A 72,089-nucleotide genomic window follows, 5' to 3' on the forward strand; every position below is an offset into this window, starting at 1 on the left:
TCGACATACTAACTTTTAATCTACTTGTGTCATTCATTGTTTTCTTATGAGTTTCATTCATATTTTACTATGTTTTTAATTTAAATCAGCTTAATTTTCTCGCATTTGACCAGACCATGTGATTTTTGCATGTCGACTTTTTCCACATCGATGTTGTCCAGCGCCCAAGTTATGCCATGGGTTGTTGTCTTGCCAACGCCCATGTCATGTATTGACAATGTCCTGCCAACATAATTTGAAGCCATTTGACCATGCCAGCACTCTTCTCACACAATGCATGACTGATTCCACCTACATTTTATCCTTCGACAAAGTCATTCATGCAAAACCTTTTCCATGCCCATCCTATATCGAGTTACTTCGTCAATACTCTTACAAACTTCCTCCACCTAATGAAACTTGACGTCCTCATCGTGGAAATATTTTATCTGATCCTATTTGTATTTCGGACAAGAATCATGTTCTTCCCATCATCTTCATCTTTAACCAACCCAAAGAGTTTACATTTGACGTTCCTGCCTCATTGTTTTTTTTCCTTTCCAATTTAGCATCAAGTAAGGAATTCACTTTCACTTGAAATGTACATTTACTTTTAAGATGTGGACCACCACAAGTAAAGCATTCTCCAAACATTCCCTTCTATTTTTGAAAAGAAGACTCCCTTGTCTAGTTTCCCCTATTGTTCTTCCTTTTCAATAGCTTGGACCTTCCCATATTTCTTCAACTCCTTCCCATTTTCAATCTGTTTGAAGTGTGACAAATCCCTTGGGTCGTCACGGTAACACCCTAAAACGAACTAAGGATAACTAGAGCTTCATGATTATTTCTCGAATAATTTTGTTTTAAATTGAGTTACATTTATGTCCTTAGTCAGTGTGTGAAGTTTGATTAAGTTTGTAGGTCAAACGTCCAAGAACGACCATGACGTTTGAAAGATATGCCTTTGAAAGTGCTTGTGTGTTCTCATGTGTTTGAGTAAGTATTACGTGTTCGTTATGTTTAAAATTGGTATGGGATGTTTCTATAACCTAGACAATTATATTTAGGGGTTTAACGTCCTAGCACAACCTCACCTAGGACCCATGAGTGTCCCTAGAAGAGGACCCCATCACTTGGCAATACGTTGCCAAAGCAGTGGCCAAACGATGACCCAAGGGACGGTCCGTTTGTCAACAAACAGTCCGTCAACCATGGGCATCAACTGGAACTGCAAGGCAGGCTAGCCTTCTGTTGAATGAGGCTAAGTCCTATCAAACGACTCCCCCACCAACGGGTCGTTGATGGAAAAATGGTCCGTTGGTTTGTGCCGTCTGTGAAGACTGCCAAAAGTTGTCACTTTCCTTATAATGACTAGGGTGTTTGGTAAATTCACCCCAAGTTTTTTATGAACCTAGGATGATAGTTTTAGGGTCTTTTAGGTATATTAGGATGATATTTTTAGGGTCTTTTAGGTATATTAAGATGTTTTAAACCCTAAAACCTAATTTTAGACTTCATTTCCTAGAACCCAAAACCCCTCTCGCTTAAACTCTCTCTCAAACTCCATAGAATCTAGAATTCAAGAAGGAGCTAGGAGGGTTGTTGGTGGTCGACTTCATCAAAATTAGTGGGGTTTCTTCTATCTGAGGTATGGTAGTCATCCTTGAACTCTCTTCCATTGAAGGAGTCCTTTCAATTATATTTTTGAAATGGGTTTTTAAACCTAACTTCTTCTATCTTTAACTCTAAACATGGGTCTTGTATGAAAACGTTTTTAATAATTCAAATATGATGTTTCTAAGTATTATTGGTAATTTTAATGCTAAAACATCAATAAAAACATGTTAAATCTTTTATTAAATTCTGGCTAAAGGAATGGGTTAAGTGAGCATAGTTGGGTAATCTTTGAGCTTTGGTTTCCTTGTGTTGATATTGTAGTTTACCTACTGCCCTAAGGGCTGTTTTATGATGAATTTTCGATTAAATTTAAAATAGGTGTGAAGGGTTTGGAAGAATGGTAAGTTGGTCTCATTATTAACTCTCATTAAGAATTTCTCTTGAGTGGTGTGGTCCACCTTCTTGGTGGCGGTGTTTACCTGAATTGGATGAATGTGAAATTACTTGTGTATTGTATAAGAGTCCATAAAGATATATTATGTGAATTAAGATGATTATGATGTTATTCTTGTTAATGTGACTTGTGAAGCTTACTATAAGATGTATGCTAGAGACTATGGCTCAATGAATTATACGACTAAGTGAAGCATGTTAAAGTGTGTAATGTGATGAATGAAGGTCTAAGCATGTACAAAATTGAATTTAAATGAGATGATTTTTATGTGCAAGGTGTATTCACATGTACACATATATACACACTTTTAATGAATGAATGAATGATATAAAGAATTTGAATGAAAAGGGGATCTTTGGGGTGAACACTCTTCGTGAGTTGAGATGAATTGCTTAGTTGCAACCTTATTATTTTCAAAGAACTTTCAAACATAGGTAAGATGATGGATACCCTTTGTGAGTAGAGATGTGATGTCCACTAGTTATCCTTAACCTATAGTTTATAATGTTGAGAATTCATAGGGAGTTATACCTAGCACCGAGAGGATATGATCAAGAGGTGGTTACACTTCAGGAGTTGATATGTTGTATTCCAATGTACCTCTTGAGATGGGTACTCCTCATTATTAGAAAATGAGTTAGTTATTAGCAATCTTATTATTCCTTAACTATGTGCCCGCATAGGTGTAGCTATTGGGAAAGCCATGTAAAATCTAAGAGAATGGCCCTACACTATGAAAGTGGGGATCCATCATCCGATAAGGATAGTATCAGGATTCCATGTCTATCTCTCCTGGTCTATGTCGATTAAGATAACCCCCAAAAAAGAATGAATGAACTAAGTATTCTAAAAGAACGTACTTCTTAGGGTATGTGGTGGAATGAGATGACATCTACTTATTGCACCAAGTACACCTTCCAAAAGGGAGTCTTGGTGTTTTATATGAAGTGTATGATATAAGTCTTCTAAAAGAACGTATTACTTAGGGTAGGTGGTTGTATGGGACTTTATCTATCCATTTCACTATGTAGACCTTCTGAAAGAGGATTCTTTGTGTGTCTTATATGAATTCAATGAGCTAAGTCTTCTAAAAGAATGTACTACTTAGGGTAGGTTGTGGAATGGGACGCCATCTACTCATTGCACTATGTAGGAACTCCGAAAGGAAAGTCTTAGTGTGTTGTTTGGGTGTTCTTCTAATATCGTGCCATTCAGTGGGGACTTGTTCTCCCGAGGCGAGTAAGCCCAGACGGGGTATTCTTGGGAATCACCTAGGTGTGTATTTAATGAGGTGTATGGGTGTTTTCCTTTTTGTCTTACCTTTGTGAGTCTTAGGATAACCTTAGCTAGGGAAACTACTACGGAAATGAGTTTACTTCCTCTTGGCTTGACTTTGGGATTTCACTGTTTTGGGATAAGTTGAATTCACTTTGAGTTGAAATGATTTACAGTAACATTTTGTAGTTTAATGTAAAGTGACCCTTTTGTGAAAAATTATGGAAATCCTTCTCTAAGTGTTAAATGATTATTTTTATGATGTTTTACTTCTATATTCATAAATGTTTTACTTAATTGGCATGAAAATATTTTTATACTAAAATTTCCCTTTTTGCATGTTTTTGCATATGCCATACTTAGTACATTATTTATTTTAACCCCATACTTTTCTACACTCTATAAATATATGTTTGGAAGCAAGGTTGAAGTTTAGAAGGCAAAGTTTGTGAAAGATTCTCTCAAAGACAAAGTATGTCCTCATACTTAGTACATTATTTATTATAACCCCATACTTTTCTACACTCTATAAATATATGTTTGGAAGCAAGGTTGAAGTTTAGAAGGCAAAGTTTGTGAAAGATTCTCTCAAAGACAAAGTATGTCCTCATATATTCCAGGGAATAATTATTAATTCTTTTAGTTTTGTACAAGTTCTTATTATGTATCTTTTTCAAATGTAAAGGACCATATCCCTATGATTTTTATGTCGTGTCTTTAATATGTCTTGTGACAAGGAGACTTTTTTAGTATTTATAAAATATTCCCTTTCATTTTAAATATCATGAAAAGTTTTAATTCCTCACTACTTTTAAATTATTATTTAATGAACGATAGTTAAAAGGCTTGTATGAGACCCCAAAGGGTCAATTACGCCTTGTGACGATCCATTGGTTCTCCCTAACTTCTAAAGGGTACTTGCGGGTCGTGACAAACTTTGTATCAGAGAATAAGTTTATGGAAAATAGTTTATGATCTATAATTTTAAGAAGCCACGTCTAATTAAGTCTTGGTCATTGGTGTGAGTCGCGACACATCCATGGGCAAGAGTCTATAGGACGATAGAGTTTCACTTTCTTCATTACTCTTGTATCATTCCATAGGAATTAAATCCATAAGATTTCTCTCTTCTTCTCAATTTTCTGGTGGTTTTCTAGGTGTGATTTCTTGGAAAGGGAGATGTTTCTAGGTTGAGGGAGAGAAAGGTGAGTTGTGATGCTTATGATTGTTTTGTGGCTAGAATAAAAAATGTGACGGTTAATTTGAGAATTCTGATACGAAGTCATTTATGGCTATGTGTGACTTATGAGGTTGGAAGAATAGTGATGTGAAATTGTATGGTGATGTAGTTCTAGGCATGGTAAGAGTTGAAATGGTTGAATGGAGTCCCTTTTGTGGAAAATGAGTTATCTTATGATTGTGCACAATGATAGTAGAAGAACTAAGGTGTAAAGTTGGAGAGTGTTGAAAGAATGTGGTAATATTGTGAGTAAGAAGGGATTATATTTCACGAGTTAAGATATGTGATGTTTAAGAGTTGAATGATTGATCCTTAAGGGTGTTTTTCTAGATTGAATGCTAAGAGGAAAGTGTGATACTTGAATTGTAAGGTTGATGTTTCGTCTTGAATATTATGTGTTAAGAGTAGTATGAGTTTATATATTGTCAAAAGCATAGTGTGACTTTTAAGTATGAGGCCTTGAAGATGGATTTAACCTAAGTGGGGGAGAATGAGTGAGTTGAAAGGTAGTTGATATCCTCAACTTTCCTTTTTGTTCTTAATCATGCTTTAGACCAAACCCTTAGTAGCTTTGTAATGATTAAGAGTATTGCATATTATAATGAGTTGCATTGATATTTATGTCATGAGTGTCTTGATGGCAAAATGTTTGGGAGGCTATTGAAGTTATCATGATGGCGTGGGAAAAATTGGTAGTCAACCTATGGTCTCTTGTTAAGGTGTAGCTACTGATAGTGCTTAAATGCTTCAAGGTTGTTTTGAATATGACGTGTATGAATGAGTTAATGTGTGTTTTATATAAAGTTAGATGACTTAGGATCAAATGTTAAATAAGCAAGTTACAGCTAAGTTTTGCATAATGAATGTTAAGTAGAATTGCATGTAGTGTACTTAGTCCAAGAGAATCCTTAAGGTCATTAAGTAGGAGGGGTAGTATCGGATGTACTCTCATATTGAACTTATTGTAACTTACCAAGTCTCTTTGGAGTGAGTTAGTATGACCTTATCTCTCATACTATCATGCCTTCCTATTAAAGTTGCTTGAAAGGTGCATTATTGAAATTTTAAGCATGTGACACTGAATTTTTGAGTTCACTATAAAGAAGTTCAAATTTTGACAAAATTACATTTTTCATGGATGAAGCTTTCAATCAGTATGAAATTGATGTGTATAAGCATTTTTAATGTTGGAGAAGTAAGTTCCTCCATAAGTGACTAAATGAAATTGAGTTTTGAATTTGTGAAGTTTTGTGAAGTTGCCTGTGTTCTGATGATGCTCATTCTAAAAATCTTCATTTTGAAAGAAACCGCTTTGTCATGAATTATGGCTTCAATGGGTGTAAAAGTGTCGTATATGAGCATGCTTAATGTTGCAGAAGGTAGTTCCTCCATAAGTGAAGAATAAGAGTGGATATTGAAATATTAATGTTGTTACAAATTGCTTGTATTGCAAAGTGTAAAGTTGTCTTCCTTGTTAGTTGGTGCCCTGAATATGATGTTTTGATCATGATTGCAATGTGTTATGTGTTGCTAAGTGTAACACTTCGAAAATCCAAGACGTTTTCTACAGCCTTACATTAGTGTCCTAAAGTTAAGATACTGTTTTAAGGTCCATGTTATTGAATATAAGTCATTTAGAAAGTCTAGAAATCAAATCTTCCAAGAACATCCATGACATTCGGAAAGTAGTTCAAGGAGGTACTAGTATAATTTAGCCTATTTGACTAGCTTTTAGGATTCAGAAATTCATGAAAATTGGTCGAAGAGTTTCTAACATGTGTTTATGTTGATTCATGGTTGAAACGTCTGGGTACGACTCCCCAAGGACAGACCAAGGGCCCTTCAAGAGGACCCTTGCACCTTGGAGTCAAACACTGTGTGGGCAGTGTGCATCCTCGAAAGGCCATTGATGGAATGTGTGTGGATCGACGGGGCGTCGATTCCATCAATTAACCAACACTTAAAAAAATCATTAGAGGGCCTCATTTTCATAGTCTCTGAACTCATCCACGAAGTGCAACATGGAAGGGAACAAAAGTCGTCGATTGACCCACGATCCATCGATCGTGGTGTCATTTGTGGTCACTGTAATTTTCTGCACATTTTTAATCAGTCCCAACTAATTAATTAATATATTAGGTATTTAGTTAGGGTATTATAAAATCCTAATTAAGTGAATTACCCCCCCCCCCCATGTAAAGACCCCAACCCCATTAGACTAATCACAACTCACGGAACAAAACTCCCTTCCTTCTATCGTCTTTCTCTCTCTATTGGAAGACACCATTGAAGACTAATCTAGGGAGGGTTTAAGGGATTAAAGGGATCAATTTGTTCCATCAATATTCATAAATTAACAAGGTATGGGATCTAATTCACCTTTGAGACTTCTTTTCTCAAAGGGTTCCATCAAATTGAGTTTTCAAGTGGGTTTTCATCCAATACAAAATTTATGCTATGAACTTATATTTTTATGATTTCTTTTGGATATTATGAATATATTTACATTTATTCTAACATAATTATGATATATCTTGATGGTTTTTTCTAGTTTGTAGAAGATAACTCTTAACCCTTAACCCTAGGTTTTGATCTTGATACAAATTAGATTGTATTTGTTCAATTCACTTAGTTATTGGTTGAATTACTAATATATCATGTTGTTACACTAATAATGAATGAATTAGGGTGAATTTTAGTCTTTCATGCTAGTTCTTGAGAAGATGATCTAGGTTATGTAGTTTGTTGTGAATTGACCTAAGTATATTGCCTTAATCTTTGATCTAGTATTAGATCTAGTGGTTCTTCTAGTCGTGTTATCATGTTGGTTATTGACTTATGATTATGTATATACAAATTGGTTTGAACTGAGTGTTGATGGTAAGACCCTGATGGTGGATTGTAAAGGAGACTTGGAAAGTCTTGTAACCCCTATCTTATACTTCAAATCATGGTTAATTGTTGTTAAGTCATGATGTTGTATTGGAGTATGTCTTGTATTAGGATTGATAGGATGGTATGATATTGAATTGAAATGTCTTGACTATTGTTAGGTGATATCTTAAGATGTAAATGTTATAAGGATTGTGAATGATTTACCAATGTGCTTTATCATGATATGATAATTATAATGTGTTAATCTCATATATATGAATTGTAATGAAAGGATTATACTCATGCAATTATTATTGAGCTATGAAGATGATGACGATGTTTATACAGTGTTAGACCCTATGACCTACAATAAGCTATGATAATTAACAAAGACATTTAAAAAATGGACTTAACTTAGCGCCAAGTGAACTTGAAATTGGGAGGTATTGACTTCCCATAGAGGGAGATTCACCCTATAGTTCCACATATGGTGGTGAATCCCCTATGAGAGATACTCATCAATTGGATTCCCATGAGAGGAGGCCCTAATTTCCAAATGGCATGTAGAGGGATTATACATATCTTTTAGTTCTTGAACTATGTTTCCCCCATAAGAAGACTAGGTAGTGGATATACCTAGAAAGCTACATTTATGTTTGATTTTACTTTGGACGGTAAACAACCTTCCTTTATTGTAAGATTTTACAACGCCGGATTCCACACTTCGCTTTTGTGGTCAATATCAGTTAAGGCAAGTGTTCCTTAAAATAAAATGAAGTAATAAAGTATAAACTAACTAAGGTGACCTGATAGGTTGACTTTGCCTAGGTAGGAGTATTGGACTCTACCTATACCTTTCACTAGTTTGACTTGAAGGAAACTTTAGGAGGTTTTTACTATGTGTGAATACTATATGTGGATGGTGTCACTTATGAATATGTGTCGGTATTGTTAAAGTATGATGGTATCTACTTCTAAATAATATGCTATGTGAAGTACGAAGTTAGTCATGACTCTTGTTGGGTTTCTTCTTTGAGTAAGTTTATGGGGCTTTGCTTGATCATTGCACTTGTTAAGAGGTTATGGGTAATTGTCTTGCTTTGGTTATGTTATAATGAACTCTTATTCATGCTAGTTGTAGTTATGACTTGATGGTAGGGTTACTTTGACTATATGTCTAATTATATGATATGTATGTTGACTTGACTACTTTTGATGTTGTGGGTCTTGTGATGTACATGCCTATGACTTCACGAATATGCCTTATTAAATTGGTATGGTCTTTCTTATTATATATAAGTGTTTTCAAAGTAAATTGCATACCTTAAATGAAATGTCCCTTCTTCTTAGCATGGTTTCAAAGTATGTGTGCATATGGTCTCATACTTAGTATAAGTGGTATACTAACCCCATTTATTCCTTTTTCCCAACATTTTAGGTTTTGGTCATTTAAGTGCTTTGAAGATGACTTGAATAAGGCTTGGATCTCTTATTCATCCAAGTATGGTAGGTCCTCACTTTCCGAGGGTGACACCACTACCTAGCTAATGAAGTTGTTTTAGTTTAAGACTATTATGTTCTCCCTTTTCATTTAGTATGAAACATTGTATAGCCTATGTGAGTCATTCTTTCTTGATGTATGCGTTATGCCCAAGTTCTTACACTCTTATTAGATGTTTAAGAGATGAGACAACTATTATGACTATTTTATCTTTTATATATCCATGTGCAATAAAACTAGAAGACTAAGTAATCTTCATATACGAAGGGACTATGTATACTTGATATATATATACTATGTGTATGTAGAGGTCTATGTAAATTTGAGTAGACATAATGAAAAAGTTTTAAATTTCTTCTAAATTTGACCTATGAAAACAATGATATAAGATAAGAGGCTAATCTTAGTCCTCAATGTGGACGACGACATTGGTTACGTGTAGGGGCTACTCTCGGATGTGACAAACTAGGTATCAGAGCTTGAGGTTGAATTATCTTTGAGTCTATATATCTCTCAACCATGTCTATGTAAATTCGTATTCATAATTATGAACTGCGCCACAGTTATTGATAGGAACCTACATAATGGTTAGGAAACTCTCACTTTCTTGGAAGTCCAATATCGTGCCTTTGGAGTGTTAACTCTATGTGCTTTTGCATCTTATCCTCTTGTTTTCATTATGGGCAATTAATACTTGAAGGAATGTGACACGAATACTTTAAGATGAGATTGCTAATGCGGGAGTTCATCCTTGTGGTGATCAAGTTCATCCTCTTTAGGAAGGTGTGAATGATGACCAAGCTCCGGCGAATCCTCCTCCTTTGACGAATGAGAACATAAGGGTCTTTCTTATCAAAATGTTCCAATCAATCACTACCCAAGCACAAGCCTCCACTACTCAATCTGAAGCCATGACAACCCAAGATAATCGGTAGGTTGTACCAAGGGCAAATCAACAAGTTTCTACTATGGCCTATCATCTGAGGGACTTCACTAGGATGAATCCTCCTACTTTCTATGGGTCCAAATTATAAGAAGAGACCTAAGATTTATTGATGAGACCTACAAGATTCTTTATGCTATGTCGTTGTTTACTAGTGAGAAGGCTAAGTTAGACACTTACCAACTCAAGGATGTGGCCCAAACTTGGTATGTCCAATGGAGGGACAATAGGCCGTTAAGGGGTGGGTCGGTGACTTGGGATGTCTTCAAGAAGGCATTTATTGATAGGTTCTTTCCTAGGTAAAAGAGGGAAGACAAGGTGGTGGTTTTCATCAACATTCACCAAGGAGGTAAGAGTGTTCTTGAATACTCTTTAAAATTCATTAAATTGTCCAAATATGCTCCCTCTTTGGTTTTCAACCCTAGAAAAGAAATGAACTGCTTTGTGATGAGAGTATCGGACGACTTGCAAGAAGAGTGTCATTTGGCTATACTAAATGAAAAAATTACCATTGCTCATCTCATGGTTCATGCTCAACAAGTGGAAGAGGCAACATCTAAAAGGATGAATAGAGACTCCAAGAGGGCAAGATATTTTGATGGTGGTTCTTCAAAGGGAAGACTGCAGATTCAAGACAATCCTACATTCAACTAGAGGGTATCTAACAAAGTTCCTTTAAAGTTTTTTAAAGCTCGTGATGATAGGTTGTCTAACCCTAAACCTAAAAAGGGAAAGGGTACTAGTTCGCCAACCAAGAAGCCTATTTGTGCCAACTGTGGAAAGGGTCATCTTGGTGAATTTCTAGTTGAAACAGGAATTTTCTTTGGTTGTGGAAAGAGTGTATACAAGGATAGAAATTGCCCTAACGTGAAGGTTCAAGACAAGGATAGTGTTCAATCTCAAGCTAATGGTTCTAATGAGGCTCCAAAAATGAATCTCTTCTATGCTCTCCGCTCTAGGGGTGAGACAGAGACATCTCCTGATGTGGTGACCGGTATGTTGAACATCTTTTCTATTGATGTATATGCCTTACTTGATACCGGTGCTACCTTATCATTTGTTACCCCTCTAGTAGCTAAATAGTTTGACATTTTTCATGAACCTTTTATAGTGTCTAACCCGGTGGGTGAGTCAATTGTTGCAAAAAGAGTATATAGGAAGTTTCATATAATGTTGCCCAATATTGTTACTTATGTTGAACTAGTAGAACTTGATATGTTTTAATTTGAGTCATATTGGGTATGGACTGGTTGCATGCTTGTTTTTCCCATATAGATTGTAGAACAAGGGTAGTTAAAATTATGTTTCCAAATGATCCCGTCTTCAAGTGAAAGGGGGGAAATTCTATTCCTAGAGGTCGTATAATCTCTTGTTTGGAATCTTGTAAATTGATCTCTAAAGGGTATTGATATCATATAGTAAGAGTCCAAGATTTAGACTCTGAAATTACTCCCATTGAGTTGGTCCACGTAGTGAGGTAGTTTCCGGAGGTCTCTCCTAATGATCTTCACGATATTCCTACAGAGCGGGAATTTGATTTTGGTATCAACTTGTTACCGGATACGAATCGCATTTCAATTCCTCCTTATTGGATGGCTCCGAACGAATTGAAAGAGTTGAAGGCTCAACTCAAGGATTTACTAGACAACGGTTTCATCTGACCTAGTATTTCTCCATGGGGTGCTCCGTTTTCATTTGTGAATAAGAAGGATGGGTCCTTGGAATGTGTATTGATTACCGCCAACTCAATAAAGTCACTACTACGAACAAGTATCCTCTCTCTCAGATTGACGATTTGTTTGATCAACTCCAAGGGGTAGGCTACTTTACTAAGATTGACTTGAGATTGGGGTATCACCAACTTAGGGTGAGATGTGAGGATATACAAAGATGACATTTTGGACTAGATATGTTCACTATGAGTTCTTAGTAATGTCCTTTGGTCTGACGAATGCTCAGGCAGTGTTTATGGATCTCATGAATAGGGTGTTTCAAACTTACCTATATTCATTTGTCATTGTCTTCATTTATCAATCTTGGTATATTCGAAAAATTATGGTGATTACATGAACTATATAAGGGTGGTGTTGAAATTCCTTAAGGAGAATCAATTATTTGCTAAATATAGTAAAAGTGAGTTTTGGCTGAGGTCAATGGGATTTCTTGGTCAAATTATCTCTAGTGAGGGAGTTGAGGTTGATCCAAGGAAAATCGGAGCGGTCAAGAATTTGCCTAGACCATTGACACCAACCGACATTAGGAGTTTCTTGGTTCTAGCGGGTTATTATCGGAGGTTTGTGGATGGTTTTGCGTACATTGCATCTCCTTTGACTAACTTGACCCAAAAGAGTAAGAAATTTGAGTGGTCGGAGGCATATGAGAGAAGCTTCCAAATTTTGAATGATAGGCTTACTTCTGCTCTGGTGTTGACCTTATCGGAAGGTACAAAGGGTTTCATTTGCATTGTGATGCATCCTGAGTTGGTTTAGGGTGTGTGCTTATGCAACAGTGGAAGGTAATAGTCTATGCTTCTAGGAAACTTAAGGTACATGAGAGAAAATATCCAACTCATGATCTTGAATTAGCGGCTTGGTATTTGTCTTGAAAATGTGGAGGCATTACTTGTATGGTGTCCATATTGATGTGTATACTAAACATAAAAGTCTTCAATAAGTATCCACACAAAAAGAGATAAATCTACGACAAAAGAAATGGATAGAGTTGTTGAAATACTATGACATGAGTGTCCTCTATCATCTCGTTAAGTCCAATGTAGCAGAGGATCCTTTAGTCGTTTGTCTATAGGAAGTGTGTCCCATGTTTTGGAATCCAAGAGAAACCTAGTAAAGAATGTTCATACATTCGCTCGTTTAGGGGTTCAGATTGAAGATTCTCACATAGTTGGTGTGGTGGTAGGTCATAACTCCGACTCATCTTTGTTGGTTGAGGTGAAGTCTAAACAACACCTTAATCAAGCATTGATGGAGTTAAAGGAATCAGTTCTTGGTGAACTCAATGAGTCGATTTCCTTAGAGGGATGGTGTCTTGAGATACCAAGGGAGGTTATGTGTTCCCAATGTAGATGGGTTAAGGAATCAGATCCTTGAGGAAGCCAATGGGTCCCGTTATTCCATTCATCCGGGTTCGACAAAAATGTACCATGACATTAGGGAAGTATTTTGGTGGGAAGTTTTGAAAAAGGACATAGCGGAGTGGGTTGATAAGCTTCCAAATCGCCAACAAGTGAAAGCATAGTATCAAAATCCAGGTGGATTGCTATAGTAAATGAAAGTTTCTAATTGGAAGTGGGAAGACATCAATATGGATTTTATAGTGCATTTACGTCGGACTCAAAGGCAATACGACTCTATATGGTGGTTTCTGGATAGGTTGACCAAGTCCGGTCATTTTATTCCAGTCAAGTATATTTATTCGGCGGAAGATTATGCTATGATCTTCATATATAAGATTTTTTGTTGCCATGCTAAGCACCGCTTTTCATTCCCAAATGGATGGTCAAGTGGAGTGTACTATTTAAACCCTTGAAGATATGCTCAGGACTTGTATTATTTATTTCAAGGGAAAATGGTGTAATCATTTGCCTTTGGTGGAGTTTGCTTACAATAATAGTTTTCATCCATCCATATACATGGCTCCCTATGAAGCCCTGTATGGTAGGAGGTGTAGTTATCCTATTAGTTTTTTGAAGTGGGTAAGACATCGCTTCTTGGTCCCTATTTGATTTATAAGACTTTCAAGAAAGTTCATTTGATAAGGATTCTCTTGAAAATGGCCTATAGTTGGAAAAAGTCTTATGTCGATCATAGAAGAAGAAAATTGGAATTTAAAGAAAGTGATAAGGTGTGTCTGAAAATTTGCCTATGAAAGGGTGGTTAGATTTGTCAAGAAAGGGAAGTTGAGTGCTCGTCCCTATGAAATCTTGCAAAGAGTTGGTAAAGTTGCCTATGAATTGAAACTTCCTAGTGAATTGGCTTCGGTTAATATGGTTTTCCATGTTTCCATGCTTAAGAAGTGTATCAGTGATCTCGAGTTTGTTCTTCCTATTGAGGGTCTTGGTGTGAAAGATAAACTCTCCTATGAGGTTGTTCCGATTCAAATCCTCGAATAATAAGTAAAGACATTGAGGAATAAAGAGGTGGCTTCCATAAGGATTTTATGGAAGAATCATCTAGTTGAGGGTGCAACATGGGAGGCCGAGGCCAACATGAAGTCCCATTACCCTCATCGATTTGATAACTAAGGTTAGTAGTTCTTACTAATAATTAAAATAATGACTACAATTGAAGTTGTTTTGATTTTTTTAAGGTTTTGAAAAAGGTCAATTCTTATGTTGTTACAATGAATGTTACATTAAAACATGCCTAATTAACTTAAAAATTGTCAATTTTGCGCTTTGGATTGTTTTGAGTTACGTTATGCATTTTGAGATGGGAGTCTTTATGAAATAATATGTATCATGTTGATGAGTTAATATACGGTATAATTGACTCAGAAATGATATGTTGAGCTCATGAAGTTGTTGTGACAAGGAAAGTTCCTCATAATATGATTTTGAGCTTTATGTGTGGTAATTGAAGTTTTGAATTGCATTGTGTAATTAATATAGTTTATGTTGTTATGTAATATTGATTGGTTGGGCTGCTAGTATTGAGAATATTCCTTCCTTCAAAAGATTATAGTGTCATTCGAAGACGAATATTCCTAGGGGGGATAATGCAACACTTCAAAAATCCAAGACGTGTTCTAGAGAGTAACATAAGTATCCTAATGTTTAGACACTGTTATAAGGTCCATTTTAATAAATATAATTTATTTAGAAAGTCTATAAATCAAAATATACATGACGTCCGTAAAGTAATTCAAGGAGGTACTAGCATGTCTTAGCCAATTTAACTAGCTTTTAGGAGTCGCAAATTCATGAAAATTGGTGGAAGGGTGTCTAACATGTGTTTACGTTGATTCATGGTTGAAACGTCCGGATACGACTCCCCAAGGTCTGACCAAGGGTCCTTGAGGATGACCCTTGCATGTTTGAGTCAAACACTGGCTAGGCAGTATGTACCCACAAAAGGCCATCGACGGAACGTGTGTGGATCAATGGGGCATCGATGTCATCCGTCGACCAACACGTAGCCAAATCATTTAAGGTCCTCATTTTCAAAATCTCTGAGCTTATCGACGTAGTGCAGCACGGAAGGGGACAGTGGTCGTCGATTGACCCATGATCCGTCGATCATGGTGTCGTCTGTGGTCATTGTAATATTTTGCACATTTATAATTAGTTCCAGTTAATTAATTAAGGAGTTTGGTAGTTATTTAGAGATTAGGAAATCCTAATAAAGTTAATTATTGCCCAAATAATGATCCCAACCCCATTAGACTAATCATAACTCACAAAACAAAACTCTCTTCCTTTTCACTTTCTCTCTCTCTCTCTCTCTCTCTCTCTTTCTCTCTCTATTGGAAAACACCATTGAAGACTAAGCTAGTTGAGGGTTTTACCGCTGCCAGTGATAAATTTCTTCTATCAATCTTCATCAATTAACAAGGTATGGGATCTAATTCACCTTTGAGACCTCTTTTCTCAAAGGGTTCCATCAAATTGAGTTTTCAATTCGGTTTTCATCTAATACGAAATTGAAATTATGAACTGATTTTTTTATGATTTCTTTTGGAAAATATAAATATATTTACGTGTATTCTAACCTAATTATAATATATCTTTATGTTTTGGTCTAGTTAGTAGAAGATGACCCTTAACCCTTAACCGTTGACTCTAGGTTTTGATCTTGATATGAAGTAGATTGTATTGGTTCAATTTCACTTGGATATTAGTTTAATTACTATTAGATGATGTTTTTACACTAAACATGAATGAATTAGGGTGAATTGTAGTTTTTCATGCGTGTTCTTGAGAAGTTGATCTAGGTTATAAAGTATGTTGTGAATTGATTGAAGTATCTTTCCTTAAGCTTTGATCTAGCATGAATTGTGATGTATTAGTTCTTCTAGTCATGTTATCTTGTTGTTTATTGACTTATGATGATGTATATCCAAATTAGTTGAATCGAGGGTTGATGATAAGACCTCGATGATGGATTATGAAGGAGACTTGGTAAGTCTTGTAACCCCTATCCTTTACTTCAAATTATGGTTAATTGTGGTTCAGTCATGATGATGTATTAGAGTATATCTTGTATTAAGGTTTATAGGATGGTATCATGTAGAATTTAAATGTCTTGACTATGATTTGTGAGGTGTTAGCTTAATATGTAAATGTTATGAGGATGGTAAATGATTTACCAATGTGCCTTATGATTATATGAGAATGTTAATGTGCTAAACTCACCTATATGAATTGCAATGAAATACTCATGCAATTCTTATTGATCAATGATGATGATAATGTTTATACAAGGATTAGGCCCTATGACCTACAATAAGCCATGATGATTAATAAAGACATTAAAGATATTTCAAAAAGGGACTTATCTTAGAACCGAGTGAACTTGACATTGGGAGGTGTTGACTTCCCATAGAGGGAGATTCACCCTATAGTTCCAGATACGGTGTTGACTCCTGTACGATGGATGCTCATCCATTGGATTCCCATGATAGGAGGCCCTAATTGCCAAATGGCATGTAGAGGTAATATACCTTTCTCATAGTTCTTGAACTAAATTGGCCCAATAGAAAGACTAGCTAGTGGATCCACCTAGAAAGCTAAGTTTATGTTTGGTTTTACTTTTGTTGATAAATAACCTTCCTTCGCTGTAAGGTTTTACAACACCAGATTCCACACTTGTCTCTTGTGGTCTATGTAAGTTAAGGCAAGTGTTCCCTAAAATAAATGTTGTAATGAAGTGTAAAGTAACTAAGGTTACTTGATAGGTTGACTTAGCCTAGGTAGGGGTATGGGGCTCTACCTACGCCTTGCACTAATTTTCCTTGAAGGGTACTTTAGGAGGTTGTTAATATGTATGAATATGCTAATAAAAAGATACATAATATATATATATATATATATATATATATGATTAACTTGCACATTGTTGATACTATATGTTGATTGATGTAATTTATGATGTGTTGTTCAACATTGTTAAAGTATGATGGTATGTACTCCTAAATGCTATGCTATGTGAAGTAGAAAGTTATTCATGATTCTTCTTAGGTTACTTAATTGAGTAAGGTTATGGGATTTTGCTTGGTCATTGCACTTGTTGACTTGATAGGGGTTATTTGCAATTATCTTACATATGTTATGTTATAGTGAACTCTTATTCATTCTATTTACGGTTATGACTTCATCGTAGATTTAATTTGACTATACGTCTAATTACATGATATGTATGTTGACTTACTACTTTCAATGTTGTGGGTCTTCTGAAGTACATGCATATGACTTTATGATTATGTATCATTTATTTGGTATGGTCTTGTTGATTATGCATAAGTATTTTCAAAGTAAATTGCATGCCCTAAATAAAATGTCTCTTCTTCTTATCATATTTTAAAAATATGTGTGTCTATGGTCTCATACTTAGTACAAGTGATGTACTAACCCCATTTCTTCCTTTTTCCCAATATTTTATGATCCGGTCGTTGAAGTTCCTTGAAGATGACTTGAAAAAGGATTAGATCTCTTATTCATCGAAGTAGGGTAGGTTTTCACTTTCTGAGGGCGATGCCACTATCTAGATAATGGAGTTTTTTTTATTTAAGACTATTATGTTCTCCCTTTTCATTTTGTATGAAACATTGTATATCCCATGTAAGCCATTCTTACTTGATGTATGGGTTATGCTCAAGTTCTTACACTCTTATTAGATGGTTATGTTATGAGATGACTAGTATGACTATGTTATATTTTATATATCCATGTGAAATAAAAGTAGAATACTAAGTAATCTTCCTATCCGAAAGGTCTATGTATACTCGATATATATATATATATGTAAACCTCCGAGTAGATATAAGGAAAAAGTTCTAAATTTCCACTAAATTTGACCTGTGAATGTACTAATGTAAGCTAAGAGGCTAGTCTTAGTCCTCAAACAGGACGATGATGCTGGTTACATCTAGGGGATATTCTCAAATATGACAAACTTGGTATCAAAGCATGAAGTTAAATTATGTTTGAGTCAATGTCTCTCTCAACCACATCTATGTAAGTTCGTATTCATATTTGGGAAGCGCGCCACCCTTAAGGATAGGAACCTACATGATGCTTGGGAAACTCTAACTTTCTTAGAAGTCCAATATCGTGCCTTTGGAGTGATAACTCTATGTGCTTTTGCATATAATCCTCTTTTTATGATAATAGACTATTGATACTAGAAGGAATGCGGCACGAAGTCTTTAATAAGATATTTCCAATGCGAGAGTTCCTCCCCGTGGTTATCAAGGTCATCCTCTTTAGAAAAGTTTGAATGATGACCTAACTCCGGCGAATTCTCCTCCTTTGACGGATGAGAACATAAGGGTCGCTCTTCTCCAAATGTCCCAAGCCATCACTACCAAAGCACAAGCCTCACTACTCAAGCTCAATACATGATGTCCCAAGCTAATCTCGAGGTTGTACGAAGGGAAAATAAACAATTTTGTACTATGGCCTCTCGTCTAAGGGACTACACTTACAAACAATCCTCCTACTTTCTACGGGACAAAGTTGAATAAGACCCCTATGATTTTATTAATGATATCTAAAAGATTCTCGATGCTATGGGGTTGTCTACTAGTGACTTACAAACTCAAGGATGTGGCCCAAACTTGGTATGTCCAATGGAGGGACAATAAGTCGTTAAGGGGTGGACCAATGACTTGGGAAGTATTCAAGAACGCATTTCTTGATAATTTGTTTCCTAGGGAAAAGAGGGAAAACAAGGTGGTGGAGATCATCAACCTTTACCAAGGAGGTATGAGTGTTCTTCAATACTCTTTGAATTTCATTAAATTGTCAAAATATACTCCCTCTTTGGTTTCCGACCAAAGAGATGAAATGAATCACTTTGTGACGGGAGTATCGGATAACTTGCAAGAAGAGTGCCAATCCGCTATGCTTCATGACAATATGACCTTTGCTCGTCTCATGGTTCATTCTAAACAAGTGGAAGAGGCAAGATCTAAAAGGAAGAATAGAGACGCCAAGAGAGCAAGATTTTTTTATGGTGGTTCTTCAATGGGAAGGCTTGAGATTCAAGACAAGCCTAGATTCAAAGAGAGTGCGTCTAATCATGTTCCTTCAAAGTTTTCTAAAACTCGTGATGATAGGGTGTCTAACCTTAAGCTTAAAACGAAAATGGTACTAGTTCGCCAACGAAGAAGCCTACTTGTGCCAAGTGTGGAAAGGGTCATCTTGGTGAGTCTCTAGTTGGAACGGGAATTCGCTTTGGTTGTGGCAAGTGTAGCCACTAGGTTAGTATTGCCCTAATGTGAAGGGTCAAGACAAGGGTATTTGTCAAGCTCAAGCTAGTGGTTCTTATGAGGCTCCAAAGAAGAATTGCTTCTATTCTCTCCGTTGTAGGGGTAAGCAAAAGACTTCTTCCTGACGTGGTGACCAATATGTTAAAGTCCTTTCTCTTGACGTATATGCCTTACTTGATTTCGATGCTACTGTATCATTTGTTACCCCTCTAGTAGCTAAAAAGTTTGACATTTTGCCTGATATTTTGCATGAGCCTTTTATAGTGTGAACCCCGGTGGGTGAGTCAGTTGTTGCAAAAAGAGTATATAGGAATTTTCCTATAATGTTGCCCAATATATAGTCACTTATGTTCAACTAGTAGAATTTAATATGTTTGATTTTGATGTCATATTGGGTATGGATTGGTTGCATGCTTATTTTTCCTCTATAAATTGTAGAACAAGGGTGATTAAGTTTAACTTTCCAAATGAGCCCGTTTTGGAGTGGAAGGGGGGAAATACTATTCCTAAAGGTCGTCTCATCTCTTGTTTGAAAGCTTGTACATTGATCTCTAAAGGCTGTTTATATCATATAGTAAGAGTCCAATATTTAGACTCCAAAATTCCTGCCATTGAGTCGGTCCCCGTAGTGAGGGAGTTTCCGAAGGCCTTTCCTAATGATCTTCCTAGTATTCACCCCGAGCGGGAAATCGATTTTGTTATCGACTTGTTACCGGATAAGAAAACCATTTTAACTCCTCCTTATCGGATGTGTGCGGCTGAAGTTAAAGAGTTGAAGGCTCAAGTCAAGGATTTACTAGACAACGGTTTCATCCGTCCTATTATTTCTCCTTGGGGTGCTCCAGTTTTATTTGTAAAGAAGAAGGATGGGTCCCTTATAATGTGCATTGATTACCTCTACTCAATAAAGTCACTATTAAGAACAAGTATCCTCTCCCTTCGATTGATGATATATTTGATAAACTCCAAGGGGCAAGATACTTTTCTAAGATTGACTTGACATCGGGGTATTAGCAACTTAGGGTGAGAGGTGAGGATATACCAAAGACGGCATCTTGGACAAGATATGATCACTATGAGTTCTTAATAATGTTCTTTAGTCTCACAAATTCCCCGACGGTGTTTATGAATCTCTTGAATAGGGTATTTTGAAGTTACCTAGATACATTTGTCATTGTCTTCATTGACGACATCTTGGTATACTCGAAAAAATGCGGGTCATCACATGAACCATTTAAGGGTGGTGTTGCAAGTGGTTAAGGTGAATCGATTATTTTCCAAGTATAGTAAATGTGACTTTTGGATTAGATCGGTGGCTTTTCTTTGTCATATCATCTCTAGTCAGGGAGTTGAGGTTAATTCAAGGAAAACCGAGGTGGTCATGAATTGACCTAGTATATTGACTCCAACCGACATTAGGAGTTTGTTGGGTCTAGCAGGTTATCATCGGAGGTTTGTGGATGGTTTTGCATCCATTACATCTCCCTTGACTACTTTGACCCAAAAGAGTAGGAAATTTGAGTAATCAGAGGCATGTGAGAGAACATTCAAAATTTTGAAAGATAGAATTTCTTCCACTCCGGTGTTGACCTTATCGGAGGGTACAAAGGGTTTCGTTGTATTGTGATATATCCCAAGTTTTTTAGGGTTTGTGCTTATGCAGCAGAGGATGGTAATAGCCTAAGATTCTAGGAAACTTAAGGTACATGAGAGAAACTGTCTAACTCATGATCATGAATTAGTGGCTGTTGTATTTGCCTTGAAAATATGGAGGAATTACTTGTATGGTGTCCATATTGATGTGTCTACAGACCATAAAAGTCTTAAATACGTATTAACATAAAAAAAATTGAATTTCCGACAAAAGAGATGGTTTGAGTTGTTGAAAGACTATGACATGAGTGTCATCTATCATCCCGGTAAGGCTAATGTAGTAGCGGTGAGTCATTTATTTATGTCAAGTGTGTCCCATGTTGAGGAAGACAAGACAATCCTAGTAAAGGATGTTCATAGGTTGGCTTGTTTAGGGGTTTGGATTGAAGATTTTCCCATAGGTGGTGTGGTGGTATGTCATAACCGAGTCATCTTTGATGGTTTAGGTGAAGTCCAAACAACACCTTGATCAAGCATTGATGGAGTTAAAGGAATCGGTTCTTGGTAAACTCAATGAGTCATTTTCCTTGGGGGGGGGGGGGTATTGAGATACCAAGGGATGTTACATGTTCCCAATATAGATAGGTTGAGGAATCAGATTCTTGAGAAAACCCATGGGTCCTGTTACTCCATTCATCCGGGTTCGACAAAAATATACCATGACCTTAGGAAGTATTTTGGTGGGAAGATTTGAAATAGAACATTGCGGAGTTTTTATTAAGTGTCCAAATTGCCAACAAGTGAAAACCGAGTATCTAAACTTAAGTGGCTTGATACAGTAAATCATAGTTTCTAATTGGAAGTGGGAAGACATAAATATGGATTTTATAGTGCATTTACGTCGGACTCAAAGGCAATACGACTCTATATGGGTGATTCAGGATAGGTTGACCAAGTTCGCTCATTTTATTCCCATCAAGTTTACTTATTCGGCGGAAGATTATTCTAGGATATTCATAGATGATATTGTGTGTCACCATGGTATTCCATTATCCATCATAACGGATCGCGGTGCACAATTCACATCTATGTTTTTGAGGTCATTCCAAAAAGGGTTGGGTACCAAGGTGAAGCTAAGTATTTCTTTTCATGCCCAAACGGATGGTCAAGCAGAGAGTATTATTCAAACCCCTGAAGATATTCTTAGGTATTTTATTATTGATTTTAAGGGAAATTGGGATAAGCATTTTTCTTGGGTGGAGTTTTCATACAATATTTGTTTTTATTCATCCATATTCATGGATCCCTATGAAGCCTTGTATGGTAGGAGGTGTAGGTCTCCTATTGGATGGTTTGAAGTGGGTGAGACTTCGCTTCTTGGTCCAAATTTGATTTATAAGACTTTGGAGAAAGTTAATATGATAAAGAATCGCTTACAAATGTCCTATTGTTGGTAGAAGTCTAATACCGGTTATAGGAGAAGTGATTTAGAGTTTGAAGAAGGTGATAAGGTGTATCTTAAAATTTTACCTATGAAAGGGGTAGTTAGATTTTGAAAGAAATGAATTTGAGTCCTCGTTATGTGGGTCCTTACGTAATATTGCAAAGAGTTGGTAATGTTGCTAATGAATTAAAACTTCCTAGTGAATTGACTTTGGTTCATCCGGATTTCCATATTTCCAGAGTCTATTCTTCCTATTGAGGGTCTTGGTATGAAATATAACCTCTCATATGAGAAGGTTCCGGTTCAAATCATGATAGACAAGTAAAGAAATTGAGGAATAAAGAGGTGGCTTCCGTAAAGGTTTTATTGAAGAATCACCTAGTTGAGGGTGCAACATGGGAGGCTGAGGCCGACATGAAGTCCCGTTACCCTCATCTATTTGATAACTAAGATTAGTAGTTCTTACTAATAATGAAAATAATGACTAAAATTGAAGTTGTTTTGATTTTTAGTGGGTTTTTGAAAATGGTAAATTCTTAAGTGGTTACAATAAATGTTATATTGAAACATGCCTAATTTACTTAAAAATTGTCAATTTTGCTCTTTGGCTTTTTTTGAGTTATGTTATGCATTTAGATATGGGATTCTAGATGACATAATATGTAGAATGTTGATAAGTTAAGATATGTTATAATTGACTCACAAATGATATGTTGATCTCATGAAGTTTTTGTAAGAAGGAAAATTCATCATAATGTGGTTTTGAGTCTTATGTGTGGTAATTAAAGTTTTGAGTTGCCTTGTGTAATTAATATAGTATATGTTTTTATGCATTGTTGATTGGTTGGGCTGCTAGTCTTGAGTCTATTCCTTCTTTCAAATGATTTTAGTTTCATTTGGGGGAAAATGTTCCTAAGAGGGGGTTAATGTAACACTTTGAAAATCCAAGACTTTTTGTAAAGCCTAACATAAATATGCTAATGTTTAGACATTGTTTAATGGAAATCAACAGAACGTGTGTGGATTGATGGGGCATCGATGCAATCCATCGGCCAGCAGATAGACAAATAATTGTAGGGCGTCATTTTCACATTCTTTGAACTCGTCGACGAAGTGCATTACGGAAGGGAAAAGTGGTTGTTGATTGACCCACAATCCATCGATCCTGATGTCATCTGTGGTCATTGTAATTTTCTGCACATTTTTAATTAGTTCCAACTAATTATTTAAGGATTAGGTCGTTAGTTAGGGGATTAGGGAAGACTAATTGAGTGAATTCACCCCCCATATAAATACCCCAACCCCATTAGACTTATCACAACTCACAAAATAAATATGTGTTCATTCTCTCTTATTTCTCTCTCTCTCACTCTCTCTCTCACTCTCTCTCTCTCTCTCTCTCTCTCTCTCTCTCTCTCTATTGGAAGACACCATTGAAGACTAAGATAGGGAAGTGTTTAAGGGCTTCAAGGGATTAATTTATTCCATCAAATTTCATCAATTAACAAGGTATAGGATCTAATTCACCTTCGAAACCTCTTTTCTTAAAGGGTTCCATCAAATTGATTTCAAAAATTGAGTATTCAAGTGGGTTTTCAAACAATACAAAATTGATGTTATGAACTGAGTGATTTTTTTTATTTCTTTGGATATAATGAATATATTTACATGTATTCTAAGCTAATCGTAATATATCTTGATGTTTTTTTTTAGGTTGTAGAAGATGACCCATAACCTTAACCCTTACTTGACCCTAGGTTTTGTTCTTGATATGAATTAGATTGTATTCGTTCAATTAACTTGGTTATTGATTGAATTACTACTAGATGATGTTCTTACACTAATTATGAATGAATTATGGTGAATTGTAGACTTTCATGCTAGTTCTTGAGAAGATGATCTAGGTTATGAAGTATGTTGTGAATTGACCTAAGTATCTTTCCTTAAGATTTTATATAGTATTGAATTGTGATATATTGGTTCTTCTAGCTGTGTTAGCATGTTTCGTATTTGAATTATGATGATGTATACCCAACTTGGGTTTAATTAAGGGTTGATAGCAAAACCTTGATGATGGATTATGAAAGAGACTTTGTAGGTCTTGTAACCCCTATCCGTTACTTCAAATTACAGTTAATTGTGGTTAAGTCATGATATTGTATGAGAGTATATCTTGTATTAATATTTATAGGATGGTATCATGTTCAATTGACATGTCTTGACTATGATTTGTGAGGTTTTAGCTTAAGATGTAACTGTTATAAGGATAGTGAATGATTTACCAATGTGCCTTATAATGATATGAGAATGTTAATGTGCTAACTTCACCTGTATGAATTGTAATGAAAGGATTATACTCATGCAATTCTGATTGAGCTATGATGATGATGATGATGATTATACAAGGTTTAGACCCTATGACCTACAATAAGCCATGATGATTAATAAAGACATTAAAGATATTTCAAAAAGGGACTTAGCTTAGCACCAAGTGAACTTGACATTGGGAGGTGTTGACTGCCCATAGAGGGAGATTCACCCTATAGTTCCACATATGGTGCTGACTCCCCTATGAGGGATGCTCATCCATTGGATTCCTGTTAGAGGAGGCCCCAATTGCCAAATGGCATGTAGAGGGATTATACATATCTCTTATTTCTTGAACTATGTTTCCCCCATAGGAAGACTAGATAGTGCATCCACCTAGAAATCTACGTTTGTGTTTGGTTTTACTTTGGCCTGTCGACCACCTTCCTTTGGTGTAAGGTCTTACAACACAGGATTCCACACTTAACTCTTGTGGTCAATGTCGGTTAAGTCAAGTGTTCCCTAAAATAAAATGAGGTAATGAAGTATAAACTAACTCAGGTGACTTGATAGGTTAACTTAGCCCTAGGTAGGGCTATGGGACTCTACCTATGCCTTGCACTAGTTTTCCTTCAAGGGAACTTTAGGAGGTTATTACTATGTATGAATATGTTTATCATTGTTAGATCCCGAATACTACTTAGGTAAATCTAGCGCCTAACATACTTTTAATGATATAATAAGGTCCTAAAATTGTTTATAATGTGGTATTGAGGCAGTGTCTAGAGTTTTAGGTCAATTGGAAGTGAAACGTCGAGCGACGATTAAGGCGTTTGATGACAAAGTCACCTATGTTCCTCATATGTGTTTTTATGTGTTTATGTGTGATTAATTATTTTCTAAGATCATTAAATGAGTTATTATGGTTTATATAGGCAGTGTGTGAAGTTTCGTGATGTTTGGAGGTCAAACGTCCAAGAACGTCCATGACATTAAAAAGGTTTGCCTTGAAATGACCTTCTGTGTCTACACTAGTTTCATTAATTTTTACGTGTTCATTTTGATTGAAAATCATGTGAGATGTCCTAAACTCATATACGAGAATGTTTGGGCTGTAAAAGTCCGGGAAAACATCCCCAAGGACCATTCAAGGGTCCTTGCGTAAGGATCATTTTCATTGAGCCAAGACTGCCTAGACAGCACCAAATGACTGAGGCAATCGATGACTCGTTGCACAATCGATGACTTGGAAGATTTCATTCTTCAAAATCAAAACCCAAAATCCCTTCAAAATTCTCTAGAACTCCATTGGAGCCAAAACTGAAGGAAGGGCTTGGATTGGAGAATCGAGTGGAGATTGTTCATCAAATTGAAGAATTACCTTCATTGAGGTATGGTTTTTGATCCTTGTAATTCTAGTCATCTAGGAGCCCAACTTTTCAAAGATGTTTTCTACTGTTTTCAAGGATAAATTATCCAATTTCATGATCTATCCACGATTCTTTCATTAAAGGTTTTTATGTATTTAATATTGAAAGAATTGTTATTAATTAAATGATTTTAACTAAATTAACCTATGAACCATTGCAATTGATAAACCCTAGTTTTTGGCTACTTTATGGGTTAAGTAATATTGATATAATGCTTATGAATTCTAGTGTAATTTTCTATGGTCTATTGATTGATGTAAAAATTGTACTAAATTGATATATAGGTCGTATTATATTAATTAATCTATACTGAATTTAAATATTTTAAATGAGTATCATAGTTTTATATTCAATTAATGTTCATGGCCATGAGTAAGGGTCTTGTGGTATTGAATTGGATGGTTTTGCATTGGATTGAAGCGTTGAGGATGGAGTGGTGGTACTCTGCCTTTTTTCCCTTTATTTTTTGTTACTTAGACTTCAATTATGTAGTGATTATTATAGTACACTTATGATGGCGGTATTATCTGCTTTACTTGCAATTGATGTGGCCTTGTCGGCATTATTTTAAGTAATATGATGATCATGGCTTTGTCGGCAACTACTTGAAGTATTTTGATGATTTTTTTAGTTTATTATATGAAGTTGGATAGTGTTTATCGACATGATATGCAATGTGAAAGAATATTTTTTCTTCTATTGATTCTCTTTAGGTGATCATGTTAGATTATGACTATGTTTTTATATGTTTAGTCTTAGGATGCTACAGCCTCTTAGTCTTGTATATATGAAAGACATGAGACCTTAAATGATGTTAAGAGAGTCCTTTACGTGGAACCTTAAACCTAGTGGTAAGGTTATGAATGTTGAAATCGAAAGTCGTAATGGTATCCTTAAAGTAAAGAAATAATAGACTTAAGGTTGGTTGGCTGGAACGGCATCATATCAATCTTTAGGAGAGTCATTATGAGATTCTTGTTGCCATTGTAAGGTATACCTAGTGGACCTCTTTGGTAGGATAAATGTGATTGGGTTATGAACTAGATATGGAACCCCATTTTATATGAACCTTGAATGTAAACTACTCTATGAGAAACAAGCTAGCACCAAGTGAGTATGGTAAGGGAAGTAATTCTAGTTAAAGAATAAGACTAGAGTACAAAGCATGTCCATATTCCTTAACTAAGTGCCTACATGGATGTGTCCAAGTTCTACCATTTGCAAGTAGAACACCTTCATCTGAGTAGGATAGAACTCCAGATTCCATGTCTTGGAATCATGGTCTATGTTGATTAGTACAAGTCTTTGTACTAATTCCATATATTTTTTTATCTCTAACAGTGTAGGTCAAAGTTTAGAATGATCGTGAAGCAGAGATTATATTCTAGAGTTGTCCAAGCAAAGTGAAGTATGCCCTTAATTGACTCGAGGGAATACATATATGTCTTTTATTTCGAAGTATTATTATAGACTAAGTATTTCAATATGATGAAGTATGGGTCATATCCCAAAGTATTCTCGTGTCTTAAGTTTGATGAGATTGAGATTAGTATTTCCTATGATTTCTAATGAAAGATTTTATTAAAAATATTTCTAGTGTTTTGTGAAAAGATTAAATTTCACACTACTTTTCATAATGTATATGCGATGAATGATATGAAAGGATTTGTATAAGACCTCCGAGAGGTTAAGTACTCCTGTTACAATCGGAGATTGTCCTTGAGTTCTATGGAGTGTTTTCGGAATGTGAAAAGCTTGATATCAGAGCATAAGTTATGAAAGTAGTCTTAGTAATAAAAGAGTCTCATAAAGTCACGTCTAATAGATTCTTGACCATCGGTGTGAGTCGCGACACATATATGGGCGAGAGGCAATAGAATGATAATGTTTCCCTTTTTTTCTACTCCTATGTCTCCTCGAAGAGTAAAAGATATCATTACTCTTTTCTTATGGTTATCCATGTATTTCTAGGAATATAAATACATGGAGGACACTGGCTAGGAGAGTTGAGGAGAATGATGTGCATGAGAAGATTACTTAATTGAGTAAGGTTATGCGGTTTTCTTGGTCATTGCTCTTGTTGACATGATAGGGGTTAAGGTAATTGTCTAGCTTTGGTTATGTTATAATGAACTCTTATTCATGCTAGTTGTGGTTTTGACTTGATTGTATTGTTACTTTTACTATACGTCTAATTACATTATATGCATGTTGACTTGACTACTCTTGATGTTCTGGGTCTTGTGATGTACATGCCTAAAACTTCATGAATTTGTCTTAATCATTTTGTATGGTGTTGTTGATTATGCACAAGTGTTTTTAAAGTAAATTGCGTACCTTAAATGAAATGTCCCTTCTTCTTAGCATGTTTTCAAAGTATGTGCGCATATGGTCTTATACTTAGTAAGAGTGGTGTTCAAACCCTATTTCATCCTTTTTCCCAACATTTTACGTTTCAGTCATTGAATTGAGTTGAAGACAACTTGAAGAAGGCTCGGATCTCTTATTCATCCAAGTAGGGTAGGTCCTCACTTTCCGAGGGAAATGCCACTATCTAGCTGATGGAGTTGTTTTGAGTTTAATACTATTATGTTCTGTCTTTTAATTTAGTATGGAACATTGTATAACCCATGTGAGGCGTTCTTACTTGATGTATGTGTTATTCCCAAGTTCTTACTCTCTTATTAGATGGTTGTGAGATGAGACGACTATTATGACTATGTAATCTTTTATATATCGAAGTTCATTAGAAGTAGAAGACTAAGTAATCTTCCTACTAAGGGTCTATGTATAGTCGATATATATATATACACACACATATATATATATATACACTATTTGCATGTAGAGGTCTATGTAAACCTCTGAGTAGATATAATGAAAAAGTTATAAATTTCTGCTAAATTTGACCTATGAATGTAATGATGTAAGCTAAGAGCCTACTCTTAGTCTTCAAACAAGACGACGGCGATGGTTACGTCTAGGGGATACTCCCTGATGTGACACTAAGTTAGTCCTTGATGATCTTAAAGTTTTTAGTGTCATTCGGGGACGAATGTTATTCGAAGGGGGGGATGTAACACCCTAAAATGAACTAAGGCAAACTAGAGTTTTGTGATTGTTTCTTGAGTTAATTTTATGTTAAATAGATTTACATTGATGTCCTTAGGCAGTGTGTTAAGTTCATAGAAACTAAATGTCAAGAAGGAGCTAGGAAGGTTGTTGGTGGTCGAGTTCTTCACCAAAATTAGTGGGGTTTCTTCTATTTGAGGCATGGTAGTCATACTTTAACTCTCTTCCATTAAAGGATTTTTTTCAAATAGATTTTCAAAAAGGTTTTTAACCCTAAGTTCTTGTATATTTAACTCTAAACATGGGTCTTGCATGAAAATGTTTAAAATGATTCAAATATGATATTTCTAATGTTAGTTGGTGATTTAATGCTAAAACTTGAATAAATACATGTCAATGTTTTTTATAAATTTTTGGCTTAAGGAATGGGTTAAATGAACATAGTTTGGTAATCTTTGAGCTTTGGTTTCCTTGTGTTGATATTATTGTTTAGTTGCTGCCCTAAGGGCTATTTTCTGATAATTGTTAGTAAATTGCAAATAGGTGTGAAGGATTTGGAAGAATGGTAAGTTGGCATCATTATTAACTCTCAATATGAACTGCTCTTGAGTGGTACACCTTCTTGGTGGCGGTGTTTTCCTGAATTGTATGAATGTGAAGTTACTTGTGTATTGTGAAAGAAGCCACAAAGTCATATTATGTGAAGTAAGATAATTATGATGTTATTCTTGTTAATGTGAGTTGTGAAGCTTATTATAAGAAGTATCCTAGAGATTATGGCTAAATAAATTATATGACTAAGTGAAGCATGTTAAAGTGTGTAATGTGATGAATGAAGGTCTAAGCATGTATAGAATCCAATATAAATGAAATGATTCGTATGTGCGAGATGTATTCACATGTACACAGACATACACACACTTTGAATTAATGAATTAATGAAGTAAAGAATGTGAATGAAAAGGGGAGCTTTGGGGTGAACACTCTTCATGAGTTAAGATGAAGTGTTTAGTAGAAACCTCATTTATCTTCAAGAGCTTTCTAAGATAGGGAGGAGGATGGATACCCTTCGTGAGTTGAGATGTGGTGTCCACTAGTTATCTTTAAATTATAGTTTATAATGTTGAGATTCCATGGGGAGTTATGCTTAGCACCAAGAGGATATGAAGAATAGGTGGTTACACTTCGTGAGTTGAGATGTTGTATTCTGATGTACCTCTTGAGATGAGTACTCCTCGTTAGTAGAAAATGAGTTACTTAGTACCAAACTCTTTATCCCTTAACTATTCGGTCGCATAGGTGTAGCTATTGGGAAGCCATGTAAAATCTAAGAGAATGACCCTACCCTAGGCAAGTGGGGATCTCTCATCCGATAAGGGAAGTATCGGAATTCCATGTCTAGCTCTTATGGTCTATGTCAGTTAAGCTAACCCCCACAAAAGAATGAATTAACTAAGTCTTACAAAAGAACGTACTACTTAGGTTAGGTGGTGGAAAGGGATGCCATCTACTCATTGCACTAAGCAGACCTATAAATAAAGGGAGTCTTGTTGTTTTATATAAAGTGTATGATCTAAGTCTTCTAAAAGAACTTACTACTTAAGGTAGGTGGTTGTATGGGATGCTATCTATCCATTTCACTATGTAGACCTTCCGAAAGGGGAGTCTTGGAGTGTCTTATATGAATTGAACAAGCTAAGTCTTTTTAAAAAAAAATGTACTACTTAAGGTAGGTGGTGGAATGGGACTCCATCTACTCAATGCACTAAGTAGGCATTCCGAAAGGGAAGTCTTGGTGTGTTGTTTGAGTGTTATTCTAACCTTTTGTCATTGAGTCGGGACTTGTTCTCCCGAGGTGAGTAATCCTAGACGGGATAATCTTGGGGATCACCTATGTGTGTGTTGAAGGAGGTGTATGGGTGTTTTCCTTCAGGTCTTATATTGGTGAGTCTTTAGAATAACCTTTGCTAGGGAAACTACTATGGAAATGAGTTTAGTTCCTCTTTGCTTGACTTTGGGAGTTCACTGTTTTGGGATAAGATGAATTCACTATAAGTTGAAACGGTTTACTGTAACATATTTTAGTTTACTGTAAAGTTTCCTTTTTGTGAAAAATTATGGAAATTTATCTCTAAGTGTTAAGTGATGATTCTTATGTTGTTTTACTTCTATATTCATGTATGTTTTACTTAATTGGCATAAAAATGTATTTATACTAAAATGTCCTTTTTTGCATGTTTTTGCATGTGACATACTTAGTACATTATTTGTACTAATGCCATACTTTTCTATACTCTATAAGTATAGGTTTGGAAGCAAGGTTGAAGTTTAGAAAGGCAAATCTTGGGAAAGATTCTCTCAAGACAAAGTATGTCCTCATATATTCAAGGGCAGAGTTCTTAATTCTTTTAGTTTTGTATAAGTTCTTAATAGTATTTCTTTCAAATGTAAATATCGTGTCCCTATGATTTTGATGTAGTGTCTTTAAGATGGCTTGTGACAATGATACTTTCTTAGTATTTATAAAAGATTCCTTTTCATTTTAGATGTCGTGAAAATTTTTAATTTCACATTAATTTTCATGTCTTATGTAATGAACGATAGTTAAGAGGCTTGTATGATACCCCAAAGGGTCAAGTATGCCTTTTGACGATCCAAGGGTTCTCCTAAACTTCTAGAGGGTACTTGCGGGTCGTGACGGTCACCATCATTGAAGTCTGCCAACTTGTAAACTGCCGCTGCGGCAGAATTGAGAGTTTGAACATTCTATCTCATTAACTCTCTTTGTGACCATCCTTTCAAACATCTGATTAAATAGTGCAACTTGTCTTCCTCAACCATGTTGCCTATGTTCAACATCAAGGATAAAATTCCTTTATATAAGCCTTCACTGTTCTTCTTTGATTCCGACATGGCAGACCATCTGTTGCCAACAAGGACAAATTTTCTTGAAGGAATTAAGTTTTCAATTCTTTCTTTAACATTTCCCATGTTTCAGTCTGTGGCAAATTAAACCTTCTACTTCAGCAACCCTTTTCTCTGCCAAACCTTGGCGTCATTACTTAAATACATTGTTGTGACTTACACCTTTTCAACATCTTGAACCGTTGCTGCCTTGAAGTAATTTTCGATATCCCAAAGAAAGTTCCCCAATTTCTTGTCACTCCTCACACCATTGTAAGCCTTAGGCGCTAGAACCTTCATTCTTATGAGGAGTATTTTTCCTTGCAACGCCCGACATAGAAGAAGAACTGCACCATGCAAGTTTTCCTTCTCCCAGCAAACGAGTTCCATTTCTTGTTGGGTAATGTCCTGTTTGGATGTATTATTTTACCGCTAACATCAACACTTTTTCGTTCAAGACCTCTTTGGTCAAGGTTAATTCTGCCATCACTCTTTGATTTGAGTAACAAGATCAACCAAGTCCTCCCCATCGTTTGTTCCACCAGTTAGTCCTTCCAATCATGTCACCATGTAGCACAGTTCCGCATTTCCCCCAGCAATCGAATGATCTAATAAATGGTCTAATACCAAATTGTTAGGCGGGTAGAATACTCCACCTTAATTTCGTGCAAGAAGTTAGCCCAACCTAATGGCAGTCAAGTATCATTCAACTCAGTCGCTTTCGTAGCCTATTCTGCCTAACATTAAAATACATTTCTCTTTTTTTATGCCTCAGATTATTTTTTAGAATTTAACAGTATATTAATACATAAACATACGGTCAAACCAAACTTTATATCTATAATTAAAACAATACAAAGGACTCACTCTTTGAACAACAATTTTGTCTAACTTAGACTTCGACTTCGACTTAAGGCACAATCACAAGACGGTTGTTGCCTTAGACACTTCTTAAAACCCTCACGTTTTATTCTAAGCATCATGGTGAAATTCCATACTTAATCTTCACTCTTCCACCTTTAGATAACAAATATATCCTATTTTCTCTCCAAAACGTCCAACACACAAGGTTGTCCATCAATAGAACATTTGGCAGCCTTGTGTTTACATTGCATAGTGTTGTGAGACATGTCTAACACTTGTCAAATGCTTATTCCACTAAATTAAACTTCAAGAGATATCCTCAACTGATAAGGCATTTTTAATTTTGAATTCAAAAGCTATTACGAGATACAACGAATATGAACAGAAGCAGTTACAAAAAGGTGATTGTCGCATGTACTTGGCATGTGACTTGGTTGACTGGATTTCTTTCCTTTTCTGCATTTTCCCCTCAATATTTTGGGATTTAATAAAATTTATAGTCATTATCTCATCAAATTCAACCCGAATCTATCCGCACATTTTCCATGTCTGCGCACCACCGACGTCCTGTCGCTGCCTTGCCTTGGCCATGCTAACTTTTAATACACTCGTGCCATTCATTGTTTACTTTCTGCATTTCATTCATATTTGAATATGATTTGATTTATCTCAACTCAATTTTCCCGCATTTGATCAGACCATGTTATTTTCTCATGCCAACTTTGTCCATAACCGATATCAGTCAGCGCCCAAGTCATCTTATCGGTTGTTCCCTTGCCAACGCCCATGTCATGTCTTGACACTGTCCTAAAAACGTAATTTGAAACCATTTGACTACGCCAACACTCTGTTCACAAAATGGATGATTGATTTCATCGCATTTTTCCCTTTGACAAAGTCATTAATGCAAACCCTTTGCCAGGCGCATGCCTTTGTCGAGTTACGTGGTCAGGACTCTTACAAACTTCCCCCACCTAATTAAACTCGATGTCTTCATCGAGGAAATCTCTCATCTGATCCTATTCAGATTTCGGACAAGAATCATCTTGTGCCATCATCTTCATCTTCAACCAACGGTTAAGAGTTATATTTGACGTTCCTGCCTCATTGTTCTTTTCCCTTTCAAATTCGGCAGCAAGTAAGGCATTCAATTTCACTAGAAATGGGCATTCCCTTTTTAAATATGGACCACCACAAGTCAAGATTCCCCCAAAATTTCCGTTCTATTTTGGAAAAGAAGACCCCCCTTGTCTTATTTTCCCACCTTCGTCTTACTTTTCGGCATCTTGTCCGTTTCCATTTCTCTTCCAATCCTCCGCATTGTCTTTATGTTTGGTGAGAAGAATCCCTTGGTTCGTTACCCTCATCGAAGTCAGTCAACTTCTCTGCTACCACTATGGAAGAATTGAGAGTTTGAACATTCCATCTCCTTAACTCTCTTTGTGACCATCCTTCAACCCGCTACGAAATAGTGCAACTTGTCTTCCTCAATCATGTTTCCTATGTTATACATCAAGGAAGAAAATTCCTTTTTATAATCCATCATTGTGCTTCTTTGTTTCCAACGTCGCGGCCCATCTCTTGCCTACCAAGACAAAATGTTTGGAAGAAATTGAGTTTTAAATTCTTTCTTTAATATTTCCCACGTTTCAATCTGTGGAAAATTTGAATCTTCTACTTCTACAACCCTTGTTCTCCACCAAACCTTGGCATCATCACTTAAATACGTTGTTGTGACTGACACCTTTTCAGCATCTTGAACATTTGTTGCCTTGAAGTATTTTTCTATATCCAAAAGAAAATTCTCAAATTTCTTGGCACTCTTCACACCATTGTAAGTTTTGGTTCTAGAACCTACATTCTTATGGAGCCATTTTTCTTATTAGGCAGTATCATTTTTGGCTGCATATTTTGCCTCTAACATCAACACTTTTTTCATTCAAGACCTCTTTATCAAGGATAATTTTACCTTCACTCTTTTAATTTGAGTGACTAGATCAACCAAGTCCTCCCCATCGTTTGTTCCACCAATTAGTCCTTCCAATTGTGTCACCCACTGTAACGCCCCAAAACAAACTAAGGTGAACTAGAGCCTCGTAGTTGTTTCTTGAGTTCATTTTAAGTTAAACTAAGTTATTTTGGTTTCCTTAGGCAGTATTTGAAGTTTTGTTAAGTTTGGAGTTAAATCGACCAAGAACATCCATGACGTTTAGAAAGTATGCCTTAAATGTACTAGTGTGTCTTGTTGTGTTTAGACGAGTTTTAAATGTTTATTTTATTTGAAACTTGCATAAAAAGTTCCTAAGACCTAGAAGACTTAGTTTAGGGGCTTAACGTTTGGGCATGACCCCACCTAGGACCCACAAGGGGCTCTAGATGAAGGGCAAAAGACTTGGGCAAAAATCTGCCAAAAAGCAGTGGCCATCGACGACCCTAACGACGGTCCGTTGGTCCCTCAATGGTCCGTCGACCTAAGTCGTCAATTGGACCAGTGAGTTCAAATTTTCCATGATCCATTTGGATCTAAGTATCCACCAACGAGACCCTACCAATGGTCCGTTGGCTCTGTGACGGTCCGTTGGTGAATGTCCGTCGGTGAGGCCTACAAAATCTGATAAGTAGCTGCCAACTTGGGGTATTTTATGTGAATACACCCCAAGTCTTTTAAGAACCTAGGTGGATAATTTTAGTGTTTTTAGGTTATATTAAAATAGTTTTAAACCCTATAACTAGACAAGACCCCTCTCTTCAAAATATTAAAACTATCTCTCTCTCTCTCTAAAGACAAACTCTCTCAAGACTCTTCATTGAAAGCTAGAGGTCAAGGTAGTATAGAAGGTCTGATTGGACGTGTCTATTCATCAAATCCTCTTGTAGTTTGCTTCCTTAAGTGAGGTATGTATCCATTCTTGAATATCTTTTCATTCAAGAAGCCAACTTCCAAAAAGGGTTTCTAAACTCAAACTCCTTCTAACTTTGATTTCTAGTAGGGGTCTTTTTGTATTTCAGTTTTAATTGTTTGAATGTATTTAGTTTGGGATGAATTGACTATTTTGATGTTAAAACTCTAATGAAACTCTTGTTTATGTATACTTCAACTTTTATCTTGAAAATGGGTTATGTGACTATGATTTAAGTAGAGTATGAACTTGGGTCTTCTTGTATTTGTCTTGTTGGTTTAGATACTGTCCTAAGGGCCTTAATATGGTTAAATATTGATAAATTTCTTATGAGTGATGATGGTTTGAATTGATGTTGAGTTGCTTTCATTATATAGTTCTTATTATGTGAGTGTTATGGTCCATCTCATAGATGGCGGTGCTAATTGAGGAATTTGATGTCGTTTAGTATGTTTGAATATGTAATATTGAAGGTATAACATGTGAAATGAATAGATATTGGAAATGGGTCTTGTATTGTGTTTTTGTGTAGCTTGAATTGCATAATTGACCTATTTTAAGTCCAAATGAAGTACATGATTATTAGAAGCATGTAGGGTGTATAACTTGATGAACCAAGGTTACAGTATGTGTAGAACTTGATGAAAATGAAATGACTCTTATATTCAAGGTGTGCACATGTACACGCACACACTTTTAAGAATGTATTATACCAGGTTGAGTAAAAAGGGGAATCTTGAGGTGGACACACTTCGTGACTTGAGATGTGGTGTCTAGTAGCAACCTCTCCATTCCTAGTGTGCTTTCTATGATAGACTACTATGTTAACAAATCTGTGGGAGTTATGCCTAGCACCAAGAGGATAAAGGAGAGGTGGATTACATTTTGTGACATGAGATGTTGTATTTCCAAAGTACCTCTTGAGATGAGTACTCCTCGTTAGTAGAGAATGAGTTACTTAGTAGCAATCTCCTTATCACTTAACTATGTGTCCACACAGGTGTAGCTATTGGGTAAGTCATGTAAAAGCTATGAAGAATGACCTTACTCAAGGCAAGTGAGGATCCCTCATCCGATAGAGGTTGATATTGTGATTCCATATTTAGGACTCATGGTCTGTGTCGATTAAGCAAACCCCCCACAAAGAATTGATTTAACTAAGTCTTCTAAAAGAACTTACTACCAAGGGTAGGTGGTGGTATGGAACGCTATCTACTCATTGCACTAGGTAGGGCCTTCCGAAAGGGAAGATTTGTTGCCAAACCTTCCAAAAGAATGTACTACTTAGGTTAGGTGGTGGTATGGGGAGCTATCTACTCATCGCACTATATAGGCATTCCGAAAGGGAAGACTTTGGTGGATTGTTGGGTGTCTTTTAATGTCTTTCCATTGATTGAGAGGCTTGTTTCTCACGAGTTGAGTAAGCCGAAAGGGGTGCTCTTGAGGCTTGCTTTGGTGTGTATTGGAGGAGGCGTATGCATACTTCCTCCAAATCTTACCTTAGTCAGTCTTAGGATAATTCCGAGGTTAGGGACTCTATTAAGGAAAATGAGTTCACTTTCTCAATGTTCAAATGTATTTACTGTAAATGCTTAAGGAGTTCACTATGAAGGTCAAGTTGGTTTACTGTATTCTTGTTGGATTATCATTATGGGAATTCTTATCTAAGTTGTAAATGATGGTTAGTATGATGTTTTGCCTTTGTATGCATGAAGGTTTTTCTTAAATTGCATAAAAAACTATTTTTACTAAAATATCCCTTTTTACATGTTTTTTCATATGCCATACTTAGTACGTTGTTTTGTACTAACCCCATACTTTTCTATACTATATAGGTATAGGTTGGAAGTTTTGAAGGTTTGAAAGCTAGAAGAAAGATCTTGGGAAAGCTTCTCTCAAGGCAAAGTATGTCCTCATATATTCGAAGGCATAGTCATTTTCTTAGTTTTTACTTAAAGACTTGTAATGTATTTTACTTTATTGTAGAGGGCCACATCCCTAAGATATTATGTCTATTATGTCGTGTCTTTATGTTGGCTTGTGAAAACGAGATTCTAAGTATTTATGAAAGGTAGTCTTTTATTAATTATTTGTGAAAAGTTTTAAGTTCTGCACTACTTTTCATGTCTTATGTGATGAACGATAGTAAAGGGCTTTTACAAGACCCCACACGGCCAAGTACGCCCGGTCACAAAACAATGGTTCTCCCTAACTTCTAGGGGTTGCTTTCGGGTCGTGACACCCTCTCTCATAGTTCAGCATTTCCCCCAGCCATCGAATAATCTAAGCGTTTTAGGCGGGCAGACTACTCCACCTTAATTTCGTGCAAGAAGTTAGCCCATCCTAATGGCAGTCAAGTCTCTTTCAACTCAGCCCCTTTGGCAGCCTATTCTGCCTAACGTTAAAGGACGCTTTATGGATTATATTATTTTTCAGAATTTAATATGAAATCAACGCATAAAAATAAGTTCAAACTCAGCCTTTATATTTATAATCAAAACAATACAAAGGACTCACTCGTTGAACAAAAATTCTGTCAAACTTCGACTTCGACTTAATGCACAATCAAAAGTTAATTGTTGCCTTAGAAACTTCTTAAAACCCTCAAACTTTATTCTAAGTGTCTTGGTAAAATTCAAGAACTCTCTTTAACCTTTACGATAACAAGTCTATCCTATTTTCTCTCCAAAAGTCCAACACAAAAGGATGTCCATTTATATAACATGTGGCAGCCTTTTATTTACATTCCATAGTGCTGTGACACATGTCTAACACTTGTTAAGTTCTTATCCCACAAAATTAAACTTCAGTGACATCCCCAACAGATAAGGCATTTAAAATTTCGAATTCAAAAGCTATTACAAGATACAACGAATGTGGAAACAAGCGGTTACAAAAAGGTAATTGTTGCATGTGCATGGCATGGGACTTGGCTGACTTGATTTCGTCCCTTTGCTGAATTTTCCCACAAAGTTTTTGTCTCCAATACTATTTCTAAATATTTGATAGTAATCATCTCATCAAAGTACACCTAATGCCTCCGCAAATTTTCCATGCCTGCGAACCACCGACGTCTTGCCGCTGCCTGCCACTGTCTTGCCTTAATCATGCAAACTTTTAATCCACTCGTGTCATTCATTGTTTTCTTGCTGCGTTTCATACATATTTGACTATGCCTTAATTTATCGCAGTTTGATTTTCCCACATTTGACCAGACCATGTTATTTTGCATGCCAACTTCGTTCACAATCGATGTCGGTCAGCGCCCAAGTCATGCCATGGGTTGTTGCCTTGCCAACGCCCATGTCATGTCCTGACACTGTACTACCAACATAATTTGAACTCGATAGACCATGTCAACACTCTACTCACACAACACATGATTGATTCCACCAGAATTTTCGCCTTTGACAAAGTCACTCATGCCAACCCTTTGCCATGCCCACGCCTATGTCGAGTTACTTGGTCTGGACTCCTATAGCCCGACTCAAGGACCCTTTCGTTGGTCCTTGGGGAGTCTTACCCGAATGTTTTTACTATAAACCAATTCTAATACATGTTAGACACCTTTTTACTAAATTTCATCATTTTACGACTCTTAAAACCTTGTCAAATTTACTAAGGCACTCTAGCACCTCTTGAACTAGTTTTCGGACATCATGGACGTTTCTTGACATTTTGATTCTACAACTTGCCAAATGACTTGTATACATTCTATTTGACCTTAAAACACTGTTACAACTCTTAGACTCTCATGTTAGGCTCTATATTATACTTTAGACTTTCGGAGTATCACATTATCCCCCCCACCCCTTAGGAACGTTCATCCTCTAATGACATTAATATTATTTAAAATAAAGGAATAGACTCAAGACTAGCAGCCCAACCAACAACAACATATCAAAACATGACTTAAAATTCAAATAAATAAAACCACATGACCTTTTACACCATGCAACTCAAAACATCATTTTAAACCCATAAGAGTTCAACATACATTACATGCTTATTCATTTATGTCAAAGATTTCTTCAACACACATCAACATGCTCAATACAACTCAAGAAGGCATATCTACCAAAATACACCACATAAGTTCAAATCAAGTAAAAGAGCAATTTTTTTTGAAAACTTTAATTTCAATAGGCATAAACCATTGTAGTTCACAGTACCAAAGCTTATAATTCACTATTTTACCAAAAATCAAGGCAACTTCAAATAAACTCATTATTTTCACTATAAATAGGAACAACTAACCTTAGTTATCAAATAGATGAGGGTAACGGACTTCATGTTGTCCTTTTTCTCCCATGTTTCCCCCTCAACTAGGTGGTTCTTCGATAACACCTTTACGGAAGCCACCTCTTTGTTCCCTAACTTCTTTACTTGTCTATAAAGGATTTCAATCGGAACCTCTTGAAAGTTTCTCGTGAACACCTAGAACCTCAATAAGAAGAATGGACTCAGGATCACCGATACACTACTTAAGCATGGAAACATGGAACACCAGATGAACCAAAGCTAATTCACTAGGTAGTCTCAACTCATACGCCACCTTTACAACCTCTTGCAAAATTACATAAGGACCCACATAAAGAGGACTCAACTTCCCTTTCTTGCCAAATCTCACCTCCCCTTTCATAGGTGAAATTTTTAAATACACCTTTTCACCTTATTCAAACACTAAGTCTCTCCTCCTATGGTTGGCATAAGACTTTTGACGGCTATAGGCTGTTTTCAAGCGATTACTTATAATATAAACTTTCTCCAAGGTCTTACAAATCATTTCGGGACCCAAAAGTAAAGACTCGCTTACTTCAAACCATCCAATTGGAGACCCACATCTTCTGCCATACAAGGCATTATAAGGATCCATAGAAATAGATTAATGGTAACTATTATCATAAGAAAACTCAACCAAAGGCAAGTGTTTATGCCAATTTCCCTTGAAATCAACTATACAAGCTCTAAGTATATCCTCAAGGGTTTATATAGTATGCTCCGTTTGACCATCCATTTTGGATGTTGAATGGTGCTTAGCTTGACCTTGGTACCCAACCCTTTTTGGGAGGACCTCCAAAACCTAGATGTGAATTGTGCACCCCTATCTGATATGATAGATAAAGGAATACCATGGCGACACACAATCTCATCTATGAATATCCTTGCATAATCCTCTGCCGAGTATGTGTACTTGATGGGAATAAAATGAATTGATTTGGTCAACATATTCACAACCACCCATATGGAGTCAGGTTGCTTTTGTGTCCGAGGCTACCCTACCACAAAATCCATGTTAATGTCTTCCCACTTCAAAGTAGTAACTTGTATTCTTGAAGTAAACCATCAGGATTTTGGTGTTCGCCTTTAACTTGTTGGCAATTTGGACATTTTGCAACAAACTCCGTTATATCTCCTTTCAAGCCTTCCCACCAAAACACTTCTCTATGGTCATGATACATCTTTGTATAACCAAGATGAACGAAATTACGGACCCATGATATTTCTCAAGAATCCAGTTCCTCAAGTCATCTACATTAGGAACAGACAACCTTACTAGATACCTCAAGACACCATCTCCCCCTTAAGGAGAATGACTCATTAAGCTTACTAATAATTGACTCCTTGAAATCCATAAATGCTTGATCAAGGTGTTTTTTGGACTTCACCTCAACCACCAAATATGATTCGTAGTTATGATGGACCATGAAACCACCATTCGGAGAATCTTCCAATCTAACACCGAAATGAGCCAATCTATAAACATCTTCCACTAGGTCTTTCTTGGTTTCTTCTACATGAGACACACTACCCATGGTCATACGACTTAGAACATCCGCAACCACATTGGCCTTGTCAGGGTGGTAGAGAACACTCATGTCATAATCTTTAAACAATTCCACCCACCTTTTTTGTCAAAGATTGAACTCTTTTTGAGTAAACACATGTTGAAGACTCTTGTGGTCAGTATACGCATCATCATGGACACTATACAAATAATGCCTCTATATTTTTAAGGAAAATACCATGGCCTCTAACTCCAGATCATGAGTTGGATAATTCTTCTAATGCACCATATGTTGTCTAGAAGCATAGGCTATTACTTTCCCGGGTTTCATAAGGACACACCCTAAGCCTACTCGGTATGCATCACAATATAAAATGAAGTCCTTTGTACCTTTCGGTAAAGTCAATACAAGAGCGGAGGTAAGACTCTCTTATAAGATTTGGAAGTTTCTTTCACATGCCTCCGACCACTCAAATTTCATACTCTTTTAAGGCAAAAGTAATCAAAGTAGATGCATGGATGCAAAACCATCCACAAACCTCCTATAGTATCCCGTTAGACCCAAAAAGCTTCTAATGTCGACTGGATTGAATGGTCTAGGACAATTCTTGACCCGCTCGATTTTCCTTAGATCTACCTCAACCCCCTCGCTAGAGATGATATGATCAAGAAACGCCGCCGACCTCAACCAAAACTCATATTCACTATACTTGGAAAACAGTTGATTCTCCTTAAGCACTTGTAACACCACCCTTAAATGGTCCATGTGTTCTCCATCATTTTTCGAATATACCAAGATGTCGTCAATGAAGATAATGAGAAATAAATCTAGGTAACTTTGAAATACCCTATTCATGAGATCCATAAACATCGTCAGGGCATTAGTGAAACCAAAGGGCATTACTAATAACTCATAGTGACCATATATAGTTCGTAATGACACTTTTGGTATATCTTCACCGCTCATCCTAAGTTGGTGATACCTCGATCTCAAGTCAATCTTAGAAAAGTAAGTTGACCCTTGGAGTTGATCAAACTAGTCAATCCAAGGCAGAGGATACTTGTTCTTAAAAGTGACTTTATTGAGTTGGCGATAATCAATGCACATTCTAAAAGACCCATCCTTCTTATTCATAAACAAAACCGAAGCACGCCATGGAGAAATATTAGGTCTAATGAAGCCTTTGTCTAGTAAGTCCTTAATTTGAGCGTTCAATTCTTTTAATTTTTCTAGAGCCATCTGATAAGGAGGAATTGAAATGGGGTTGGTATCTGGTAGCAAGTCAATACAAAAATCAACTTCCCATTTGGGAGGCATTCCGGGATGATCATTAGGAAAGACCTCTGGGAATTCCCTTCCTACGGGGACTAACTCAATAGGAGGAATATCGGAGTCTAAATCTTTGACTCTTACAATATGGTATAAACACCCTTTTGAGATCATTTTACAAGCCTTAAGACAAGAGACAATATGACCTCTAGGAATAGAATTTCCCCCCTTCCACTCTAAGATGGGTTCATTTGGAAAATTGAACTTGACAATTCTTGTTCTACAGTCTATGAAAGCAAATAAATCATGCAACCAATCCATCCCCAGAATGATATCAAAATTGACCATATCAAGTACTAATTCAACATGAGTAACGCTATTGGGCAACATTATAGGACAATTTCCATATACCCTGTTTGCAACGACCGACTCACCTACTGAGGTAGTTACCATGAAAGATTCATTTATAATATCGGGGAAAATATCAAACTTTCTAGATATCAAGGGAGTAAAAAAAGATAATTTAGCACCCGAATCAATTAAAGCATATGCATCAATAGAGAAGACTTGTAACATACCCGTCACCACATCGGGAGAACTTTCTTGTTCACCCCCATAGCAAAGTCCATAAAAGTTATTCTTCTTTGGAGGATCCACATTAGAACCACTGGCTTGAACTTGCCCTCTGCCTTTCTCTTGCCCCTTCTAATTGGGGCAATTCCTAACATTCTATCAACTCTTGCCACTCCCAAAGCAATTGTCCATCCCAACAAGTTAATCATCATAATGCTTCTTGCCACACTATCCACAAGTTGGCTTCTTTCCACACTTTCCAGAAGTTGGCTTCTTGCCACACTTTCCACAAGTTGGTTTCTTGCTTGGTGAGCTAGTAGCTCTTCCCTTTTGATACTTAAGGTTAGACATTCTATCATCACGTGCCTTGGGATATTTGGTAGTAACTTGATTAGAAATCCTCTTATTGAACCTAGGCTTGTCTTGAATGTCAAGCCTACCCTTTGAAGAACCACCTTCATAAGACATGTCCTCCCTACTCTTTCTCCTTAACCTAGTTTCTTCCACTTATTGACAATGAACCATGACACGAGAGATGTTCATATTATAATGAAGCATAGCCGAACGATATTCTTCCACCAAGTCATCAGACACACCCATAAGAAAATGACTCATCTCATCCCATAGGTTTGAAACCAAGGATGGAGCATACTTGGAAAACTTAGTGAATTTCAAGGAATAGTCAAGTAAACTCATACCTCCTTGATGAAGGTTGATTAATACTTCCAACATAGCTTTCGTCATCTCTCTATGAAAGACTTCTTAAAGATCTCCCAAGTCACCGGACCACCTCTCAGTGCCCTATTATTCCTCCATTGCACTACCAAGTTAGGGCCACATCCTTGAGTTGATAACCTGCTAACTCGGCCATCTTAACTGAGGTCACACCCATAGAATAGAGAATCTTATAGACATCATTGAGTAAATCTTTAGGGTCCTCTTCCGACTTCGACCCAAGGAATATAGGTGAACTCAATCTAGCAAAGTCTCTCAAACGTAAGGCTATAGTGTTATCATGTTGAGGCACTCGAGTTCCAATCTCCCTATTCACTTGGGACGTTATAGCTTGAACTTGAGAAGTGACAAAAATAGCTTGAGAGGTCATGGCTTGAGCCAAAGTGAGAAAAGTCGCCCTTATCTCGCCATCGGTCATCGGTGTAGGAACATCCGAAACTTGATCACCCATGGAAACTTCTTCGATTATTCATACATATAACCACAATACAATGTTTATGTGAAGGAACATAATAAGACTCTAGAGGCACGACTTAAGAATATAAAAAGATGAGAATTTCTAAGCATCATGTAGTTTCTCATTCATAAGTGTGGTGTGCTTCACAATTAAGACTAAGAATCTACATATACATGGTTTAATGAGACATCTTTTTTAGGGATATTCAACATCATGCTCTAATACCAAGTTTGTCACATCCGGTGAGCAACCCCCTAGATGTAACCGGCGGAGGCGTTCTCGAAGAGGACTAAGACTAGACTCTTAGCATTCATAGATACATTCATAGGTTAAAAATTCATAAAATATAAAAACTTTCATCTAAACTACTTCATGAGGTTTACTTAGATCTCTCGCTTACACATAATAAATTCCTATGAAGTATACATACACCTTACGTATAAGAAGATTACATATATATATATATAGATATAAGATACATAACATAGTCTTAAAAGTGATGTCTCTTATTAAACCATCTAAACAGAGTCAAATCAACATGGGCATATGTAACTCCCCAAAATGAACTAAGGTGAACTAGAGCTTCATGAAGGTTTCTTGAGTAAATTTTAAGTTAAAATGAGTTACGTTAGTGGTATTAGGAAGTGTGTGAAGTTTGGTTAAGTTTGGAGGTCAAACGTCTGAGAACGTCCATGACGTTCGCAAAATGTGCCTTAGAGAGTGCTTGTATGTCTTGATGTGTTTGAGTGAGTTTTTCGTGTTCATTTTAATCAAACTTGATTTAAGATATTCCTAACACCTAGAAGACAATGTTTAGGGGTTCAAAGTTTGGTTACAACTAGGACCCACAAGGGGACATAGAAGAGGACCCCACCTCTTGGCAACAAGCTGCCAAAAAAGTGACCAAATGACAACACAAGGGACGGTCTGTTGGTCAACCAACGGTCCGTCGACCATGGGCGTCGATTATACCTGCAAGTTCAGTTGGACAGGCTCCAAATGAATCTAAGTCTCAACCAACGATACCCCACCAACGGTTCGTCCTTTGACAAACAATCCATTGGTTGGTCCGTTGATGGATACTGCCCAAAAAGTTGTCCCTTTCCTATGAAGTCTTGGGTAGGTAAATTAACACTAAGTTTTTTATGACCCTAGTAAGTAATTTTTAGGTTTTATTAGGTATATTAAAGTACTTCAAACCATAATACCTAATTTTAGACTTCATTTCCTAAAACCCAAAAACCTTCTCCCTTAGAATTCTCTCTCAAGTCTCTTTGGAAGCTAGAAGTCAAGATGAGCAAGGAGGGCTTTTAATGGCCAAGTTATTCACCAAAATCTTTGTTATTTCTCTTATCTAAGGTATGGTATCCATCCTTGAACTCTCTTCCATTCAAGGAGTCTCTTCTAATGAATTTTGAAAAAGGGTTTTCCACCCTAATATCTCCGATCTTTAACTCTAAATATGGGTCTTGCATGAAAACATTTCTAATGACTTAATAATGATGTTTCTAATGTTATTTTATGATTCAAAGCTTAAAACTTCAATGAAATCATGTTAAAGCTTTTCATCTAATGTTGGCTAAAGAAATGGGTTAAATGAGCTTAGTTTTGTAATATTTGAACTTTGGTTTCCTTATGTTGTTATTGATGTTTAGATAGTGCCCTAAGGGATAATTTATGATGAATTATTGATTAAAATGATATAGGTGATGGAATCTTGGATTAAATGGTAAGTTGGTCATGTTGATTAAGTTTTAGCTATAAAATACTCTTGAGTGGTATGGTCCACCTTCTTGGTGACAGTGTTTATTTGAATTGTATGATTATTGTGAATGAGGCCATGAAGATTTGTTATGTGAATTAATATGATAATAATGTTATTCTTTTTAAATGTTCTTTATGAAGTTATTATGTGAAGTAGGCTAGAGTGTATGCTTAAATGAAGTTATTCTTGTTAATTGTTTTATGAAGCTTGTTATGAGAAGTATACTAAGAATTATGTCTAAAGGACTTATATGATTATGTAAAGCATGTAAAGTGTGTGATGTGATAAATAAAGGTCTAAGAATGTATAGAAGTTAAATGTAAATGAATTGATGCTTATATGCAAGGTCTGCTCACATGTATAGACACACTCGCACTTAAATGAATGAATGAAGCTAAGCTAAGTCCTAAAATGGAGTTTTGGGGTGAACACTCTTCGTGAGTTGAGATGAAGTGTTTAGTAGCAACCACACTACATCCTAAGAGCTTTCTAAAATAGGTGGAGGATGAATGCTACATGAGTTGAGATATGGTGGTCACTAGTTATCCTAAAACTATGGTTTATAATGTTTAAAATCTATGGGAAGTTAAGCCTAGCACCAAAAGAATATGAACAAGAGGTGGTTAGAGTTTTTGAGTTGAGATATTGTATTCCAATGTACCTCTTGGGATAAGTACTCCTCGTTAGTAGAGAATAAGTTACTTAGTATCAATCTCCTTATCCCTTTACTATGTGCCCGCATAGGTGTAGCTAATGGGAAAGCCACGTAAAAGCTAAGAGAATGACCTCATTCTAGGCAAGTGACGATCCCTCATCCGATAGGGGTCAATATAGGGATTCTATGTCTAGATCTCATGCTCTATATCTGTTAAGCTAACTCCCACAAAAGCAATGAATGTGCTAAGTTTTGTAAAGGAGTGTTCTACTTAGGTTAGGTAGTGGAATGGGATGCTATTTATCCATTGCACTAGGTAGTCATTTCGAAAGGGGATTCTTGGTGAGTCTTATTTGAATTGAATGAACTAAGTCTCCTAAAAGAACGTACTACTTCGGGTAAGTGGTAGTATGGGACGCTATCTATTCACTTCCAAAAGGAGAGTCTTGGTGCCAAGTCTTCTAAAAGAGTGTACTACTTATGGTAGGTGGTGGTATGGGACACCATCCACTCAATGCACTAACTAGGCATTCCGAAAGGGAATTCTTGGTGTGTTGTTGGGTGTTCTTCTATTGTATTGCCATTGAGTTGGTGCTTATTCTCCCGAGGTGAGTATGCCAAAAAGGGAGGTAGTCTTGAGGGTTGCTTTGGTGTGTATTGAAGTAGGCATATGTGTAATTCCTTTATGTCTTACCTTAGTGAGTCTTAGGATTACCTTAGATAGGGAAACTTTGATATAAATGATGCTTACTTCATTATTGGTAATTCTTTGGAAGTTCACTACTTTAGAGTCATTTTAGTCACTGTAATGTCAAAAGGAATTTACTGTGAATGTTAGATAGTTCATTGTAATTTTTGGTGTGTTTATTGTAAAGTGCTTCTTCTGGTTAAAACTATGGAAATCCTTATCTAAGTGTTAAATGATGTTTCTTATGTTGTTTTACTTCTAAATTTATGAATGTTTTAATTATTTCGCATGAAATTTTAATTTTACTAAAATGTCCATTTTTGCATGATTTTGCATATGTCATACTTAGTACATTATTTTGTACTAACCCCATACTTTTATATACTCTATAAGTATAGGTTAGAATTGAAGGTTTGAAGGTGAAGCTTGGGAAAGTTCATCTCAAGGCAAAGTATTCATTATATATTCGAGGGCAAAGTCCTTTCCTTAGTTTCTTATTTAAAGATTTATGTATTTTTTTTTATTGTTAAGGGTCGTGTCCCTAAGATATTATGTCGTGTCATTAAGTTGGTTTGTGACGATGAGATTCCTTAAGTATTTATGAAATATTTCCTTTTATTAATTTATTCGTGAAAAGTTTTTAAATTTTGCACTACTTTTCATGCCTTATGTAATGAACGATAGTTAAAGGGCTTGTACATGACCCCAAAGGGTCAAGTACGCCCGGTCATGATCCGAGGGTTCTCCCTAACTAATAGGGGGTGCTTTCGGGTCGTGACAGCATAAGCCCTTACACAATATAGAAATGCCACTTAGGGCTTACAACAATATCTTGAAACAACATTAATGAAAAGATTGCCTTTAGACTATGACAATGTAACATAGGTAGACTGATAGAAAGGCATCATCTTGGAACATGAGGACATACCCACACTTTGAGAATGATTCCAAGCCTTCCTTCAAAAAATTTCACGAAACCTTAAATAACCGCAACCTAAAATATTGGGGGGGAAGAAATGGGGTTAACACATTGTCACAACCAGAGTCTAGACCCCAGACGAGACCATCGTCGTTGACCTCTCAGAGGTTGCATACAAGCCTACTTACATCATTCTTACTTCATCTAGGTTAATTTTAGTGCAAAATTTGAAACTTTTTGTTTCTTAACATATTTACTAAACATTCTACTACATACATAATTGTTCACCATCAACCATTTAACATTGAGATCATTAAATAAAAGAAACAGTTTATCATAACGATAAAGATGTACTTGTCAAAATGGCACCAATACAATGTCTGAACAAAAACGAGAAAGAAATGCTAGTGGAACATACTTCACTACCTCAATCCTACAACTAAGCTAGAATGTAAATGGGAAAGCATCCTCGAAAGCCTGAGGACCTACGAAGTCTTGATGAATGCTCGACGTCCGGATAACTGCAGCGTTGATCATGTAGCTCTAGCGTCCACCTGTGCCTTCCCTAAAAGTTTTGAGTTGTATAGGGTTAGTACACATTTTTACTAAATATGAATATATGCAAGCACACACCAAGGACATTAATTAGTAAGAATAGCTCTTTCCTAGCAACATGATTATAAGGTCAAGTCACTGTACTTGCGAAATTGACATTAGGAAAGTGAGAGAACTTTCCAAATTTGGATTAGTAAATTTTATGAGATTTCCAAATTTGGATTAGGAAATTTATGCCATGAGAGCAACATGCATCATCAGACTTAACATTTTGCACACAGCACACAACAGCGCACACATAGCACATATCATAATTCCTACAACACATAATGTTGTTCATATCATTCATTTGTATGCCATGAGACATTGAAATCATGGACTTGACATTAAGACTTCCCAAAAATGAGGGATCAACATATGGGACCTCAATTAGTGAGTCTTCTTTAGCAAACACAAAGTCTGATTCATTCATTCATACGTACTTCATTTTATTTCATTCATGGGCCAATGTAAACACCAGGTATACCTAGATGTAGTTTAATATTTTCATCGGGTTCATTGTGAATGACTAAGAATGATCTAATTTCATTACTTGAATCTAACTCACCTCTTGATTATCCTATCCTAACACCTGTGGTATCATTCGTTTCATTATGTGCATCATTTGAGGCTGGCCTCATTCATTCATGGGGAACTTTAACATTAACCAACATAGATCATGTGAGCATCATGAAATCCAGTGTCATGAAACCCCACACCAAAAAGAGGTGGAATCGCCGGCCAAAGTGACCCAAAACATGCTAGAGTACATGGGAAATGAACCCCGCCAGATCCCTATATTGGCAGTAAAGGTTTGAAGACTGAGAGATATAAGGAGACCCATACTCGGCATGCAGGACAGTCTCATCTTATGAGAGTTACGTGAACCTCCGCCCTTCCCAACAAAAGGCATCACCGCTCATAGCTAGTCTATCGGTGCTCAGTATAAAGTTCCATTACATTCAACTCATACGTCATGGAAGTTGGCTTCTAGCATGAGGACATCATATCTCAATAGATGATTTCTCATCTCATCATTAGTATTAAGTGTGTTAATCTCAATACTTTCATTAGAGTGTTCATAGAGACTGGTCTCTTCATTAACTTTAAACTCTCATAGGTGAATACGTTTTGGTAACATTTACTTAGGCTCATTTGAGATTTCTCTCATCTTTTACATTAGCCTCATATCGTGCAGTCACCACATTTATTAACATTAGCACATTTTCTCTTCATAATTACTCACCCCATTTTACGTGAATGTTCATTTCAACATATGACAATGTACTTGGCCCATTAGTGTGTTTCTCACTCTTACTTAACCCTTCTAGGTTTTCATCATTTCATTGTTCATTTCATCATTTCATTGTTCATTTCATCATATTCCAATGCACTTGGATATTTAGTGTATTTTACACTCATGCTTAACCCTTCTAGATTTTCATCATTTCATTACATACATCTTAGGTTCACTTACTTTTAAATGTATGCTAGACTTATGGATCTATATGCAGAAGCCATGGGGATTCATTCTTAGTTTGTCTAAGTGATTCATATTTACCCAATATTATGTGGTACAAGACTTATACATCCTGTAGATATGCCAAGATATTATTTCGATCCTTAGAGGCAGCATTCATTAAATATTTACTTACGTATGACTTATGTGTCAATATTGAATTGGGCAAGGGAACCCGATTTCGAATCCCTTGGAAAACACTTAATCTTATTTTAAATTTGATAATCGCATTTTTCAGATTTGGGGGACCCTAGTTTGATCTTCATCAACCCCATAATATTTCCTTTCTTTTTCTCCTCTCTTTTTCCATTCAAGGCAAGGAAGTTGTGGATTCAATCCCCCACAAGCTCATTATTTTTATTTTAATTTATCTCTTAACTTTCTCACCTATCCAAGAGGTTGTGGGTTCAATTCCCACTCTCCACATTTCTTTTCTACTTTATTTTTCTTCTAACACTCTCATCCATTCAAGAGGTTGTGGGTTCAATCCCCACTCACACATCTATTTTTCCTTGCATTTTTCTCATGAAATTTTTATGAAAATTTCATTTAGGGAGGTCATGGGTTCAATCACCAATGACCTCACATTTTAAAAAAAAATAATAAACGATGTTCATTTTTTTAAAGGTTGGCCGAGACTACAATTTCCAGCAAGCTTGAAATTTATTCTCTTCCAATCCATTTTTCTCTTAATCTTTTGTTGATTTTTTTGTAGCTTTCATGTAATGATGTATTGGCTTCAATCCTTAGTTATCTCACTTATTTTACATTTATTTTTCATTTCATTGTGTGCTATTTTATTTGGTCGAACCCAACCTACCAAATGTTGGAAATTTGTTCACTATTTTCAGCTTCTTTTTATGATCATTCATACGTTAATTCTTAAGGCATTTCGTGGATCATTTGGTGCATCTTTAAGTGTAATATTTTAAATCGTCCAAGAATTACCATTTCATTCAGAAACATTACTCCACTTTTACACCTCATGATTTACACAAACATTCGCACATAAAATTCAACAATAAAAACATATCATTTTTCACATACTTTCGGTTGACATAACTTAACATGCTTACAATTCCAAAGACATAATCAAGAACAAATTATCACGAAAATCAAACTTCATTCTTAAACTACCAGAAAACATACCAACAACATGATCTCTAACCTATTTCACATTGAAATCAAAGGGATACTAGGTACAAGGACATCGACAAGAACGGGAACAACCCTAGTTTTTGAGTAGATTCATCTGTGCCTTAAGGGACTATTGGGAAAGGTACCAAAAATAATAAAAACTATAAATTTTATGACGTTCAAACCTCGACTTGCTGCTCAAAATCTTCTCCAAAAATCACGTTCAAATCCCCTCAAAGTCCACACCTACTCGACGGACAAACTTCTCTTTGCCTACGTAATTGATTTCGCTTGTTTTTCTTATATTTTTGTGTGAGTTCTTCAAGTGTGAAGAACTTTGGTTTACCAACTGTTTTTTGGAGTTATTTTTGCAGAGAAAATGTGAATGAGAGTGATAGAGACGTGAGAGAGAGATAAGTGTGGGAGAGAAGAGTTTTCTTAGGCTTAGGAGTCTAGTTTAGGACTTAGTCAAATAAGGTTTTATTTAATTATTAAAAATATGATTTACTTTTATTTTAAATCAGATAATAACTAATAAATATAAATTAATTACATTAATTTACCAACTTAAATTAAAAATAATAATTCATTGCTTCCACCTAGGTTCGAACCCTGGTGGAGCAAGACTTCACTTCAAGAGCTCAATTTTGGCCCTCTCTCCCCAAAATGACCCTTTACCTTATTAATTAAATAATTAATTATATATTTAGGATAATTATGATACTACCCTTACCCTGGAAAAAGACAATTTTACCCCTAGACCCTCCAACCTAAGATTTCCTCTTTTTAAGTCCGGTAAAGACTCCTTCGAGTAAATCTTCGTATTCGACAGCCCTACATGGTTGGACCCAACCTTTCCTAGCTCAACTAACTACCCAAGTTAGTTGGCTTGGATGTAGCAAGGGTTCTGAGGTCTGTTTCTACGCGCATCAATCCGTGTGAACCCGGTCTAATCATTGGCATTCTAGACACATTAAGTATTACATAGCATATATATATTTAGGGTTGTTACACACATCACTTGTACTAAGTATGGAATCATATGCACATACATCATAGAAATTATGCTAAAAAGAGACATTTATTAAAAATATTCAAAGTCACTTTGAAACTCCTTATGCACATTCAAGAATCAATACAAGTCAATAACACATATTTCATAACTTAATACCATGTACATCACAAGACCAACAATACCAATTCTAATCAAGTCAACATGCATATTGTAATACCTCGAAAATGACTTAGGTGAAGCTAGAGACTAACATATTTGTAATGAGGGTCTAAGGTCATAAAATGGTCTATAATGTGTTATTGAGGAAGTTTCTAAAGGATTAGGTTCATTGGAAGTCAAACTTCAAGGGATAACCAAGAAGTTCAACGACTAAGTCACCTATGTGCCTCATGTGTTCTCATCTGACTATAGATGTGTTTTCATGAGTTAATGAGGTCCTTATATGAGTTATTATAGTGTATATATTCAGTGTATCAATTTTCATGAAGTTTTGAGGTCCAACATCCAAGAACGTCCATCACATTCGAAAGGTTTACCTTGAAACGACCTTATGTGTCTTGGCATGTTTCATTGAGTTTTATTTGTTAGTTTTGGATGAAATAGATATGGGAGGTTCTAAACTCATATAAAAATATATTCAGATTGGATACATCCGATAAAACATCCCCTACCATCCAAGGATCCTTGAGGAAGGACCCATGTTGGTGGCCAAAACTGCCCAAGGCAGTCCTACCTACGGATGGAAAACGATGGCCAGTGGCCTGGTCGACGCCCCGTAGGTGGATATTGTCTATGAGAACTTATCCTAGGGAGATAATCCCCCATTTTCAAGGCTCTGATCCAATTGACGAAGGACAGGACAGCCCGTAAAAGGACTGACGCCCCATCGATGGTGACTGCATTATGCGCAGTTCACTTTTAAGTTGAAGGGTATATTGGTAAATTCACCCAACATCCAAATAAGTGTTTTGTCGGTTAATTAAGGGTTTTTTTAAGTATTTTAAGTGGGTTTATAAGTCCTAAATGTCTAGATTATTTCATTCTTCCAAATCAAAACCCCAAAATCCCTAAGAAATTCTCTAGAACTCCATTGAAGTCAAAACTCAAGGAAGAGCTTGGATGCTAGAATTGAGTAGTGATTCTTAATCAAATTGGTGGATTAAAAAAATTGAGTTATGGTTTTTGAGCCTTGAAACTCTATTCATCAAGGATCCCAAAATTCAAAGAGTTTTCTAAGGTTTTCTAAAGATAAACTTGTCCAATTTTATGATTTATCTATAGGTTCTTGCATTAAAGGTTTTAAAGCACTACATATTGATTGAATTGTAATTTTAGATGATTTTATATCAATTAACCTAGGAACCCATGTAATTGATGAACCCGAATTTTTGACTATTTTGTGGGTTACTTGATATTGACTTAATGCTTATGAATTCTAGTGTAGTTTTCTATGGAATATTGATTGATATAAGAATTGTATTCAGTTGATGTATAGGTTGTGTTAGATTGATAAATCTATATTTAATTTACCTAGATTCATTGGTTATTATGATTTTTGTATTGAATTGATGTTCATGCCCATGGGTAAGGGTCTTATGGTATTGAATTGGATGATTTAGCTTTGGATTGAAGTGGTGAGAATGAATTGGTGATACACTGCCCTAATTATCTTTATTTTAAGTAATGTAGGTTTTGTATTATGTTATGATTGGTATGGTTTACTTATGGTGGCGGGGCTATGTGAATGATGTGGCCTTGTCGGCTTTACTTTATGTATTATGATGATCATGGCCATGTCGGCAAACTACTTGAAATATTATGATGATTTGTGCAGTTTATTTATGTGAAGTATGATCAGATTCATCTACTTGTGATTAAGTGAAAGTATGTGTTTCTTCTATTGTTTTTAGGTGATCATGTAAGAATATGACTAAGTATTTGTGTGTGTAGTTTAGAGTTGACTCATGATTATTCCTACTTGACTATATGAGCCTTTGAAGTTATATTGATGATAATATAGTAGTGTATAGGGTGACTTAATGATAATGGTTATTCCTATGTGCTTCTAGAATGATATGCAATATGTGATGAAGTGAAGTCATTGGTGTGTCTTGTGGTAGACTTGTGTCCCTTACTTGATACATGTATGAACGTGAACATGAGATGTATTGACTTAGGATGCTAATTCCTCTTAGTATTGTGTGTATGAATGGTATAATACCTTGAATGATTCTAAGAAAGTCATTTATATGGAACCTTGAACCTAGTGGTAAGGTTATGAACCTTGAAGTCGAATGTCTTAATGGTGTCCTTCTTGTAATGAATGATGGACTTAAGGTTGGTTGGCTGGAAAGGCATAATATCATACTAAGAAATTCATTATGAGCTATGTTCTTCGCCATTGTAAGGAGGACCTATGGACCTCTTTGGTAGGGTCAATGTGATTGAGTTATGAACTTGATATTGAACCCCTTTGTATGAACATTTAATGTAGATTACTCTATGAGAACAAAGGCTAGCACCGAGTGAGTATGGTTTGGGAAGTAGTTCTAGTGAAGAACGAGACTACAGTATAAAGTAAGCCCTTGATATTCCTTAACCATGTGCCTACGTGGGATGTGTCTATGTTTTACCATTGAAAGTAGAACACCCTCCATTGGAGTAGGTTACAACTCTTGATTCCATGTTTTGCTACGATGGTCTATGTTGGTTATTGCCTATTCTCATCATATGGGATACCTACTAGTATTGGAGAATGTCTATGAAGTTTAGGTGGTGGTATGGGACGCTATCTAGAGATTGCACAATAGGCTTTGACGATGTTAGTGAGAGTCCCTAGGTCTTCTCCAAGACCATTACTTGAATGTCCTTATGTGATGAATGACTCTGAAATGAACTAAGGAATGTAATCTCTAGTTAAGGTGTGAAGAGGGCATATGAATGGTCACTTCATATCTTACCTAGATAAGTCTTAAGAATGACTCTAGTTAGGGAAGTTGGTTGATTAGATAGACATGATCCAAACTTAGGTAGTCTTAAGGATTATTTAGGTAATATTGAAGACGTCAATCATGCACATTCTCTTCTTGATTTACTTGAGCAGGTCTTTTGATAACCTTTGGGAGGTGAATGTCATATTATGTGAATGCTATTGTGTTAAGTGAGCATGATCTTATCCTAGGTAATCTCAAGGTTCTCTTAAGTATGTAAAAAAGGAATGTATGGGGGTCACTTCACAACTAACTCAAGTGAACCTTAGGATCACCTTTGCTAGGAGAATCTCATTCTCATATGCTTGGTGTATTGTAAGTATGTATATCTCATTATAGGTGGTCTTAAGGATCATTTAGGTGTGCCTAGAGAGGGTGTATGGGTAGTCTCTCTTTGTCTTACTTAAGTGAGTCTTCGGATAGCTTTTAGTGAGGTAATTACATGGTATGAAGTGTCTAAGGTGAGTTAAGAAATTTCACTGTAACAGTGAAGGAGTTCACTATATGGTTTTCTTAAAAATGGGATGAATTTTTTAAGTGACTTCTTATGTGTTTTTAAGGTTTTAAATGTCGTTATTATTATCAGATTTTGGTATTTAAATAAAAATATGCATATTTCCAATAAATGTCCATTTTCATGATTTTTATGCATTATTTCATACTTAGTACATGTGTTTGTACTAATTCCATGTTTTTATCTATCTCTAGAGTGATTCATAGGTGATGGTTCTTTTGGGAGCTAAAGCATAGTTTATAGGTTCTTTCATGCAAGTTAAAGTATGTCCTCATTTGACTCAAGGGCATAGATGTCTTTTATTTCTCTTATTGAAATATTGTAATAGACTTAGCAGTACTATATTTCTATTGTGTATGGAACGTGTCCCAAAGTACTCTTGTGTCTAAGAATTGATGAAATGAGACTTAGTATTTCCTATGAGTTTTATATGAAAGAGATTTTAAAGACAATGCAAATATTTGTGAAAAGTTTTGATTCCGCACTACTTTTCATATGTATGTATGCGATGAACAATACGAATGGGCTTGTACAACACCTCCGAGAGGTCAAGTACTTCGGTTGCACTCCGAGAGTGCCATATCTTCTAGGGTGTGATCTCAGGAACATAATTGAGCACATCAAGACAACTCTATCATCAAGTTATAGTATCAACAAGCATGCGTAAGAGTTCATATCATCATAAACATAGAAAGACCATTACTCATGAACCCCCATTAAGTCAACCAGTTCAATGACTACATAAGGCCTCATAACCTCACTCAATCAAGTAAACCTAACAATAACTATAAGAAATTCCCAACTTCACATACTATATCATTAAGAGTAAACATCAACATACTTTAGCAATAAAAACCAACCACATGTTAATAAGTGAAACCAACATCACATAGTGTCATTAACATGTAAAATCATATATACATATCATTTACATTTATAATCATATAAGTACATAATAACATCCTTATAAGACTTCCCTCAAGGATAAATAATGCAATGTATAGGTAGAGTATCATACCCCTACTTAGACTAAGCTTAACCCCTTAGGTCACCCTAGTTAGAGTTCACTTCATTACTTCATTTTACCTTTGGGAACATATTGCCTTAACTGACATAGACCACATGAGCTAATGTGGAATCAGGTGTCAATGGAACCGTAAGAAGGCACACTACATGTCAACGTAGTACCAAAACCTGAACATAGCATTTATGTGGATCCACTAGCTAGTATTCCGATGGGGGCAACATAGTTCAAGAAATAGGAGATATAGTTGGGACCCTCTTTATGCTACATGCATTATAGTCTCCAATCTCATGAATACAATAGTGAGCCTACCTTCCCTATGTGGGAAGGGACACTCCTTACTCTATTTCACTCGGTGCTAAGCTAGAGTCCCTTTTGGAATGTCTTTAAGCCTTTATTAATCATCATAGCATCGTTTAGGTCATAGGGTCTATCCCTTATATAGTCATCATAGCCCAATAGGAATTGCGTGAGTATTTTCTTTTCATTATAGTTCACGCATGTTGGGTTAGCACATTTACATAATCACATTATGATAAGGCACATAGGTATATCATTACATCTTAGCCAACAACTCACAAGTCATAATTCAAGTTATTCCAATTCAACATCATACCAACCCAAATCAATCAATATTCAGGGTCAACATATACATATCATGTAATAAGCATATACATTTATAAGATCAACCTTTTAAAGCTTCACTAGTGCAAGGCATAGGTAGAGTCTCATACCCCTACCTAGGCTAAGTCAATCCTCTTAAATCACCCTAGTTGGTTTGTACTTCATTACTTCTTTTTAGTTTAGGGAATACTTGCCTTAACTGACATAGACCACAAGATCTAAATGTGCAATCCGGTGTTGTAAAACTTTACACCGATGGAAGGTGGTCTACCGGCCAAAGTAAAACCAAACATAAACGTAGTTTTCTAGGTGGATCCACTATCTAGTCTTCCTATGGGGACAACATATTTAAGGAACTAGGAGATAGGTATGAACTCTCTACATTTAATTTGGCAATTGGAGTATCATCTCAGGAGAATCCATAAGGTGAGTATCCCTCATAGGGGAGTCAATACCTCATGTGAAACTATAGGGTGAATTTTCCTCTACATGAAGTCAACACTTCCCATTGTCTAGTTGTCTCGGTGTTAAGCTAACGTCCCTTTTGAAATGCCTTTAAGTTTTCCAATATTATTAAAACTTAGTTTAGGATATAGGGTCTATACTTTATATAATGATAATCATCATATCTCAATAAGAATTTCATGAATATTGTCCTTTCATTACAATTCATATAAGTGAGGCTAGCACATTTACATAATCACATCATATTAAGACGGATTAGTAAGTTATCACCATCCTTATAACATTTACATATTAGACATAAATTCTCAATCCATAGTTTAAGAATCTCAATATAAGGTATACTTAAATACAACACCATCATTTAATCACAAGTAACCACAATTGAAGTAAAGAATAGAGTTCACAAGACTTACTCAATCTCGTTCACAATGTCATCATCAGGGTCTTACCATCAACCCTTACTCAACTCAATAAGGGTATAATATCATCACACAATAGTAACCAACATGATAACAAAGACAATTGAATCATCATACAAAACTCATCACTAGTTCATAGCCTAGAATTAGAGACTTAGATCAAGTTAATTGTCTACTTCAAAATCTAGGTCAGTTACTCAAGAACTAGAATAATTGGATTAAAGTGTATAAAAGTATACTCATAATTAGAATAATAACAACATAGGATAGTAATTCACACATTAACCAAGACAATTACAACAATACTAGATAGTTCAATTCAAGACCACAACTTAGGGTTAAGGGAAAAGGTCATCTTCTACAAACTAGACCAATCCATAAATAATTAACATAATTAAGTTTTAATACATGTAAATCTATTCATAATATCCAAAATAAATCATTAAAAAAGCAATTCAAAAGATCAATTTTATATTGGATGAAAACCCACTTGAATTTCATACTTTTGAAATCAATTTGATGGAACCACTTCGGGAAAAAAGTACCAAAGGTGAAAGGAATCCCACACCTTAGTATATGATGAAGATTTATGGAGAAAATTTTTTGATTTCATCCCTAGAACCCACCTTGACCTTGCCTTCTATGGTGTTCTTCAACTTGGGAGAGACAAAGAAGAGAGAAGGTGGAAAATTTATGTTAGGAAATTATGATGGCTTATGTTAGTTTAATTAGCTTGGGGTATTTATATAGATCATTAACCAACTTAATTAGACCTCCCTAATCCCCTAACTAATTAACTAACTACCTAATTAATTAATCTAACTAAACAAAAAACGTGCAGCAAAATCAGTAGCTCACAGACGAGACGACGTCGACGCCTCGTGTGTCAATCGACGGACCAAGGGACCAATCGTCCTGTTGGTACGTCATTTAATTAAGAGACTTTTCAAATCTCAGAGTTGTCCAAATATTTTAAGTTTACATCAACGTAGGAAATTGACGACCTGTCTATTGGACCACGACTCGTCGACTGGTCCCATTTGTGGACACTTCCTTGGGCAGCTTTTGCCCCAAGTTTCAAGGGTCCTCCTCAAGGGACCTTGGTTTGTCCTTGAGAGTCGTACCCATATATTTTGACTATGAACTAACTATAATACATATTAGACACTCTTCCACAAAAATTTATCATTTTTTGATTCCTAAAACTTAGTCAAATAGGGTAAGGCACACTAGCACATCATTGAACTAGTTTTAGAACGTCATAGACATTCCTTGACATTTTGATTTCTAAACTTCCTAAATTACTTATATACATTATTTATGATCTTAAAACAATTTCTAAACCTTTTGAGACTTATTTTAGTCTCTAGTACAAGTCTTAGACTTTCGGAGTATTACAGCGAGCATAGAGTAATCTCCTTTCACATGTTGTAGATTTAAGCTTGGATTTTAATTTGGTCTAAAGAATGCACACATTAGACTAGCCTGAATCAAGTGGTTGTTCGAGAGAAAAACACTTGTTAGGAAAATCAGAAATCTCTTTATTGTATTGAAGTTATAGATAGAGTTCGCGAGAAAATAGCTTCAGCCTCACATCCAGTTAACCAGTTGTTTATATAAGAATCAATTGTAACTCTAGATAATACAAGCGATTATTATCTAATTACCTGAGAAGCATTACATAAACTTTCGTCATTGAGTATTATGAAAGTGTGATTGCTTGAAGCGCCGAATTTCAGATAAGTGTCACAAGTTCTTGTCATAGTGAACACTAACTTGGTTTCTCTTAATCAATGTAAAACCCATGCCTAGTCATCATTTATAAAAATAGATTTGAAATCTGAATATTTGTCTCATGCTTAAAAATTCCTAATTGATATTTATATCCAAATTTTACTTTTTTTTGGACTCATTAGGAGATAGTAACAGCAATCGGATAAGAACGACAGTAAACATTGTCGTAAAGAAAATTATTGTGGGAACGATCTCAACTCATGTTCAGTTCTGTAAAGTGATAACAACCGTTTACACTCTCATTTGAGGTGTAAGTTTGGACGTATAAAATTTTAGCGCCGTACCAAGGAATTTCAATTCAGTATTCTTTTACTAGTTTTCATTTGACTTATAGTTATACTTCCCTAATTTTACTTGCGTTGCTCTTTTTGATCTATTTCAGATAAATCTGTTTGTGTATGCCCACCACTAGAATTAAGAGAGCCACATTGCTCCCTTACGAGATGAAATCAAGAAAAGGTTACGCAACATGGTTAATGTTCAAGAATTAGAGGCTCAGAGGAAAAGGTTGGTCCTTGAGGCTGAACTGGATGTTGCAAGACATGTTCAACAAAATGTTGGATTAGTTCCACCTAGGAGAGTTGATGGAAACAGAGATGATGTAATTCCTCTTCATCGTCCCCCAGTAGCCTAAAAGGGTAGAGTTCAGCATCCAGCTCACATGATGTATGAAGAGGATGATGTTGATTTGGATGGAGCTGGAGCCACTGGAGCTATAGTGTTACATGTGTTACCTCCAGGAGTAAAATTCACTCTCACCAATACAATGATACAATTCCTTAATCTCAAAGGAATGTTTAGAGGGGCAGTTGGTGATGATGTGAATCAGCATCTGATGAATTTCGTAGGGATCCGTAAATCCCAAGAAAATCTTGGAGTTAATCAAACTGCAAGGAGGCTAAGGCTATTTCCCTTATCTCTTACTGGGGAAGCTACTAACTGGTTAAACGAGATGTCAGATGACTCCATTCGAACTTGGAGTGAATTAAAAGAGGCTTTCTTAGAATTATTCTTTCCAGAATTGAAAGAACTACAAATGAAGGATGAGATCAGTACTCATAAGCAATTACTGGGAGAAGCAATGCATGACACATGGTGGAGGTTCAGCCAAAAGTTGAAGAAATTCCCCAACCACGATCTTACTTAGAGGCATCTTAAACAGACTTTCTATAGATCTCTGAATTATGTGACTAAACATGCTGATGCAGTCTGCGGAGGTTCGTTTATGAGGAAGCCATTTGCTGTAAGCATGCAACTGGTAGATGAAGTTTCCAAAAACAATAGGGCATGGTACACCAGAGATGCAGAAGTAGGAGAATTAGGGTATACATATGAGATGTCAGTGGAACAGAGAAATAAGAAAGGGATCAGGACATAGCACATCTAAGAACTCAAATTGATTTACTAACAAAGCATATTGTATCCAAGTCTGAAAAAGTAAATGATTGGGACAAAAAATCAAATACGAGGAGCAGGCATATTCCAGATCTTTTTAACTCTCTTTTTGATGCAGTAAGTTATTATTAGTATATTACAGGCATATGTTGCTACATTTGTGTCACTTGTTGCTACAGATGATACATCTATTGCTACATGTGACACAAATGTTGCTACAAACGAATCATATATTGCGACATGTGCCACAAATGTTTCTATAGATGAATTGTCTGTTGCAACATGTGTCACATGTTGCTACAAACGAGTCATGTGTTGTAACATGTGACACATGTTGCTACATATGATTCATCTGTAGCAACATTTGTGATACATGTTACAACAGACAATTCATCTGTAGCAACAGATTATTTTTACTAATGACTCATCTTTATAATTTTAGGTTGTCCATCCATGGATTACCCCAACAGAAGAGGAATTACAAATGCCATATATAATAACTCTAGGGTTGGTTGAAACCATTTTTGATCTTGTTGTGGATAAAGTTAAAATGGTGTTGGTTGGAGCAACAACCATCAAAAGAGAGAGAGAGAGTTCCTAATGAAGTCATTAATGAATTAGTTGTTTTTGATGGTACTGCTGCTGATGATGGTGTTGGTGTTGGTGTTGTTGCTACTGCTGGTGCAGGACAACACGAATGGGCTACCTCTTGTAGACGATGTTGTGGCTTTCTCTGTGAGAAGTGTAAGAAACATGATGAAGATTTTATCATGTATCTATAAAAATTGAGTGAAGCTGTCAATGAATTAAAAAATAAGAGGGGTGTGAAGGGAATTGTATCAAAAATGTGTGGCATACATATACTCCAAAGGCCAAGCGGAGAAAAGAATCATTTGCCAAGGCAATGCGAATTTAAAGAGGAAGATGTTTGGAGAAATTTCAAGGGTCGTAATGGAGGAAGTGGTGACGAAGTATAAAAAGTTGAATATTTATAGGCGTCTCTCTTTAGCTGAAAAAGAAGCAATAATTAAGGTGACCAGTGCAAAGGATATTCGAATGAATACAACATGCATGTTTTTACCGGTCAAGATTTTAGGAATATGACAAGCCTAACAGTTTGGTGGGAAGACTGGGTAATCTTACTTTTTATATTAATTACTATTTCTTATGTCTTTTTGGTGACTACTCTTTCTAACTATTTAATATTATTTTTTATTTCAGTATATTGACGAAATCATTAACCTCATGTGTCAGAGGCATTGAAAATACCCAGACTACTATGATCCCAGAGATAGAATCTTGGATCTCAATTTCTATATGAACTTCCTACATAGATATAATCAAATGAGCGATGAGGCAACAATGTCAGGTGGTAAAAGCATGAGTCAGTTACTAGATGACTTTGTATAGGATGATGATATGATTGAATATGACAGGGGTATTAGGCCAACTCCTGAAGGCATGAATTGGATTGATGGAAAAAGGATTTTGACTGTCATGAACACGTCGGGTAACCATTTCATGACTCTCGAGATTATCTTGCACGAGGGATTGATCAATGTTTATGACTGCAACCTAGTGGTGGAACATGACAAGTTTTTCACAATCATACAACCTGTCTTTGAGTTGCTACCTAAATTTCTCAAGCAAAGTGGAACAATGAATCATATGCCAGAGAAGTTTCTCACTCAACCATGGGAATTTAACGGTCGAATAGAACCTATGGTACAAAATGCAAGTGGATCGGCGTGCGGGTCATATTCCATTGCATTCATTGAGCATTTGATTAGTAGGACAAAATTGCATCCATCCAGTTCAGTGTTATGTGACAGTCTAATTGAACAGATGCAATATATTTGGGCTTATGGGATAATATCTCAGAGCTTAAAGCCTTGACATTATGCTTGTAATTAAAGACAATGTTTAATTTATCAATTATGTTATTTTATTTTATCTTAAAGACAATGTAGTTAATATTTTTGGGATTTCAAAAACTTCCAGTCGGTTACCTTATTTCAAGACAATATTTATTTTATCAATTTGTCTGTCACAGCATTTGGCATATGTCTTTACAGATGATTCTCATGTAGCAACATTTTTACATATGTTGCTATATGTAGCAACATTTGAGCCATATGTTGCTACAGATGATAATATGTAGCAACATTTGAGTCTTATGTTGCTACAGCTGATGCGTATATCGCAATATTCGTCCGTCACGACATGTGACATATGTTGCTACAGATGATTATCTGTAGCAACATTTGAGTCATATGTTGCTATAGGTGATTATATGTAGCAACATTTGAGTCATATATTGCTACAAATGATTATATGTAGCAATATTTAAGTGATATGTATCTACAGATGATTTTATGTAGCAACATTTGAGTCAGATGTTACTACTGATGATTATATGTAGCAACATTTGAGTCATATGTTTCTACAGATGATTTTATGTAGCAATATTTGAGTAAGATGTTTCTACAGATGATTATATATAGCAACATTTGAGTCATATGTTTCTACAGATGATTTTATGTAGCAACATTTGAGTCATATGCTGCTATAACTGATTATATGTAGCAATATTTAAGTCATATGTTTCTACACATGATTTTATGTAGCAGCGTTTGAGTCATATGTTGCTACAGCTGATGTGTATATCGCAACATTCGTCCGTCACGACATGTGACATATGTTGCTACAGATGATTCGCCTGTAGCAACATTTGTTGCATATGTTGACACTAATGATTATATGTAGCAACATGTGAATCATATGTTGCTACGAATGATTATATATAGCAACATTTGAGTCATATGTTGCTACAATTGAAGCGTATATATCAATATTCGTCCGTCACGACTACATAATAATTTATTGTTTGATTAGGAGTGCAAAACTACGTTTATTTAATTCCACAACTATGATAATTGTATTGGTTGTACACAACTACATAATAATTTTGTATCCTCTACAAAATTCTTCTTGGAAATGCTTAAAAATACAAGAAAAAGAAACAAAGAACACCAACATTAGCTTCCAGATGCTACAACATTTGATCTTTTTCTTCTCCTTCATCCCCCATTCGGTACTTCTTTTGATATGACTTTCATCAACAGTGACGAACTTGGATCGTAATCAACATATTCACGATCACTCCGTCTAAAGAAGTTGCATGAATTCTCCTAAAATACCACAAAGAAATAAATTTAAATTAAAAAAAGAGATCTGAAATCTCCAAATATTTTTGAAATAAACATACATACACGATATCGTGAACAAGATCAAAATCAGCGACCTGGATTGTCTTTTGACCATGAAGTTTGCATTGAAAGTATATCTCCATGTTTGCAATACATTTTAATATTCAACATAGTATCATTTTCATCATCACAAATTCGACTTAGTATAGCATTTGGCATCATACCATGGGAGTACTGAAATTTGGTTTAACCAAAGGCGAGTTAAATATAGAACAGTGTGAATGACAAAAAATCAAATAAGATTATTACATTTAATGTGAAGCGACAAGTCCTATAGGAGATAGGACATCCCAGGAGAGAGAGAGAGAGAGAGAGAGAGAGAGAAGGCGCCAAAACTAAAGCGGTAAAGATGAAAAATTTGAAAAACCTATTCTTGAAATGAAAATGAAAACGCATTCTAGAATGGGTTGGGCCTATTTTACTTTTTGTTAAACAGAATAAGCTTTGCCTATCATTGGGTCATTTTTAAAAAAGCATCATTTGTTATAATTATATGTTGCAACAGTTTTGTTATATGTTGCAAATTTAACAACAGAAATTGCATATGTTGCTACAGATGAAAAATCAAGGAGACATTAATAGACGATTTGATCGATTTAGGAAAGGAAAAATGGAAATTTGAGCCAAATTTTAGTAATTTAGAACATAAATAATCAATAACAATAAGGTATAACATTTGGAACAATGATTTAGAAGGGTGTTATATAACTATCATATGGATTTACTAGGACAATGTATGATGAACTAGTAAGATGATTGTCTTTATAAATATAATTTCTATAATCCAATGGAGAGTGTTGTTAACGACCATAATTTATTACTTAGACTTGTTGTAGGACTATATATTGGTGTTACATATCGAATTACGTAACAATTTAATTAAATTAAGCCCCAAAAGAGTAATTTGTTATAATTATATGTTGCAACAATTTTATTATATGTTGTGAATTTAACAATAGAAACTGCATATGTTGCAACAGATGAAAAATCAAGGAGACACTAATAGACGATATGATCGATTAAGAAAAGGAAAAATTGAAATTTGAACCAAATTTTAGTGATTTAGAACATAAATAATCAATAATAATAAGATATAACATTTGGAACAAAGATTTAGAAGGGTGTTATATAACTATCATATGAATTTACTCGGACAATGTATGATGAACTTGTGAGATGATTGTCTTTATAAATATAATTGCTATAATCCAATGGAGAGTGTTGTTAACGACCATAATTTGTTACTTAGACATGTTGTAGGACTAAATATTGGTGTTACATATCGAATTACGTGACAATTTAATTGAATTAAGCTCTAAAAGAGTCATTTGTTATAATTATATGTTGCAACAGTTTCGTTATATATTGGAAATTTAACAACATAGGTTGCTACAGACGAAAAATCACTGAGACATTAATAGACTATTTGATCTATTTAGAAAAGGAAAAATGAAAATTTGAACCAAAATTTAGTGATTTAGAACATAAATAATCAATAATAATAAGGTATAACAATCGAGAGTGTTGTGTACGATCATAATTTGTTATATCATAATTCGAAAATAAGTACAAAACAAGAGAAGACAACATTTTCACCATATGTAATATAATATGTTGCCATATATGTAATTTAAAAAAAAATACAAAAAATAATAAAATCAACATCATCTTCAACACAGATTAAATTAAATTATTCTCACACAGTAGTATGCGGAAGAAATTTAACTAGATAATCTAGTTCTAAATCACAAGTACACAATTTGCAACGAATATAGTCTTTATCGTCACTTCCTCTGGGCCAACCAATCCTGCGGGCATTTTGTTAGGATTGATGCACAATGCAACAAATGGGTCTTACACCCAAAATATTAGGTTCTTGCACCCACATTCAATTTAAAATGCACCGCAAATGGTGTCGACATCTTCTCACTATTACTGGCATGTTTTTTTCATGTTGTCAATGTACATCAAGCCTTCTCTCATGGAAATACCGCCTCCAAAGATTGAAATTACTGCAAGCACATACTTTGCACCACGGTGGCCACCTTCTGCTGCTTTTTAAATCATTCTCGGTGCAGTTGGATCATTACGATTGAAAAATCAAACTATAAAAGAAACAACACATTAAGATTACAAAATAAATTGATGCAAGGTTAAAAAGAACTAAAAATAATAAAATTACCACACATTTTCTGTATAAGGCTTCTAAGTTCTCTGATGCTATGCAAATATTCATGAAAGACACAGCATGTTGATTTGTTGTTCATGTAGGTTCAGTGGGAAAGCTGACCAACGTAACCTTCTGATATACAGAATGTTCATTATCAAATTCATTGAGGAACCTAGAACATAATTTAACACTAACTAAATCTTCTAGAGAGTAGGAAACAACATTTTCAACAATAAGAATTACTAGTTCAGTCAGGAGGGATTCGAAGAGGTTTAAACTAGTTAAAGGCATTTTTGAGAATGAAGAAGGAGAGAAGAAGAGAAGACAATTTTTGACTTATCTCTCCCTTCTTGTGTTCTTATAATGGCCAACAATTTTGAAATGTTGCAAGACATGACGTTTCAACAGAGTGAACTAAAGAGTCTTAATTATTAAACAAAAGGTACTATCTAATAACACACTCTCACGTAATCATAAGTTAAAAGTATATCAGGACAGATGATTATATGTAGCAACATTTTAACATATGTTGCTACAGCTGATTCGCATGTAGCACTATTTGTTGCATACGTTGTCACATCTAATATATCTAAAAGCACTCTCTCACATAATCATTATTTAAAAGTATATGTTAATACAGATGATTATATGTAGCAATATTTGAGTAATATGTTGCTACAGATGATTATATGTAGCAACATTCGTCCGTCACAACATGGGGCATATGTTGTTACAACTGATTCGTCTGTAGCAACATTTATTGCATATGTTGTCACATCTAATATATCTAAAAGCACACTCCCACATAATTATTATATAAAAGTACATGTTGCTACAGATGATTATATGTAGCAACATTTGAGTTAAATATTGCTACTGCTGATGCGTATATCGCAACATTCGTCCGTCACAACATTTGAGTTATATGTTGCTACAGATGATTATATGTAGCAACATTTGAGTCATATGTTGCTACATACAATTATCTGTAGCAACATATACTTTTAAATAATGATTACGTTGGAGTGTGCTTTTAGATATATTATATGTGGCAACATATGCAACAAATGTTGCTACAGGCAAATCACAACATGTGGCATATGTTGCTACAGAGGATTCTCCTGTAGCAACATTTGTTTCATATATTGCCACATCTAGTATATCCTGTAGCAACATTTGACATGTGTTGACACAGAAACAAAGAAGAGCAACAAATCACGCATTGGGGCATTTCTAAATAGTATATTAATAGAGATCATCCTCAAATAAGAAAGAACATTTATTAAAATTCAACAACACAATGCTTAACACTTCTTATGGGGCATTTCGATTTGGGCATGTAGTTTTTTTATGGCCAAAGTCCCTACATACTGAACACTTATTTTTTGTTGTTGAAAATGATTCACCAACTCCACACTGTCTCTTATATGTCCTTCTTCCGGGTTTACCTGGATCAACATATAGAGGAGGTATTTCTCTCTGTATGATATCCAAAGGGACAATCCAAGAATCTTCAATTGGCACCGAGTGAATTTTTAAACAATATGTCATTATGTATTTTTCACTAAATAATATGGAGAGGAGTACAGGTAAATCTGATTTTCAAAATCATCTCCATGTTGGGATCGAATCACTGCCATGGCATGTAGACAAGGTATTTTGTCCAAATAAAAAATTCTACAAGTACAAGTTCTTCTTTGTAGATCCACTGTAGCAACTTCTCCATGACCAGTGACACTGAACTTGTAGTTAGCGATTTGATGGGCCAACAACTTGTTGCCTGTGTTGACATACTCTGATATGTCTTTTTCAATTGAAGGAACGAATCTATTTGCGGAGTGCACCAGTTCCATATGCCTCTGGTGAAATAACAATGCAAATCTCCTGTTTATTTCATCAAATAGAGCGACAATGGAAATTCTCTTCCAACATCCAACATAGCATTCACCGATTTTGCGATGTTTGACATCATAATGTTATATCTACACAACAACAGATAAAAATCAAACAAAACACATAAAATAAAAATAAACTCAATTGAGATGGTACCTATTTCCCGAGCAAAATGCCCTATTCCATGTGTGAAATCCAATACGTTCAAGAGCTTCAGCGGTCTTTGGTACCAAATCTCTTATTTGATTAAAATGGTCATTGAACTCACATATATCTTACGCCTTTGGTGCTTTCTAAAAATGGGACACTACCTTTGAATTTTGAAAGTTATTTCGAATATTTTCCCCAAGGTGTCTCATGCAACAATCATAATGAGATGCAGGGTAGATTCTTGAAACCATCTTTTGAATACTTGGATGCCCATCAGAGATAATGCACAACTCATCAGTATCATCTACAAAGCTTCTCATATTTTGAAAAAAATATTCATATAAGGCATCACATTCCTTGTCCATGACACAGAAAGCCACTAGAAATATATTATTCTCGGCATCTTGTGCCGACGCCGATAGCAGAACTCCTCCATACTTGCTTCTTAGAAATGTGTCATCAACGGCTATTACTTTTCTCATTTCTTGAAAATCAATTATCCAAGCAGCATATGATACAAAGAAGTACTGGAACCTTTCATTTTCATCGAGCGACAATGTCGTCTTGCGTCCTGGATTTGCAACTTCAAGCATATACTGGTACGCATTAAGCACTGCATACCCGTGCTTATGTGTTCCCCTAACATTAGACTTTGCATGCTCCATGCCCTTATAAATCTTCCAATATCTTACCTTACAACCAATTCTGTGCGGAGTTGATTTGACATGTCTCTTGTCGATGGGCCTTTACCATTGAGAAATCTATTTTCAAAGTACTTACCTATGACTTTTGTCGTGGTGTGGGGATTATGGCTTGTAATATGCTCTGAATCACACGTATGGTACTTTTCATAGATTCTAATGGCAAACCGTCATTACTTGTAAATTTCACAACACATTATGAGAATTGATCGCCTTTTTCAGTCTAAAATCTTTTTTCAAGTAAGCAATTTTCAATGAATTTGTCAGTTCTTGCTTGTTTTTGAATGTCATTCCCTTATAAAATTTTGTTTCATCATATCTAACATTATTCACACGTGAAGCTTGAGAAACACATGGATTGTTGCTGTCAACTATAGGTGTGAGAGGAAACTTGCTCTCAAGGTCTGACCCTTCAGCTTGAGCTTCACCTTCACGTTCACCTTCACCTATTCTAATTTCATCATCAAGATTATTCATGTCCGCAGGATGAAATTCATCATTAAACATTTTCTTGTTGGCCTTGGTCTACATTATGATCCTCCTTGATAGAATTTTCTTTCACGTAGACTCTTAATATTGGCGGTTTCTCTGTTCCTCCCAAATAAACACTCAAACTAGCTTGATAAGTTATTCTAAAAAGTAAAACCTTCTCATTATGAAAAAAATGGTGAATGTAACTCATGACAAGATCTTGCGATTTACAATTGTATCAAGACTTTTGCACGACTAAATTGAAGAACTCATCATACAAAATGTTTTTTTTGACATACATCCCTACTGAATCGGCTCCTCGTTTTTTACTATCCTCCCAATGCCGTATGAATCGATTTTTCTTCTCAACCCATTCACCACGACAATTAATCCTTACAAATAATGACATTATACCTGAAGAAAATAATTAAAAAACAATTACTAATTATGAACAATAAGCATATGCAGCAACATATGACTATTCTGTGGCGATATTTGAGTCATATGTTGCTACATATAACTGTTCTATTGTGAAAAATAAATCACATGTTGCTATATTTTTTAGTTATATCATATGTACTAACATATGCCTATTTTGTTGCGAAATGTACGTTATATGTTGCTACATATGACTGTTCTTTTGTGAAAAATAAATCACATGTTACATTTTTTAGTTATATCATATGTCACAACATATGACTATTCTGTTGCGAGATTAAGTCATACATTGCTACATATGATTGTTCTGTTGTGAAAATAAATCACATGTTGCTACATATGACTATTCTGTTGCAAGATGTAAGTAATATGTTGTTGTATATGACTGTTCTGTTGTGAAAATAAATCGTATGTTGCTACATATGACTATAATATGTTATAATAGTCAACTGTTGCAACATATATAACAATATGTTGTAAATGCAAATGCAAATTATTGAAAAAATTGCAAGTACCCAGATCAGATGATAATGAATTGATTTTAATTAACTATTAATTGTACTTACCAGAAACAATGTTGTATAACACTTATGCAGTAATTTCAATGGAAGAAAACAAAATTTTGTCCACCGGTTAGATTAGATAAAAAACTGATTCAAGAAGAAGAAATCACAAGCACTACAAGCGAAGATCCGCAATGTACGAAAAGAAGAAGAAGAAGAAGAAGAGGAAGATGAAGAGAGCAGGAAGAAAGGAAAGCAAGCAAGCAAAGATGAGAGCAGAAAAAGAAAAAGAGGACGAATACAACGGCTG

The 72,089-nt window shown here is 35.6% G+C and overlaps 1 protein-coding gene across 1 annotated transcript; it reads left to right on the forward strand.

The window, feature by feature from the left end:
- The first annotated feature begins 18,722 nt into the window (after positions 1-18,722).
- On the forward strand, positions 18,723-19,277 carry LOC138341949 (uncharacterized). The gene has a single exon (XM_069294134.1). It carries the CDS (start codon positions 18,723-18,725, stop codon positions 19,275-19,277), a length of 555 nt encoding a protein of 184 aa, XP_069150235.1.
- Positions 19,278-72,089: the final 52,812 nt, after the last annotated feature.

Source organism: Solanum lycopersicum, chromosome 2 (assembly GCF_036512215.1).
Source record: "Solanum lycopersicum chromosome 2, SLM_r2.1".
NCBI lineage: Eukaryota > Viridiplantae > Streptophyta > Magnoliopsida > Solanales > Solanaceae > Solanum > Solanum lycopersicum.

Coding starts and splice junctions, on each gene's coding strand:
- LOC138341949 (XM_069294134.1), top strand. CDS start 18,723: ATGACTTGGGAAGTATTCAAGAACGCATTTCTTGATAATTTGTTTCCT.